General features: G+C 45.3%; 1 long non-coding RNA gene across 1 annotated transcript; it reads right to left on the bottom strand.

Moving 5' to 3' along the window:
- Positions 1–6,261: 6,261 nt before the first annotated feature.
- LOC118979206 (uncharacterized) lies at positions 6,262–39,706 on the bottom strand. The gene is made up of 3 exons (XR_005064863.1): positions 39,676–39,706; positions 23,181–23,279; positions 6,262–6,733 (listed from the first exon to the last, which is right to left on the bottom strand). It is a non-coding gene; the product is annotated as an uncharacterized LOC118979206 (long non-coding RNA).
- Between the last annotated feature and the right edge of the window lie 32,383 nt (positions 39,707–72,089).

Genomic DNA, 72,089 nt, shown 5'->3' on the forward strand with positions numbered 1-72,089 from the left:
TTACCAAGAGTCTTCTCCATCTGCAAGACAGAGCGAGGAAGGGTACAGTGGGTGACTGACAGATGTGGGGGTCCTGCAGGTTTCCGGGGACTGCCCTCCCCCCGGCTGCAGGCTCAGCAGCCTTTCCTTTTCAATCTTAAAAAAAATTCTACCAGCCTAGTGGCAAACACAGAAAAAGAGATCAGCCAGAACAGAAAATCAAAAGTCAGAGGTGGCCTGCGAATGGCTCGCCAACGCTGAGGGTCCCTGGGCCATGGCGAGCACCCGGTTTCCCCACTGTTCCCAAACTCCAGGGTCCCAGCACCACATCACACTTTCCGCAACATCTGCATACCATTTGTACCTCGTTTCCTTACTATTTTTCTTTAGCTCAGTCCATTTCTTAACTTAGCCCTGTCCCGAACAACAATAAACGTGAAATTATTGACTGATGTGCAGATTCGATCTCCCCGGGGCACATCTGCGTAACCATTACCCAGATCGTAACACACTGGTACGTAACCATGACACCGAACAAATGCACCATCTGGAGTCACCTCGACTCCTGCCAGACTGCCCTTTGGGAAAGACTCGCGAAGCTCATGTCCACTGAGTTTACCGACAAAGCCTGAAGGAAAGCCATCTTGTCTTCATGGCGTGAAGGGAACAGACCCAGGCAGTCGGACACACTGGGGACATCCCCCCCCAGCAGTGCCCCCAGTTTGGTTTAATGCTCTACTATAACCTTGATAACTTTCAATAATTGTCGGACAGAGGTCCCATGCTTTCATTTTGCACCAGGTGCTGCGAGTTATACGTCCTGAAGGGGAAAGGAGCATGATAGGGTTGGCGTCTAGACAGGGCGGCGTTGTCACCCTGAAGTTTGTTTTTCATTAACCACTTTTCGAAGTGAGTTGTTAAGCAGTTATTATTAGCAAAGCCACCACCCTAGGCCTATGTAAGACATTCATGGAAGAGAAAAACGTGTTAGACGTTTATCTTTCGTTGGAGCTGGTAGCCAGGTTGGAGAGTTAAGGTGATGTCCGTTCCTTTCGGTGTTCCATCATTAAGAGCGACCCCGTACAGCGTGGGTAATAACTGTAACAGCAGTTTAGAGAAGAATGGCATCTGAGGTAGCAACTGCAGAGAACGTGAAGGGGAAAGATTTGAGCCATGTAATGTCTTGTTTTAGAAACGTTTATGTTAAGTCTCCCCTGTAAAGCCCCTTACACGCTAGTCCTGACACCTCTCCCCAGCTTCCTCATTAATGGGTCTCCCAAATACAAACCTAAAATTCAAGGTCAAGAGTATCGGTGGAGGCTCACGGACAGTGAGTGTATTTACATAGTTACAAGTTATGAAACAAGGTAACAAGGTGTCAAATAAGACATGTGGTAACAATCTTATGCTGACCATCCTATCTGTAGAATCATCTGCAAGGCTGGGTTCTAATTTCGCCTTCCTGGGCCCCTGGCAATTCCACTCTTGCTCATGGTGGACTGGGGATGGCCAGCTCCACCCCTTCCCTTTCCATACCCAGCTCCAGCCAGTGTGTGAGGGGCCTCAGACACTGAGTGGTGCACGGACTCCAGCTCACACATTCAAGCTTGTTCATCACTCTCAACTCTGCGGAGGTGAAGCTCACCTCAGTAGCATAATCTAGCTTTGGAAGATGAATTTCAGGGCAAAAACTGTATAGGTCCTCAAGCATCATTTGGGGGCTGTTTGGGGAAGGCATTCTGGATCCTAGGAAACCAGACTGTGGTCTGCAAAGGGAAGGAGCGGCCGGGGGGTGGGAGGCGAGGGGCTCCGGGTAAGCATGTCCTCCTGCTCCTCCTGCCCATGGACCTCCTGTTTCGTGGAAGGTGTGTAGTTGCAAGAGGGCTGGAGCCTGGCCCTGTAACGCCCGGGCCTTCAAGCAGATGCACCCCATGTTTACCACCTCTTCCGTCTCCCTTTCCTAGAGGGTGTTTTTAAGTCTCTGTCTCTCTGTACATCACTGCCGGACCTTCCTCCTCACCTGGAACACTCCCTGCTCCTCTGTTTAGCAACACATGACCTTGTTCAAATGTCACCCCATCTTTGAAGATCTGCAAGCTCTCTTAGGCACAACTAGCTCGTTTCTGCTTTGCATTCCTGTGGCATTTTGTTTATGCCTCTGTGACAGCCGTTACTGCCTTGTATTGGGATCACTGTCTTCCCCCTCCCTGGCCTGGGAGTGCTTTGTGCACACTTGGTCTCTTGTACCGACAGAGCGCCTGGTGACATGGGCACGCCCTCCTACAAACACGACTACTGAGGAATGAATGAAGGAGATCACTCTCACGGCCCGTGCCATACCACCTAAATGTTTATTCATCTCGGAGCACTGCCGGTCTCCAAGAGCCACGTAGACATCGACATCTGCGAGGCGCCATCCTGGTGAAAACTGGAAACAGTCAGCCAGATGTTCAGCGTCACGTGGCCGAAACCCCAGATGACTGACTGAATGTTTCAGCTTTCATTGGAATGATTGGCGTTGTGCATACACGGCCTTGTGTTATTGGCCCTTGGACCCCCACCACAGTGGGCTCGAAAGTGCTTCTTGCAGACTCAAATGCTCAGCAGAGCTGCTAATGGGACGCAGCGTCCTTCCTCATGTGCTACTCCTGGGAGAGCTGACAAGTTCGGTGCCAAAGGTGACTTCAGTGCATCAGTCTTCATTGTCATTAGCAACTAGCATTTATCAGGCACTCACATGTGCAAAGCACATTTTCAAGTGAAAGACATCATGACGAACGTTAGCGGACGAGAGTTTTCTTTTAAGCCATGGAATCAACTTGCCTGCCGCCTACGAAGCTATTTTTTTTCCATGAGAATTCTGTCTAAAGGAAGTTCAAAGCATGTACAACATTTCGATTATTAAAATCTCACTCACTTCATGGAAGTCTGTTTCCCTAATTTCCCACCCCGTTATGTCTTCGTCTTTGATCCCAAACTCTATTTATTGAATGTGCATTTGTTCGTTATTTGAGATACTGTGAGTTTTGTTTGTACCTTCCGCCTGTTAGTGTGGGACAGCTGAGGGAGAGCTGAGGGACACTGACGATCCCCCGGTTCCACCTTCTCTCTGTCACTCAGTGAACTTAGGAAAACCATGCAACCTCTCAGCAGCTCAGTTTCCTGATCTGCAATTAGCAACACCTTCCTTACACAGTTGCTGGAAGGATGCATGAGACACCCTTGGAAAACTACAGTAAGTAAAACCAGAGATTAGGGGTCATTATTGTTCGCGCTGGTGCCAGGGACCAGCTCTCTTCACAAACAAGCAGAGATGGTACCCGAGCAATCGTCCTCTGGGTGTCCAGTTGTATCAACAAAATGGTATGCCAATAAAGCTTAATAAACAGTAATGATTGTGGTGGGCAGGAAACAGGGGTCAGCTTTTGAGCCCACATGGGAAATTCAAGGCCTAAAATATTCCAGAGGTTTCCCAGGAGATGCCGGGACTTTTGATGCAAATTCGGAAACTCGGGGTGCTCCTTTTACTGCAGCCTCCCCAGGGGCTGTCCTGCTGTATGGGGTTATCAAGTGAGACCTCATTTTCCATGTGCTGTTATGGGGCCCCAACGAGGGAAGAGCTGAGAGCACCTGAAAGCAGCTCAGCCATGCGTCCACACGGTGTTACCCGGCCTGGCCACAGGGGGGCGCTATGCCATGGCCACCGGCCAGGCATTGCCATCCTGTGGGATGCTGTGATAAAAGGCCAACAAGTACAGAACTGCCCCCTTTCCTTGAAGCAGTGACATGGGCAAATGTGCCCCAGTGGCTTTGTCTAACACACACAATGGGTCGGCCACTTCCCTCAACGTTTTGGGAAATTTCAGAACCTGGAGATTTTAGAGGCCCTGCTTTGAGGGAGAAAATAGGCACCTACAGAGAACTGACAGATACTCTCAGAAAAGACACCCCTCAGACTGGAACCAGACTGGGAAGGTCAGATGGCTCAAAGAAGCAGATGTTTGGGCTGCACAACAATACCACACAGTGGCTCTGGAGAGAACTGCAGGAGCTTCTGAGTGTCCGAACCCGTTCCCTGCACCCCAGGGCAGTGCCTTGCTCCTGGCTTTGAGAGTTTCACAGAAGCGGGTGTCAGGAAAGCTGAAAATGTGCTGAATAGCAGAAATGGCTTCTTCAATATTTCAAAGAAATACGCCGCGCGATTATATTTTATGGAGCCTTCTCTGGTGGTCCTCAGGTGGGCAGCAGCTCCCCGCACCAGGTGCAGGTGGGAATTGTCCACTTGTCTTCCTCGCCTGGTGCTGGAGGGTCCGCTGCGAACAGAGCTGTGTCCTGCAGCCCTGGCTGGCGCGCTGGTGCAGTGGAGAGAGCCCCCAGGAGACACCAGCCTGCTTCAAGGTCAACTGCGTGACCTTAGGGAAATTACATGCAGTGGGCCCCATATTCATGGGGGTCCGTTCCAAGACCCCCAGTGGATGCCTGAAACCACAGACAGCACCCAAACCCTATAGATACTATATTTTTTCCTACACAGACAGACCTTTACCTTTATACATTTCGTACTGTAAAAGATCAACAAGAATAAGAAAAATTATAACAAAATACTCTAATAAAAGTTATATGACTGTAGACTCTCTCCCTCTTTTTCAAAACATCCGGTATTTTCCATTTAATGTTTCCAGACCACAGCTGACCGCGGGTAACTGAAACTTCACAGAGCAAATCCACGGATAAGGGGGACTGCTGTTCTTACAGACCCAACTTCCTAATCATAAAAGTGGGGATCAAAATAACTACTTCAAAGACTCATGGCCAGGAGGATAAGTTCGTGGGCGAACAGTGCCTAGTATATAGCAGATGCTTAATGTTTGCTGAATGTTTGCATCTGCAAACACCTGCTTGTATTTTTCATTTTGAAACCTATGATTGCAGTATTTTTTTTCACAAATTGCATTAAAAAGAAAGCATTAAAATAAAATTCTCCTTTTTATAGCCCTTTGTCCTTCTTCTTTCCTGTCCCCCCGTCAGGAAGATACCCCCTGTACTGTGTTTCCGCCACTGACCCAGCCTGTCTCTTTGACCTCTGATTTTGCCACATGTGACGATATGCTCCTAGATTTACAACTTAAAAATATTTTCTTAACCTGCACCTTCACCAAGAAGGTCCTCTGGGATCCAATCTGTACCCTCTTGCATTTCCACTTCCAAGCAGTCATGGCTGTTTTCCCCCAGCCAGAATGGAACCCCAATGCCAGAGCTATGCCAGCCACTGAGGGGTCAAGAGAAGCGGGTGCCAGGCTTGGAGGACCCACCGGCCTTTCCGCAGCTCTGATGCCAGGGGGGCGGGGCAGTGCTGGAGTCTGGGAAGTGAGTGCACATTCTGGGCGTGGTCAGAGCTGAGGGATAAACACACAAAGTGTGTACATAATTCATATACACATGCAGGTGAGTGCCTACTGGCTGGATCAGGAGGTGGGTCAGAGCCCGTGGGAATGGTTTGAAATTTAAGCAAGAAAGCAGTTTTTAGTTACTCCAGAGAGGAGAGTTATATAGTAACAATACCTTATGTATGTACTTATATAATACACTGCTATATTAATAATAGCATGCTAATTAAAACAGACACCTGGAGGAGCAGGGTTTGACACCTTTTAAACTCAGTTTTTGTTACCATCTGAGTTTAAAAATCTGTTAAAAACAATTTATTATTCTGAGCAGTCATGTCCCTCACTCTTGACTTACAGCAAATTACTCAGGCTCTGGCTATGTCTTCTTGCAGTGGCCAGTTTTATTTTAAAGAGTGTTGGCTCTACTTTCTACACAAAGGCAGGAAAGAAAGGGCGCTGGGTGAAAATGGGATGCCCAGCAACCCCCCGGACTGTGCCAGGTTAGAACTACTTTTGAGCTCTGTGATTTTCATCTAGCTCTGGGTGATTTCATTTAGCTCTGTGCCTCTGTCTGTGGGTTCTCCTGTCTGTAGGGCTATTCTTCACATCTCTATCAGAACGTTTGACTCCATATGCCACTTACTCAATAGAGCCTTTTTCGAAGTTCACCCTTCTTTTGGTGATGTTTGTACTGTGTCTTTATCATTAACTACTTGATCGTATAATTCTTAGTAATGAAACCATTATTAATGGCTTATTATCGGTCCCACTGGACTATAAACTCCTTTAGGGCACAGATCACGTCTTAGGTATCTTCCCAGAAGTGAACGATGCATTCCATCCTTGTAAGCACCTGTTATGGTTTTTTTTTAATTTTTAAAAATTGATTCCAGAGAGAGGGAAGGAAAAGAGAAAGACAAGGAGAGAAACACTGACACGAGAGAGAAACACTGACCAGTTGCCTTCTGCATGCGCTCCAACTGGAGACCCAACCCACAACCTGTTATGTTTTTTAACGCTCAATAAATATTTGCTGACTAAAAACATACACACAAGAATGGCTGAAGGCTCTCTATGAGCAAGGCACCATAATGAATGCTGTGTGAATAATAAAAAAGAAGTATATGCTCGATAAAACTGGATTTGTTCACGTGTTCTTACTTCAAAGTGTTTCCCTGCCTCACTGGAAATTGCTGGCAGAGTCAAAGCAAATGGAGCTTGACATCTCAGCTAAGTACCTGGAGCAGCTGCGGGGTGATGGACCGAGAACTCAACGGGGATCAGAGGCTCTGATTTCCAGGACGGCTCCGACGCTGGCTTTATGACTTCGGCCACCTTGAAACTTCTCCGACCATCAGCATCCTTGTCTGTAAAAGGAGGCATTTAGATTATGTGGTCTTTCGGGTCCCCTCCAATGTTAACACTTCCTGATTCCAAAACGCTCTGATATCATCAGAGTTGCCAACAGACTCCCAGCTGAGGGGCGCCGAGGAGAGCCGCGTGTGAGTTTCTGGATGGCTAGAACCCTTAACTGGACAATATAATGGTTCACAAGCGAGACTGACAAATTACGATCCTTTTTTTCCGTTGTCTAAGGCCAGATGATTGGTTCTGCAAATTATGCACTGTTCTCAGCTCAAAGTCCCAACAAGTTTTATGCCCAGCTGTGGTTCTGAGGGCAGCAATAAACACATATTTTCTTCACTTTAAATGGAAACTATGTGCCCGGCGCTGGTGTAGAGGGCATGAGGAAACACACTTCTTCTTCAATCTAGATGAAAACTATGACACACTTCAGCTTAAGCTTCTACCAACGTGCGGGGGATCACTTCTGGAACCATGAGAAACAGCAGAAAGAAAATAATAACTCTGCACAACTTCAAGAAAATTGGAATTGATATTTGTTGCAGAGCCTGGAGACTTGCCTCTTGGCAGAAGTTGATTTTTTCCCAGTTGGTCTCAAAAGCCTAATGATATAATACAACAGCTGGCCTTATAATTCCTAATAGTCCGCATTTGCCCCTGGTGTTTGAGTGACCATGACAGGATCAGCCACACCCCAGAGGACAGCCTTGTTCTTTTTTAAAAGTCACGCGTTGTCTTGTGCATACATGCCCATGACTAAGAAGCTGGGATCAACAGGCATGACACATAGAGCAAATAAAAAAAGGCAGGCTTTATTCGCTCAGAGCAAAAACTGTGTTTCAGAATCCAACTCCTTCATCCACGACTGAGTGTGCCTTTTTTTCCACTGCCACAAGAGGAGGAGTTGGTGTGGTGGAAAAACTGTGGTCTTTGAAGGCAGGTGGCTCTAGGCTTCACCTAGCTTCTCAAATTCACTAGCCAAGCGACCGTATAGAATTTACTTCATCTGTTTGTTCGTCTGTAAGATGGGAATATATTCCCATCACGTGATGTTGTGACATGGGTGTTTTGGTAGGTAGGGCACGTAGGTGGCACATATGTTCCCAGGGTGATTGTCCAAGTTCCGTGCTGTGTACCAGCAGTGAGGGTTGCTGTCTCCAGCGACTCAAAGGCGTCGTGTTAGAGTGGAGGGTAGAATGTCAGTCGTTGGTACAGGAAAGCTAAGCAGCACTGCTAAGAAACTGTCACCTGTAGGCAGAGGGTCGTGGTCCAGGGCACCTTGGGAGGGAGACTCGCAGGGCTGGCTTCGTGGGTGTGCTTCCTGTGCAGGTGCGGAGGGCCCCATGCTTGGTTTAATGCTTGCTGTCGGCACCCTGAAAGTCTTAATCATGTTTTTAACGAGGGGCCCTGCCTTTTCATTTTGCACTGGTGCCTGCAAATTATGTAGTCAGTGCTGGGCTTAGGGAGGAAACCCGGTGCTGTATGCGTGCTTACTCAGATCTACAGAAAAGCATGTGGAGGTAAGATGCCACCTTCCAGAAAGTATTAGCATTTGTGCTTTTGGTTTCAAAGGACACAGATAATTCTGAGTGGTTTTATAGACACTAAATGGCATAGGTTCCACATTTACATATGTAAACATACCAAAGATCAAAAGATAAATCAAAGAATGGCAAGAGCATTCACACAATAAATTTAGTGAAAAATGAAATAAAAGCTCTCCCCCTGGCTGGTGTAGCTCAGTGGATTGAGCACGGGCCTGCGAACCAGAGGATCGCAGTTCGATTCCCAGTCAGGGCACATGCCTGGGTTGCAGGCTGGTTCCCTGCAGGCCAACTCCCAGCAGGGGACACACGAAAGGCAACCATACATTGATGTTTCCCTCTCTCCTTCCCCTCTAAAGATAAATAAGTAAATAAAATCTTTAAAAAAAAAAGAAATAAAAGCTGTCAAACCAAAAGCATTTCTCACCTAGGCTGCCTGGGTTTGAATCCTAGCTCCACTCACTAACTGTGAGCTTTGGGGAAGCTGCTAAATGTGTCCGTGCCTCAGACTATCACTTACCAAATGGTATGGCAGCACTCTCGTGGGGCTGTCATGAGGACCCAGGAACTTATTACATGTCAGGTGCTGAGAGTACTGATCGAAACAGTGTTCACAAATCATTACCTACCATTATCATCCAAAAAGAAGAACTTAGCGAAGCGCCACTTTCACTTCAAAGTAACATCTACCTGCAACTTCACAGGGTTTGAAAAACTTTCAGTCCAAATAATAAAGATAGTTTTTAAGTTTTTGACACTTTGAGTTTTTAATAGATGAAGGGAAGTACCAATAGACAGCGAAAGAACTAGGAGTAAACTTTGAAGGATCAGTTATTCAACCGTACATGTATGCATGCATTCATTTATTCATTTAACAGTCACTCATTCACTGAGTACTTGTCACATGTCAAGTTCTGTGCTACAGGCGCTAAGAAATCGGTGAAGCTGTCACGTTCCTCCAATAACTAATCATGTAACAGCGTATGAATAAAACCTATGAGGGGATAAATACCAGGTACAGTGGAATCAAGATGAAAAGCTCCTAAGTCATTTTTGATACACAGGGAATCAGAAAGGGCTTTAATGACAAGGGAAGACCTAAGACGAGATCTAAAAGGCCCTGAGGAGTGAACCATGTGAAAAAGGAAGGACAACATGAACAACGTCATGGAACTGTTCATAACAACTGCACAAGGTTCACTAAGGCTGGAACAGAGAGTGTGCAGCAGGAGAGTAGTAAATCAGAGAGGGGCTGAACTGTCGACTTTGCAAGTCCCATGCAGGAGGTCGGACCTTATCCTGAAGGCATGTTGAGTCATTAAAAGTGTTAGCAGTTAAGGGACCTGAGTCAGCCCTGGTTTAGAAAATCTGCTCTGACTACAGTACAAGTGCCTGGAAGAGGGAAGCTGTTGTAGGCAGGAAGATAAAAGGCTGTATCACAATCCAGGTGAGTAATTTTAATGCGTGGACCATGTCAACAGACACCAAAGAGGAAGAATCCTAAGGGCGTTGAGGAAGGGAGGGGCAGAAGAGATGGGAATGACTGCTCACCGGCTTTGGGCTTTGATAGTGGTATGGTTGCTGATAAATCATGGAGAGCAGTGCTTAAGAGGACGAGTCGGGCTGGGAAGGGTGAAGGCTTAGAGTGATGAATTTAGATGGGACTTGATGAGTTTCAGGGGTCTTTGAAACATAAAATGGACATGTTCAATAGGCAGGTAGGTAAATGACTGGAGATTTGGGTAAGAGATCTTGGTTTGGGAAACTTTTTGAGAATCATTAGCACAGACACGAAAAGTGAAGCTATAAAAGAAAGGGGACATGTTCAGAGTGATAGATTACAAGACCCAGAAGGAAAAACATAGGAAGTAACCTCCTTAACATGCGTCTTGACAATGACTTTTTGCATTTGACAACAAAAGCAAAGGCAACGAAAGCAAAACAAACAAGCGGGACTACGTCAAACTCAAACAATTCTGCACAGCAAAAGAAACCATCAACAATACGAAAAAGCAGCCTATGGAAGAACATACGGGCAAATCACATATTTGATAAGGGGTTAATATCCAAAATATATGTGGAACTCATACAACTCAATAGCAAAAACCCAAATACCCCAATTTAAACATGGGCAAAGTACCTGAATAGGTATTTTTCTAAAGAAGACATCCAAATGGCCAACAAGTCCCTGACAGTGTGCTTCACATCACTAATTACCAGGGAGATGCAAATCCAAACCACAACAAGATGTCACTGTACATGTGTTAAGAAGACTATTATCTAAAGACAGAAGATGACGAGCGCTGCAGAGAACACGGAGAAAGGAGCCCCGGTGCACTGCTGGTGGGAATAAAAATGGGTGCAGCTACTGCGGAAAACAGTACGGAGGTACCTCAAGAAACTAAAACTAGAACTGCCCTATGACCCAGCCATCCAGTTCAGGGTGTAACTCCAAAGGAAACACAACCACCACCTGGGAGGGAGCTGTAGTCCCATTTTGTTGCAGTATTACTTGTAATAGCCAAGGCATAAAAGCAACATAAATGTCCAACAACAGATGAAAGAATTAAAAAATGTGGTATATAGGTATACAATGGAATATTATTCGGTCTTAAAAAAGAAAAAACCTTGTCACGATGAATCTGGAGGGTATTATGCTAAGTAAAATAAGCTAGAGAAAAACAAATACTGCATGGCACCACTTTTGTGGAATCCAAAAATAAAAAAAGTCCAGTAGAAACAGAGTGGAATGGTTATTGCTAGGGGCTTGGTGGTGGGAAAATAGGCTCTGGTAAGAAGGTAAAAACATTCAGGTATAAAATGAATAAGGAGTGAAAATTTAATATATGGCATTGTGACTGTAGATGATGCTGTGTTGTGTAATGAAAATTGGCTAAGAGAGGAGAACTGGTGTGTTCACCAAAAACACATCGGTAGACAAGGCGATGGACATGCGAAGGGTTTGATCATGGGAACCTCTCATAATGCATTCGTACGTGAAATCATCAAGCTGTACACTTTACATAGCTTACAATTTTGTCGGTCAATTATACAGTAGTGAAGCTAAGAGAGAAAAGCAATTTCCACACAGAGCCAAATGATCTCCCATATTTAACTTCCTATTTGTAATAATAAAAAAACAACTTCATGATGGAAAGTGCTGATTTTTACCATCTCAACCAAGGGCTCAGATTCAGCATCACCAATAGGGAGACACCTGGATTTCATGTGCCGCCTCGTGTAATGTGATGTTTTGGGCGCAATATTCCCTACAGAATTTTCTTACTGAACATGTTCAACCTGAAGCGAATTATTTCTTTGAACCCAACTTCCAGTTTATAGGAATACAAGAAATAAAAGCAGCAAGACGATTGTCATCCACATGGAAGGGCACAGTCAGGCAAATTCAGATTGTAGTTTTACAAGACAATTAGCCCGATCTCTTTGAAATTCGGTATTATTTCACAGAAAGCGGGTATGGGGATTGTTCTCAATTAATGGAGACTAAAAAAAGACGCAAGACCAGTTGGAGTTTTGTTCTTTACAAAAAACAGCAGATGAAGGTATTTGACAATGTGAGAATATTTAAATAGGGACTGGCATGAAGTTATATCAAAATGTATGGTTAATTGGTCTAGGGCGATAACGGCATCATGGCTACAAAGGAAAATGGCCTTCTTTTTAAGAGATGCAGGGATGTCTTCATTTTCAGGAATGTCCCAACGTCTGCTTCTTCCTTTCAAATGGCCAAATGTCAGCAGTTGTCCCAGCAAGATGTTGCGTTCACGAAATGTATTATATTATTCTTTCAACCTATTTGGCACATTTAAAAATTTTCATAACCCACTATTTGGTATAGGAGGTAACATATCCTACTTAACAGTTTATTGTCTAGAAAGTTGTCCTAAGAAATGAGTGATAAATAGTAACAAAAACTTCATCAAAATGTTCCTGGTGAAACAACATCAGTGTACAACAATTATAAATACAGATAAATAATCTCCGTATCCTCAGATGTAAAAAAAATAATTTTAACAGGTTATTTTGGCAGGTTGATTCATTCATTTACATAAAACAACAAATGGCAAAGAATAGCTAGTTTGGGTTTTAAAAAGGAAGAAAATACTTGAGGCTCTAAATATGAGATCAGAAAGTTCTTCTGAAGCTAAAAAGGTATGGTGTATGGATGGACTTACTGAAAGAACAAATCAGGCAGCTCACAAAATGGCATGTACAGAAGTAATTTGGGTACTTGATAACATGGGGAAGGAGAAACTGTCATCATACATGGAACTTGGACAGCTATAATTCATACAAGAGAAAAAATAAAATTACAGTGGAACCTCGGTCCTCAAACTGAATTCATTCCAGACGGCATCCAAGAAGCGATTTGTTTGAAAACTGAATCACACTCATGACTCAGTATTCTCTCCTTTGTTGGGCACCTGAGAGACTCAGGACTGTCATACAGGTATCGGCACGAAAGGGTTGTCGGGGTGACAGCTGAAGTTTTGTTCAACAGCTGAGATACTTTTTCCATGAACAACTTGGTCAGGAACTGAACTGCTAGAGGTAGAGATGCGTGACCTGAGATTTGACGGAATAGCCCTCACCATACACAAGGTCAAATGATGACCTTTCCACAAGGAAAGCAGAGGACAAAGGTTAAGGAGAACAGATACAGAGTAGGAGCTGAGAAGCATATTTATTTAATGGAGAGAGGATGACGAATAGCACTTTCCTATTTTTTAAAACTACTTCACAGTAATGTAACACTTTGTACCTTACAGGGGCTTAAATGACCATTTTTCAACCAGGTCTGTGCCAATAGGTAGTTGTTTGGATTATTAGAAAAGGCTTGATCGACGGAAGTTAGTAGGTCACTTAGAGATCTTATCACTCAACTATTGACTCTTGAAAATCTCTACACCTATAAAATAAAAATACTATTCAATCTGGGGAAGAATGGTGTTTTAAAAAAGGAACCATAAGAAAAAAACTTAGAAAAAATATAGGAACTCTCTGGGAACAGATAAGTCTTTTAAAGAATGAAGGCAACAGAACGTCCCTGCCGATGGGAACAGGAACGCAAGGGCACTGCCCATATTTGGGCGACTCGGAGCTAGGGATGGTGTAGCTGTTCGCGAGGTGGCAAGGCCTTCGGTGCCCAAGACAATCAATTCCCCTTTAAAATCTTATAAGAGCACATCCCCCACCCCCTCCTCCGTACACCCAGGCAAGAACAGTGCCAGACATTTCATCCTACAAAGATTTATTCCCAATTTAAATCTTGGAAACTGCACACAGGCATAATTATTTTGGTCAATCAGGAGAAAGCTTACTGTGTTTCAAAACAAGTCATGCAAGGAAAGACTTAAGGAATTCCATTTTAGCCTGGAGATGTGAAATTGAAGCTCCCACTAAAGAATGCTTGGAGGCAATGTTTAGAGAAAGTCATGGCTTTGGCTAGACTCTTTCTGAGTGACTTATTCTGATGTCAGGTATGTGGTAAGGTTTGCAAGAATCTCATGCTTGGCACAACCTGGGTTCCCATGGTCTCGAATAACCATCTAGTCAGACATGGATTTTTATTTTCCCCGCATGTTTAGATTTCCTTCCACTGTTGGCTTGGTCACCATTATTCAACTTACACATTTAAAATGAACATTTATCTGTTGGTAAGCAAAGAAGACCACAAAGAATATTTTTTCTTTGTTTTTAACTTTTTGGTCAGAATATTTAGAACTAGGTGAATTCCAAGAGAAATAAAGATCTAAGCTAATGACTGTAGTTGCTGCTACAGGATTCAAGTCCTTGAGTATCATCTTGGACTGTAATTTTGAAATTAGTGATCATGTGGTGTCAAATAGTGTGCGAGCTTCTGCCAAGCAAAGCAAAACTCAGGGATAATGTAACAGTGAGGAGTGTCGCCAATCAAATGAATGAGCTCTGAGCAGTAAGGGACGCATTTGAAGCAGGAAATGTCACAGCTGGTAAATTTTCAAGAACACTGGTGAACTGATAAACTGTCAAGTGTGTGCGCCAGTCAGCACGGCTCGGTCTTGAAGACGAAGCTCAGCGCGGCTGCAACCCCTGACACAGCCTGAGGTCAGGTTGCAGAACCAAGTCAAACGCACCTATGGCTCTGGGAGGAGTGCTGGGAATACCTCCAGGCCAGGGGCGTGCGGCCATGGGAGCCTCACAGAGTGAATGAGCAAAGCAGAGCTGAAAAAGAGCGAGGTGGCTATCGCAGAAGCTCCTTCTCTCGAGCACAATGGAAAGCAGACTTCCTTGTATCCTGCTCCCCACCAAGGAATTGGAGTTGCGGAAACCACCCAGAGAGTACATTAGGTAGAGATTTAAGTCAACACCTGATCATCAGGGTGCTGCTGAGTTTTAGGGAAGAAATGGAGGCTTTCCAAAGAGGCCGTGCATCTGAGAGGTTTAAACACTAGGGCCCTCCACACCACAGAGACGTTGGTGATTGATGCAGAAGGCACAGAAAAACAGGAATGATTTGAAGGATTGGGCGCAGGGCTGAGGAAATGATGAGAGATTCAACTCTGCCTGGTTACAGCATCATTCAGGAGGGGTGTGGGTAATGGTGCACGAATGTTTCAAAGTTCCCGATGTCTGTGAAGGAGACTGATTTTGAGCTTTGAGAGCAGTCAGTTCAAGCTAATTATTAGGATAAACTTTCTGACAGTGTTATTTGTTTTCTTTGGGAGATAAACTGCTCCTAGTCTGGAGAAATGGGAAAGGCTAAGCCAAATGCCAGCTGAGAGAAACACATTTTACAATGGGATGGGGTGTGGAGTCTAACACACCATCAACAGCAGGCGTGTGACTCCGACGCCCGTGTTTACTTTGGGGCTGGTTTTCACACGAACCCCTGGGCATGATCGGGTTTAGGAGAAAGTCGGGTAAACTGTACAATGTCCTCTCTGAGTGAGGCCACAGATGCCAAGAGGGAGGAGTAGGTTCTTCTCTGACTCATCACGGGACGCTCCCCCAGGGAGGCAAGAGCTAGGAATGAACGTGGGTGAACATGGAAGGAAGCCACTAGGCACGAATAGCTTCTTTGGAGGCCCAAGGTTTGTGGTTGCTTGTGTTTTGGGGTGACTTTTTGGTGGCCACTTCCATCTGGCACCTCGATCTCCAAATTTCACGGGAATACCACATGTTTCTTGTTAGCACCTTATTTTTAGATCTGCTTATCAGGTGGTGCTCCTAAGTAGCAACAGGCAGACTGCTGAGTATTTCTTGGATTTATTTGTCCCTAGTAGTAGTCACAGTCCAAGTCTTCAGAGTTCGTATCCACTGTGACATTTGTAGCGGCTTTGACTTTTTCCTTGATTCTGTGTGTTTAGGAATCTTGGGTTACCATTATTGCCTTACTTAGTGCGATATTTTTCTTACCTTCTTTGGGATCTTCCTTTAAGAGACAGACCTTTAATCCCTTTTCCATATTGTCCAAGCCCAACAATTCAGGGTCCCTGTAACAGTCTCATGTGTTTCCTCCTGAGGTTCCTTTTATGCACGTAAATCAGGTCAAAAGCAGCCTTGGTGCAACAGTGCCCAGAGTGCAAACTGGCCATTTAAAGAGTGACAAGTGCTTTAGGGAAGTAGGGAAACAGGAGATACGCCGTCTTCTTATACTGTGATATGGATAAAACGACACACCAGTAATACAAAACCGAGTTTCAAATAGACCGTGTCTGTTTAAGCCAACAAATACTTCTGGTTTGATTATATACGGGGTGGGGGCAAAAGGAGGTGTACAGTTGTCACTATGGAAAATAATGCAATAATAAATAAATAAATAAGTAACAAACTCTGTGTTTTGCATACTCACAACTGCAAACCTACTTTTGCCCCACCCTGTATGCAAGGCCCTGGATAAGAAAATTCAGAACATGTAAAGAGGGATGAAATATAAATCTGGGCATTAAAGAATTTCACATTTCACCGAGGGGGACTGGACATACAACATCTTCGATGTAAACTGGGGAGTGATGTGATCCTCTTGTGTCTTAGACTCAGGTAAAGGAATGACAAGGGAACAAATAACAGGTCACCCTTTCAAGGTCACCTTGGAGTCCCCGGCTTAGACGGGGGCAGCCCTCACCCACCAGAGCATGAATTCTGTAGCTTTCAGTGAAATAGAATCTTCTTCGTGGTCTCTTAATATTTTTCCATTCTTTTGATTTTACTCTCACGTTAATGAGAATGCTTTAGAAACAACCACTTCCATTTTCTTTTTCTTCGTCTTTGTTAGTTTCAGTCTGACGTTAACCACGGACCCCTGGAAATAGGCATCCTATCACCACTTCCATCTTAGTATATCCCAAACAAGATGTACCTTCTCCCCTGACGGCACCCACTCTCCTAGCCTTCACGGAACCTTCCAAATGCCTGCCGCCCAGGCTTCACACCTGTCATTATCTCTGAGTTTGTGTCTGGCACCAATGCCTGTTCATCACTCACTTACCCGACACATCGGCAGCCCCATTCAAGGGCCACCAGCTCTCCCTCCAAACACTGCGATGACCTTCTCTTTGGCTCACCCATCACTCATGCACCACACAGCAGCCAGAGCTGTCTTTTGAAAACATTACTAACACCAGGGCATTGCCTAATGCCCAGGGCCTTATCGTATTTAGAATAATTTATTCCTTGGACTTACAAGGGCCCAGCGACATAGCCCCTGCTCCGCCTCCAACTCCGTTTTCTGTTACCCCCTGCTCTGCATACTCAGCCCGCGGTGGCTTTCTTTCTGCTCTGCCCCCACACAAACTCGGTCCCTGCCAGAGCCATTGCATGGCCGTTCACTTGACCTGGAGCACTTGTCCAGACCCTCAGTTGGCTGACGTCGTCTGCCCTTCAGGTCTCGGCAGAGACGTTGTCATCTGCTCAGAGGAGGTGCCCCGATCGTCTTCCTCCCCTCCTGTTTTTATTGTTTTTACTGACATTCCCCTTCATAGCTTCCATCACTATCTGATACATTCTTTGTTTACATAAGCTCCAGGAGAGTTGGAACTTATCTCTCGTGTTCAGCGCTGCACCCTGAGGGCCGCCTACAGTACCTGAAAGAAACATCTCCCCGGAACCAAGCCCCACACTATGCACTGGGCACACCGACACGAACATGGCAAGATGTCTTCACCAGAAACAAATACATTACCCAGGGGTGGGGCTGCCTGATCCCTGAGCCGATGAACCCACTGTGCCTTCAGGCTGCTGCCATCTGACCCACTGTCCCTTTGGACTCACACCTCCCCACTCTGGAAACACATTACACATGTGTCTCGTTAGACCTGGCCAGGGAGTGGTTCTGTCTCTTTGACTTAGGTCCATGGAGGGCTGCTGCCAACATTTTGTGTTACTTCTATGTTTCGCCTTTTGTGCTTAATTACAAACCTTCTTATTATTGCTCTGTGTGTTTCCGTCTTGTCCTAACTAGACAAGCAGCGCTCTGCATTCTATTTATCTCACCTCGCCATGTTGCTCAATGTAGAATAAGTGTACCCGATACACTCTTTTTGGGTTGATTTTCAACATTATCTTTCTATAATGATTATGGCCACTAAAGACAACCATTGGGAAAAGGGGGAATTTTGTTTCTTAATCTGTTGCTTTCTTCCAGAAAATAAACAACAAAAACACTGTGGCTTGAGGGAAGCCGCCACTCACAACACAGCATTTACAAAGAGAGCCATGGCTGATTCTGGAGGACAGGGCCGAGGGCCTTTCTTCACTTCCCAGCAGCAAATAGGGTGAGAAGGCTAATAATGAAATTTTTTAAATAATCCCTTGAAATGAAAATACATCTCAAATTAACCTGTGCTTCATATATTTCTTTAGAGTAAGAATGGCTGAAATTTAATCCTCTATCATTTCCAATACACCCTGAGTGGCATAAATCCTAACCAGATATTAATTCATTTCTTTGAGGAAACTTTCTTCTTTATGTCTCATTTCCTGAACCCTACCCTGTAGTCCAGTTTGGAGCTATCCTGAGCACCGTTTTCAAAATTGATTTAATTGCAAATGTTGAAGACCACGTAAACTACAGAAACTTGTTACCCAAAACAATGTGTTCTTGCTCATAAAAGAGAAGATATATTGAATACAATTCACCTGATATGCTCAAATATATACTCAATGTATTACCTAACATGTTCAAAATATAATAATTAATAAATCAAGAGCAATGGCCACTTATTGAGGAAGCAATGCATTTTAGGGGCAGGATTAAAAGCTTTGCATGGTGACTCCTTTTCTACTGTTAACGACTCTACGGGGTAGTTCCTATCCCTATTTTATACATTAAAGAAGTGAGTCTTGGAGAGTTTAAGAAACCCGTCAAAGTACGTGAAAGAGGTAGGACCACACAGGGTTCTTTGTGCCTCCAATGTCTCCGCCTTCATGTCTTTGCTGTTTGAAAACGCACTGAGACTGATGGGAAGTACCCGAAAGCTCCTTGCATGGGCACTTTGGAATCCTCTGGCTGGGGAAATGGGTGGGGTGATCTCAATATGTTCTTTGCAGGGAAGTGAGGAGACTTTAGGGGGGAAAAATGCATCCTCGGGGAAGAAGGACCCAGGTATAATAAATTGGATCAAATGATAAAAACTTATTTTTTTAAAGGAGGAAAAATTCTAAACAGAGAGTGGTGTCCATCAGTAGAAAGTATCTGCCAAACGAATCTCCACTGAACTTTAGACCAGAAACTAAGCACAGCATAAAAACTGAAAGAGCTATTTACTGAAATTTTTACAGAGCTTTGCTGCACAAGAAAAAGCAGCTTTGGATCAAACACAGGAAAACACAAGAAAAGCAACCCCTCACTTTGCCACAGAGCTTCGGAGAACTTTGAAAACTGTGAGAACTTGGGCTTTTAAAAAAAAACGTATCAAAGGCCACAGGAGCACTTGGTGGCACCTGCAGGAGCTGTGGTGTGATGGCCAGTTGTGGTGACGCCAGTGCGGTGGGCACGCTCCTGGCTACGTGGGTGGCCGTGTTTCAGAAGAGAAGGGCAGGCAGTCCTCCCCAGCAGTGGACACTCTCCAAGCCACTGAGGGCCCACATAAAACAAAAAGGAGGCAGGCAGGTGACTGCTTTCTCTGCTTGGGCTGAGACCTCCCCTTCCTGCCCTCACAGCTTGGCACTCCTGGTTCTTGGACTGCTGGACTCGAGTGCCACGAAAATCCAATGGAGGAAGGGATAGTCTTTTCAATAACTGGACATCCACATGTGGAAAATAATGAACTTCAACTTGAGCCCCTCACCTTTCACAGAAATGACCTCAAATTGCTTCATAGATCTAAATGGAAAAAGTAAAACTTTCAGAAGAAAACATCTGTGCCCTGGGATTAGGGAAAAAATTATTTGACCTTACACTAAATGCATGATCCATTAAAACAAATTGATGATGAACTGGACTCTTCATCATGAAAAATACTTGCAGAAGACATGTAAAAAGGGTGATAACACAAACTATGGACTGTAAGGAAACATTTGCAAATCACATATTTAACAACGAAAATTGTATCTGAAATATATAAAGAACACTCAAAATTCAAGAGTCAAAACACAAACAACCCAGTTAAAAACGGATACATGGTTTGAACAATCACTTCATTAAAGAGGATACACTGATGTCAAAGAGGCACCGGAGAAAAGCTTTCACATCCTCAACCACCGGGTCAATGCAAATTAAAACGACGGCGAGCCAACACTAACTACACAGGTGGCAAGGGTGCAGAACAAATGAAGTTCATTGCTGCTGGGAATGCACATGGGGACAGCCCCTCGAACTGCTACTAATAGTCCAGCAATTAGTACAAAGTTGAACGAGCACCTCACATGGGACCTGACAATTTCACTCCTAGGTTTTTACTTTAGAGAAATGAAAACATGTTCACACAAAATAATGCTACACATGAAGGTCTGTAGCAGCTCTATTCATAATCACCCCCAAACGGGAAACAGTTCAACTGTTTTTTAACAGCTGAATGGATGGACAAACAGAGGCACACCCTGACGGGGGAACACTACTCAGCAATGAAAAGGAATAAACGAGTTGGATGAATCTCAAAGTCATGACGCTGATGCAAAGAAGCCGGTCTTGAAAGGCCCACAGTGTGTGATCCTACTGCTATGATGTTCTCGGAAAGGCAAGGGCACAGTGAGGGACAGATCAAGGGTTGCCTGGGAGAGGGAGTGGGTGCAGAGAGGTGTCCCACACAGAGTTATTCAGGAGGATGACACAGTTCTGTGTCCTGACTGCGGTGGGGGTCACGTGAACCCATGCACGTGTGAACACTGGTAGAAATGTTCATGGAAAAAGTCAGTTTTACCACATGCCAATAATTTAAAAACCGTGAGGGCTAGCACTGTCCCAGGCACACTGTATCACCCAATACTACCCTGTTTTTACTTTCTATTGCTACATCACCATCCTTCCCAAAAGCGATCCATGCCCACTTCTCCGACCTACTCCCTGAGAGTTGGCGTGCTGCTCCGTCTCACCGAACCGCTACCCAAAGGCACTCAGGCCCCCGAGTCTCCTGCACTGGAGGACTTCCCTGGTAGTTCCGGCCACTGCCCTGCCAGGTCTGGGCCCTCACAGCTCTTCCTGTTCCCTTCTTCTTGGCACTTCGTCTAACACTTCGATTGCACAAAAACTGTTTCAGGTGCGTGTATGGGTCTGTCATGGCCAGAAAGTTTTGTCCTCGAAAAGCATGCAGATAGAGGACAAACCCCAGACTTGCTGGAGCCAGAGTAATCAAAACGTTATGTTGAAAAAAAGAGCCAAAATTATTTCTATGAGTGTGAGACTTTCGGGAGAATAGCTTAGGACAAAAATACCAGTGTGCATGAAATTCCAGTTGTCTACAGAATGATTAATCACAAAATTTCATAGACGATATACAAACACATAGCCTCGTGTACACGTGTGCACACGCTCACACACGTGTGCACACGCTCACACACGTGTGTGTGTGTGTGTGTGTGTGTGCACAGGGACACACGTCTGCACCAAGCTTGTAATTCCCACTATCTGTTCAAAATGACTGGCTGCGATCACGGTGATGTGAGGCGGTAGTTTTCTTTTTTTTTTTAATTAAACATGCTCGTAAGCCTTCATTTTCCTCTCTCTCTTACACGCCCCTGGAGTTTGCTTTGGCCTGTCTTCCAATTTAATTATCTTGGTCGTCTGTATTTTTGCAATCAGGTTCTGGATGGGGCCAAGATATTTTGACACTGGTGAAGCTGCAAAATATTTTTACTCCGAACAGTCTATCTTTGGCCAGATTTGTCTGTGTGGTTTTCTCTGCCGGGGACTTCATTCCACACTCAGCCCATAAACGGTGATTGACAACCCACCACGTGCCAGGTACTGTGCTAGGTGTTGTGAGTAGAGAGATGAATCAGACGCATGTAGTCCCTGCCTTCGAGGGGCCCACGCGCTAGTGATTGTGAGCAGAAGAATGAGCCTATGCGTACAGGACGTGTGCACAGGGCTCTGCGAGTTATGGGCAATCCTAGGAGAGGTGTCTGACCCAGTCAGTGCAAGTCAGAGCCTTTCCTGAAGGGGGTGCTGCTGCACTGGGTTTTCAGAATAAGGAAGTCTGATACACCGAGGAAGGTGGGCAGGAAGTGAAAGAAGCAACAACGCGTGACAATGTGATGTCCACGAGCCTGGGATTCCGGTATCATCGTGACCTGATGTCTTAAGAGACACGGTTTCTCTCTGTGGACCCAGCAGAATGTGTCACCTGCATCTGTGGTTTGGCCTTTCCATACAATCCTCAGGAAGCAAAGTAACTGTTCTCCGGGGAGCCAGTTAGAGGCACAGGTCCTGGGGCCCGAGTCCCTGCGTTTGCTCTGGGTTTGAATTCCCCATGTGCGATGCCTCGCTTCTGCTCATCCTCTCTAGAAGCTTCGGTTTCTTCAGCTATAAGGTATGAGTACTACTCTCTACTTTACAAGGTCAGTGCCAGAGCGAAGAGAACCCATAGAGGCAAGAGCATGAAATGTTGTTAGACATCAATATAAATGCTGCCATATTATTAATATGTATGCCTGCCCGACTAAATTGTAAGTTCCTGAAAGTCAAAGCCAAGTTTAATGAAAAAAGGCCAAGAGTCTTTCACATAACATTTCATTTAATTCCTTCAGTAATTCTGTGACCTTGATGTTGATTTGCCCTTGTTTCAGATGGGAAGGCTGGGGCTCAGGGAGGCACCTGAAGGGTCTGAGGTTGCCGCCGAGTAAGTGGGAGAACCTGATCCCATGTCTCTGTCACCGTAATGACCCTGCCATTTCCATGACATAACGAAATAAGTAAAATATGCCACTCTGGGTCCTTGGGGGGGGGGGTTGTTTTTGTTCTGTTTCTTTGTTTCTTTCTTTGTTTGTTTAGTTACAAGCCAAAGAAACTGAGATTAGCTAACTTACACCAAAAGAAAATCACTGGAAGATCCCTGGTAGTCCTCGGATTAATGGAACGACCAGGGTGCAAGGTCTGGGAAGGGAAGCTGGGCAGGCGGATGATGCTGCCATGACCCCCAGCCTGGGACACTGGATTCTGCCTCTACTGCCCCCAAAGCAGATTCTGAACAGTCCCTGAGTCTTCCTGACAAAGCTATAGTTTTATGCCGTAAACATGGCTTACTCCCCCGTAAGTAGGGACCAGGGGAAATAGGTATCTGGCCTTGAGGAGCCAAACCTACATCATGCCAACTTCCCCAATTCAGGGACACCCAAAATCAACCCCTAACTAACAAACGTCCACTCCTTACCCAAGAGGGTTCCTTTTGGGAACCATGCTGATGTCCCCTGAGATCCAAAGCACTAAACAGACTTTCAGTCCAGGGGATGGTGAGCCCACCTTTACCTGTTCTGCCTGGATTCTGGGCCACGCTGCCAGCAGAAGGGCCAACAGGAAGGATTCAGGGGTCAAGTTCTGGGTATTTCTGTATGGACTTCTGGGGAACTGCGATGACAGAGCGAAAGCACAGGAGGAGTGAGGCTGGGCTTCCAGGTACAGAACAGATGGAAGGAAGAGCTCAGTGCAAGGCAAAGTGAGAAAGAAAAGGAAACTCAAATGTTAAACGTCCAGAGAAGGATCCCAATGAGGGTTAAGAAAACAAGGCTAGTTTTAGATAATGTTTGGAAATGAGAAAAACACAGTTAATGCCTGATAGTGTGGGAGACCCTGCTCTAGAGATCCTGGAAGGAACAACAGGGCTAGTTACAGGGAGAGCTCTGCGGGGGCACTGGAAAAGGCTTTGGGGTGCAGTGTCAGAAGGAGTTATTCTAAAAGGAAATTAAGAGTTCCCGTTTCCCTACCCTTGCCCCTGAAATTAAAAAGTTGTTTGGGACTCATGTTTTGCAGCAAGACTACGAATGTCTAAGTGGGTCACGTGAACACTAAGCCCATTCATTTTCCTCTGATGTGTGTGTAACGGGGTGTCCAGCCTCCCTCTGGACCCACAGCTCCATGGACAGACACACAGACTGGGAAGGGGAGAGAACAGGCATCCAGCTAGGCCTGGGGGTGCAGGATTTAATACAGGGTAGGCAAAAGTAGGTTTACAGTTGTGAGTACACAAAACAGAGTTTCTGTCTGTACTATTATTTATGAGTTATTGCACTCTTTTCCATGCGAACAACCACACACACACTTTTGGCCACCCCTGTATTAGTGGTTGGTGACGTTTTTATCCATTTCCTCCCTGGTGGGGCTGCAGTGGGATCAGAAGGTATAATCAGGGTTTTCCGTGTGTGAATTGGGAGAACTGCGAAAATCATTCGAACTGTATTTACTGGGGTTTCACATCATCAAGCCTTATTCTACATGCATTTATTGAGTCCTCGTATCAGTTTGTGGGGTGGGTGAATTACTGTCTCCATGACACAGAACAGGAACCTGAGGTGTGCAGGTTTGGGTAACTCGCCTGAGCTCACGCACAGAAAGCTAGAACTGTAGCTTGGCTTTGGCAGAACACTTCGGCAGTCAGCTGACGTCTGCTGCGAACACCAGAATACAGGCCCAAGTCCCTGGATCCTGGGGCCTGTGTTGTTTAACGGAGCAAGGCACCGGGAAGGGGTGCTCCGCAGCCCAACGAGGTCATTGAGGTCGGAGAGTCTGTCCTTCTGCTCCACCGTGTGTGTGGATGATACCTCATGTTCAAGAGCATAGCTGTAGCTCTTTCAGATACTCCATGGAGAAATTACCACGTTTGTTTAAAGAGGAGGATGATGTTCTCCATAAATATCCTTTTCGTTAGTGGGCAGTTCCCTCCCTCTAATGCCCCCATACTTTTCTCTGCACAGATTGTTGACTGGTGGTAAGCCACACATCTACGCCGAAGCCGAATCGCCTCCCGAGATTATGGAACTGCTGTGACTGGCTCACAGCAGCCATGGGTCGCTGCCTAGGGCTGCTGTAGGGCCCACATCCCTTAGTGAGAGAAAGAAGAGGGTTTGGGGGAGGGGGCGGTGCTGGCAGCAGGGAAGGCAAGCAAATCTGTCTACCACAGCAGACACGCTGTTCTAGAAACTAATTTAGTTCTAACACAACTGATAGAAATAGAGAATAGAGGAGGGAAGAGAAAAGATAAGCAAAAGTGAGGAGGGGTGGGGGAGGGAGGAAGGTAACATCAAGCAGTTACTATGTAAATCCTGTTAGCTACATTAACATACTTTACCATATATTCTTCATATGGTACTTACTGATATTATACCTATCTTCTGGAAGCTCTGTGAGGGCCTTCAAATCACATGGCCCCAAAGTGGTGAAGATTTGAATCCAAACTGATTGATCAGAAGTAGAGTCTTTTGTTCTTAAGGAAGGATGATGGGCAGTTAGACATTTTCAACGTAAGTATAAAGGAGGCTGATATCAAAGGAAGCTGCTACCTTCTGGAAAACTAGTCCAACGCCTCTTCACACGTCCAACCCTCTCAAAACCTCGGACCAAGCTCAGGCATTAATTCACAAACTCACTCACTGAACGCACAGCCTGCCCTCTGCGATCTCAGTTGATTCCCTGGTGTTAAAGTCAGAGGAAACGTCCCTGACCCTGTGCTGAATCCTCACCTCCATATCTCAGAGGCGCTGGTGATCGCAGACAGACCTGGTGGGAAAACAGGACTGGGAGCGGGGGGCACGGGGAGTGGGCGGAAGAAACACGGGCAGGAACGGAACAAGGAACTCCAAGAGGGGCTTCTAATATTTCATTGTTATTGAAAATTGCACTTCATAAAAAGTCTTGTTCGTTTAAAGCTCAAAGAGTGACAGAAAAATGGCTTTCAGACTTAGCTCTGCTGAGTGTATGACAAATCAAAAAAGATGGGACAAGGAGAAACTCCCAGCAAAACAAAACAGAAAATCCGTGTGTAGTATAAATAACACTTCATTAGCGCCGTAGGGCCTTACAGAACAGCCTCGGAAATTCCACAGAGTAATCGCCGACGCGGCGCAGCGGAGAATAATTTACTATCATTAGGGGTTTGTAATCCCTGCGATGGAAAGGGGAATGCGTGCACATAACTCTTTAACGACAGTAGACTCGTNGAGGCTGATATCAAAGGAAAGCTGCTACCTTCTGGAAAACTAGTCCAACGCCTCTTCACACGTCCAACCCTCTCAAAACCTCGGACCAAGCTCAGGCATTAATTCACAAACTCACTCACTAAACGCACAGCCTGCCCTCTGCGATCTCAGTTGATTCCCTGGTGTTAAAGTCAGAGGAAACATCCCTGACCCTGTGCTGAATCCTCACCTCCATATCTCAGAGGCGCTGGTGATTGCAGACAGACCTGGTGGGAAAACAGGACTGGGGGCGGGGGGCACGGGGAGCGGGCGGAAGAAACACGGGCAGGAACGGAACAAGGAACTCCAAGAGGGGCTTCTAATATTTCATTGTTATTGAAAATTGCACTTCATAAAAAGTCTTGTTCGTTTAAAGCTCAAAGAGTGACAGAAAAATGGCTTTCAGACTTAGCTCTGCTGAGTGTATGACAAATCAAAAAAGATGGGACAAGGAGAAACTCCCAGCAAAACAAAACAGAAAATCCGTGTGTAGTATAAATAACACTTCATTAGCGCCGTAGGGCCTTACAGAACAGCCTCGGAAATTCCACAGAGTAATCGCCGACGCGGCGCAGCGGAGAATAATTTACTATCATTAGGGGTTTGTAATCCCTGCGATGGAAAGGGGAATGCGTGCACATAACTCTTTAACGACAGTAGACTCGTAGGCATAAATCCCTAAACGATGAGATGTGAATGCATTTCAGAAATTGGAGTTTCTGCTGGGTCAAAAAACGGCGGGCCGTCTGGTTCGCGGCTGGCTGGCCTCACCCTCTGACCCCGCCGGCTGTGCACCGCGGCCCCGGGCGCTGCAGTGGGCACCCTGTCTTTGAGGGGCCTGCTTGGGGTGCAGTGCAGCGGTCTGCTCTGTCACTGCTCCGGCTCACAAAAGCACCGAGGACACGCAGTGTGTGTCGGGGGCTGGGGGTCACCCACCCCACCCGCTTGCAGCAAGAGCCCAAGTGCTTCCTGTCAAGAACCCCTTTCTGTACTAAACGTGAGACGTTCGGCACAGGGCTGGTCCAAAGCAAGAATGAGAAACAGAAAAAATGAGTAATTTTGCACTGCACCCCATGCCCTGAACCCCCTTTTTCTCTCCTAACAGAGTTTCTTCCACCAATACTATTTAATTCTCAAACGCACTTCAATGATATCTTTTCTGAAGCAAAGACCTGAAACTTACTAACACGGAAATGAAATAAAAGATGCGCTTAGGAGCTACTTTGCCCACCAGGGATTTACTTTTTTAACATTTTATTTTATTTATTTTTTTTAGATTTTATTTATTTATCCTTAGAAAGGAAAGGAAGGAGAAAAACATCAATGTATGGTTGTCTCTTGTGCACCCCCCACCAGGAACTGGCCTGCAACCCAGGCATGTGCCCTGACTGGGAATCGAACCGCGATCATGTGGTTCGCAGGCCCACACTCAATCCACTGAGCCATACCAGCCAAGGCTATTTTTATTAATTTTAGACAGAGGAAAAGGGAGGAAAAATGAGAGGGAGAGAAACATTGGTTTCCTCTCTCACGCCCCCCACCGGGGACCTGGACCAAAACCCAGGCATGTGCCCCTACTAGGAATCGAACCAGCAACCCTCTGGTTCATAGGCTGGTGCTCAATCCACTGAGCCACACCAGCCAAGGCCCTCTTTTTATTTTAACCTGGACCCAATCCTCAAGCGAAGCAAGGCTTAGAAACCTTTTCATAGGGATGCTCTCTGGACAAAGATGCCAGGACACTGCGTGGAAGCTGGGCTTCCCAGAGGTCTGGATTCGACTCTGTGAGGTGGGTTCCTCGTGTCTGACTGGGGGGAGCCGAGGAAGTGCAGTCAAGGAGGGGAAAAGCAGCAAACCAAGTCTAAGAGGGAGGCGGCATGAGTGGGCCAGAGGGAAAACTAAGGCTGAGACAGTTTCATTTTGACAACCTGTCACTGGCAGGTCTGTCAGGGGCTGGGCGGCGGCCCCATGCCCACCAGCAGTGTCCAACAGAGACAAGCAGCGGCCTGTCGGGGAACCAAGTGTCTAGAGAGGTCGGTTCTGGAGGAACCAGGGCTTCCTGCGGTTCTTTGAAAAGCAGGCAGACATTTAGTCTGCACCTGAAGAGGAGGTTCTCCCAGGCTGAGTCTTCTCTTTCGTGTTGCTCAACCAGGTGCTTCAGCGGACAGCTGCTTTCTTTGGTGGGGGCTGAGAGTGACATAGTCCTATGAGGGGGTGCCCAGGACGGAAGGAGCAGGGGAAGAATCAGACGGGGACAGCGGTAGAGGGGTTCCCAAGTACCTCCCTTTGGGAAACGTTTCTGTGCAGCTGCAGCAGCAGCAGCAGCAGCAGCAGCAGCGCCGACTGTCCCCCGGGGCGGGCCCAGGCTTCAGCAGGGAGGAGAGCAGCAGGTCCCCCACCCAGAGCGGTTTCAGCGTTCCTGTCTGCAGCAGGCGCGGGTGGGCGGGCTGGGCACTGCTGGGGAGGCCGGAGGGTTTCCTTGCAAGTCCCCACTGTGTTCATTGTAGGACAGAATCAAACAGAGAGAACTCACTTATCCAGCCTCATGCCAAACAGGCCATTCCACGGACACAAATATTTCAGATGCTATTTAGGTTTGGGCTGTGATTTAGTAAAGTGTGAAAAAGTGGTTGCTGTTGGGTTTTTTGGTCCCATTTCATTCTGGTCCTTCCAACAACCCACACCCTAGGCATGGGATGCTCCACCAGCCCCTCTTGAGGCCCACCTTGCCTCCACGACACAGCTGGCTCAACTGGCCATCGGTCACCTTGTTCCCCGCAGAGGCGCCAGGTCTTTTAACTCCAGGTATGGCTCCAAAGCCTTTTCAATATGTCCACATATAGGGTGATTCAGGAGTTTCCACTTTCACTCACCACTAGTGAAGAGCTGAATTTAATTCACTCAGCGGTTTTTAAAGCAACTTTTAAAGTGCCCAGCGCTGTTAGGTACTGTCAAGTTCATTTAGGGTTAACGGAGAACAGAGAGATATGCTGGATTTAGAACATTCTGGGATGAGGTCAGTGTGGAGGCTGGGATGCTACTCGGCTGTGGCTGGAGACAGGGAGGCAGGTCACCATGAGGAGGGCCAGGTAGGGAAGAAAAGCAGAGGCGAAGCCTGGATGGGCAGACCACAGGCCTGAGAGAGGGGGTCAGGGCAGGTGGAGATGAGCAGGCACGGTAAAGTCACATGGAACATCACCTGGTCACTAGCTAGAAGCTTCTTCATGTTTGGGATCCCCCACCCACTCTTACAAGGCCCAGCCCCAGCGTCTCTATCCAGGTACTAACAGAAGAAGAGGCATGGCCCCTGCTACCCACATTTTTACCATCCTGCCTTTACCCAGGAACTTCCTATCTCCTCACTCCATCATCAAGTTCCACCAGCCTTTGCAGAAGTGAAATATCCTACTGGAATTTTTCAGAGGTCTCCTATTTTGAAGTACTTGCAATTCCCTCCTTAGGAAATACGCAAGGTAAACCCCACTCTGTTGAACGATTACAACAGAAGCTCAGGCAGCCATTGTCCTTTTGAGAGTTGGGAAGCAGAGAGTTCTGCTAAAAGGAGAAATGGCAGTCCTGTAACAGACTCAGCACGTTCCTAAAACAAACGTCTAGTCAGAGGAGAACGAGACACATTCCTCAAACACCTAAGAAAACCCACCTTCCTCACTCTTAGTACATTTTTCCCACATTAAAGAAATCCACAGCCATCTCCTGGCTCCTCCCCCTTGCCTTGGCCTTGCCCTCTGCCCACCGCCTGGGGCAGGCTCATTTCTCCAGCTCACCTGGCTCAAACGGCTTCAAGTTTAGCCAAAGGCATTCCTACTGTCCCTCTGGAGTCCCAGCCCTTCCCTTCGGGAGCCTGAGTCCAGCTCTAGCACCTGACCCTCCCCCACCACACACACCCCTAGCCATTACACCCTCCCAGAAAGCCATCAGCATCCCTAGCTCTCACAGGAGCTTCTGCGGAGCATTTACCTGAATCTCCACTGAAGACCACGATAACGCGTTCCTCCCCTACGTTAATCATAAGAACCACCTGTCTTAGCCTGCCACTGGCTGCCATGACCTGTCCACTGTCTGCTGCGGGCCCCTCTCCTTAGGCTCCTATCTTATGTGGTTACTAGTAGATCCTGACGGGAAATTGTCTTTATGAGTTATTAAAATCCTCCCTCAAGTTTCTTCTACAAAAGCACAAAGACTCTCGGGAAGATGTAACAGTATTACTTTAGCATTAATTGATAGGTTTTTTCGGTGGAAAACGCAGGCAACATGGAGGTATGTAAGAAACTTGGGTCATTTGGGTTTGCGTTGGGGTGGAAGAAAACCTGAGAAGATAAAAAATTGCGAGCACAGAAGATGAACCTCTCGCCATTCTGCCAGCAAGGGCACCAGGCAGTTAAATCTCCGCCTAATAAATGCATGAAACCACACAAATATTGTTCCTGTCTGTTAACTTAGTTCTGTAAGCTCTAAAGGGGGACTTCCAAAGCAAGCACAATTTATCACTCCACATTCAGCCATTCTGAAATGCTGTTTTGAAAAAGGCATTTCTGGAATAATAGAATGGTCAAATGGCGCCTTTTATGCAGGCTTTTTACGTCCGCTCTGTACCCCAGTCGCAAACTGCTTTAGAAGAAAGACCGTCCCATGCAGTTCTATGTGCTGAAAACTCTGGGACTGAATAGACCAGTTTCTGCTGGAAAATGGGAGCTGTGTGGCGTGGGCTTCTATTCTAGGCTTTGTGTTTGTTTTTCATTTCTTCTCCTTCTGTCCGTTTCGGAATCCTTGCTCATTTTTTTCAATCCTTTTATGGCACCTACTTCCATGATGTGAACACGGTAGGTGCTGAATAGTGTTTGTTAAAATGAATTTGAGTCAACACGACCACATATGGGCCCATTTTACCTATAATTCCAGGGCAGATGGACTTCTTGTTTTTCTGTTGTGCGATGAAAGCCAGTTGGCAGGGAGCTCACAGCTTCCCCTTCCCTGGAATCGCTTTTATTATTTATTTACTATTTGTAGTACAAACATGTTTCCAAGAACTTGAGCCACCAGAATGTAGTTTTTTACGTAAATTTAATCCCTCTGTTGGGGAACCTTCTATCTATCAGGGAGAGTTTGGCAAAATTCAGAAATTAGTAAGAAAAAAAATGACTGCAACTATTCTTGGGATAGATGAGGAAAAAAAGAGGAGAAATATTTATTGAATCCCTTGATGCTTAACCGACCTATAAGTGTTTCCAGAACCAGTTCGAACAAATTCTGTGTCTTGTACTCTTTTATTTCAGGCGTAATGAACTTTAGGACCACAGAAGGGGGGACTGTTTTAACTAACATTTTAGACTATTCTTTTCTCTTCTCTCTGTCCCCTCTTCTTCTTAAATGGTTTGGGTCTTGGCAAAACCAGAAAGTGTTTTTCTCTAGTGCTTTTTATTTTTTTTTGTCTGTAATTTCCAACTAAATGTGCATTTCAAAGAAAATGCAACCCAGCTGTTTCTTATTCTTCTTGCACTCAACAAAACGGTACTTTGTACAAGTCATTCAATGTCCAAGAAGCCTTGAGCCTCTTACAGAAAGTAAGTCTTTCTTTTCTTTGAACCAAGAACACAAGCTTCACCAAAAGAGGAGAGTTGGAACCAAGAAAGACGGTGATTTGGTTTAATTTAACTGTAGAATTTGTAAGTGAGAGAATGCCTTGGCAGGATGTCGGTCCTTCTAGGTAACTGAAATTTAACTCTTTTATTTACAAGACCAGACCTCAGCCAATGGCGATACTATCGCCTCTGCCCTGAGGACTTCCTAGTCGGGGAAAATAGTGTCTGCGTGTGGGGGGAATAGTGGTCTCACCCAGACAATGCATTGAAAAAAGCTAGAATGGATCCTGGTTATTTGGGACTTTGGTATTTGAGAAAAATTATCCTTTCCATAGAAGTGAAGGTGAAATTTTTTATAAGTAGTTTACCAAATTAATAACATAACTCAAAAAATACAATGAGGATATGTTTGATTTAGTTATGAGAAAAGAAATTTCCCACTTTTGGAAAGATCTATTTGCAATGCTAAAGAAATTTGTATTTTCACCACAAACACGTATTCACTAAAATAGATTGCTCAAGTTTCTCCACTTGGAAACACTTTTATTGGGTCCTAATTAGAACTTATTGAATAATTGGAAGTAAAAAAAATGTACTTCTCTAAAGACAGTTTATAATTCCAACTTCCACTAGCAGAAAATTCACTTTCCCCATCTTCCTATTGCTCTGAATTCAAATTTACTGACAGTTAAAACAAGATGTATAACAAGTATATTTACAGACCTTGCTGTGAGATAATTGTTGATAAGAAAAAAATTAACTTAGTAAAAATGATGCTAACACTACAGCAAATTTTGGCAAGACCCCTAACTTCCCTGTGGCATGTTTTAGGGGCACTTAAAAACCCTGCCACTCTCTCTTACAAAAACACTTTGCATTTGGCATCGCTGAGATTCTTTTGGTGTCGTCTGATAAGAAGATGAGTACCTTACTTGCAAAACTTCTATTCTAGGTGTGGCTCGGTTTGCACACTGACAGGACGGAAAACTACCAGGGCCTCTGACTCACCGGAGCTTCGGTGGGAGGCAGAGAAAGCCTCCGCTCAGTGAGGCTCAGCAGTGAGGCTTTGCAAAAAGGATGGTGCCCACGTGCAAAGAGAAAAGGCTTTGTTCCTTGGGGTGGCTGTCCACCCAAGAGGTTGACAGGGCTGGATTTCCATGCCCCCTCCCCGCCCCCAGCACAACAGCTCGGATCTGGGACTGTCCAGGGGACGGAAAGAATCCGGAGAAAAGCCACGTCTGATGAAAAGCTTTCGAGTTTGCTATGGCCTTTCAGGTTTAGAACCCCACCTCAGTCCCTCCTGCAGAAACTTCGGGGAGCTCACTAACACTGTTGCGGCTGCGGAGTCCTTGTCCTCTGGGGACTTGTAAGTGGCCCCAAAATTGGAATCAAAATGAATGTGGAGTGTCAGGAGAGGACAGGAGACCTCCGAGTCACAAACTTAGCCCAGGTGTGGCTGCCCTAGTGCCCACTGTCTCCTGGAGAGAGGCAGACCACCCGACCAGGTCATTTGAGTGGACCTGGGAAAATTCACAGACCGCGCACCCAGGGGGTGTGCTGCGTCTCAGGGCAGAACCAGGCCGAAGCTGAGTCTTGGGTCCTGGATACCCCCCTCCCCAAGCAATGGGCCAGGAATGTGCTAAGTACATGAAGGACTGAATTGTCACTCTTTCTAGGTAATGATCCATTTTTCCTCACCTTCAAACATTTTGCTTGGAAACAATGAATCATAATTTTACTTATTTTCCCCTGGGCCCAAAGGGAATTATTTTGGGGAAAAAATTAGCAACTCTGTGGCATTTTCAAAAACCATGTGTGTTTTCACTTCCTAGTTCCTTATTGGTTAGGAAACAAATTGAATTTAAGGTCAGTATTCTCTTCATTTAGAAATAGAACATGCTATGGAAGCTTTACTTACGAGAAGTTCGGGTGAGTTGGGCATTTATTTTCACGGCAATAGGCATGTGGCAGAGGGAACTGGATTAAAGAACTGGGGTAACAGGGACTAACCTCCCCAGTGGGGGGCGATGAGCTCCCCAAACGGCCTAGTGACAAATGTAGTGCACGACAGGATCTTTTAGGATGGGGACCAGGCTGGTGGGGCCACAGCAGAGCTGGCGATGTTGGTTTTCGCTACCGTGAGCAAAAATTGGAAAACTGGGAAGTTTACGGCCCTCGGGCTATCTGCTAGATTGTATTAGGAAGAGATGGAATGGCTGGAAAGAGCTTGAGTCCGAAAGTCTTTCTAAAAACCGACATTAAGAGTACAGTGCCCATGAGTTTTCAAGGCTTTCCTTTCTCCTTGGGGCTTTGTAGTAAAATATCAGTGCCCTTGGTTTCGTAACGTTCCAGCCATTATTACAACTTGACTACGCATTGAGTTTTGCCCGCGGTGACAGTCCGACAAGCCGGCCAGGTGGGGCTGTGTGTAGGTGTGCCTGGCTGGGGAGAGGATGATGCTCGGAGGAAATGGCAGGTGTCACCAAAGCAAACCTACCCCTGCTTCAGAGGTGGCATGGGCAGCCTCGCCCTGCCAACGGACACATCCTCACAGCTTCAACACTTTGGAAACGAGAGTTGGACTCGTCTACTTCTTTCTGCTTGCTTAGGGAAAAAAAAAAGAAAATAAGAAAATGTATATGTATTTGATATCTGCCAATGTTGGTTTCTTTGTATTTTTAAAAATGTATTTATTTATGAGGGAGAGAAGGAAGGAAGGAAGGAAGGAAGGAAGGAGGGAGGGAGGGAGGGAGGGAGGGAGGGAGGGAGAGAGGGAGAGAGGGAGAGAGGGAGAGAGGGAGAGAGGGAGAGAGGGAGAGAGGGAGAGAGGGAGAGATGTGAGAGAGAACCATTGACTGGTTGTATCCTGTACACAACCCGACTAGAGATCAAACCAATAACCTAGGTATGTGCTCTGACTGGGAATCGAACCCACAACCGGTGGGGGTACAGGTTGATGCTCCAACCACTGAGCCACCCAGTCAGGGCATATTAGGTGTTTTCATAAACAATTTTGATGTAGTTCTCGCAACAGCCACATGCTGTACCCACGATCACTTCTGGACTGGCATTTAAATCTAGGACTTCTAAGCCCAATTCTCCTTTTCCTATTCCAGGGGCTTCAATGCTCACAATTAAGGGAATTCACTTCTTTCTCTACTTGGTTTTTGCTTTTGATGATTCCACTACTGACATTTTAAATAATTTTTAGAGTCAGATTTTCTTAGGACAATCTCCTGTGTGAGGCATTATTGTCCCAATTTACAGGTGAGGCCCCAGGCCCCAGGCTGTACACCTGGATCAGGGGTGGTCAGGCTGTGGTGTCAGACAGGCCCAGCTCGAAGCCACTGGGGACACCCCCTCCGCACAGGCCTCTCTAGCAGCCACCAGCATCACCGGGACCTCCTTGGCAGCCCGGGGGACCGGCTAGCTGACTTGTTGTGGGCAGCAACACAGCCTTGAGAAAAGCCAATTGTGACCTGCACCCCGAGACGACCTGCCCCTCGAGGTGCACAGCATGGCCACCAGCCAAAGCAGACTGGGACACGGGAGCGTCCCTTTCGGTGACTGCTTTCATCCTCAACTGTTGTCCGAGGCTGGTTTGGAGCTGAAGGGAACTGGAGTGACTGGAAACATTTGGCAGAGCGAAGGGAACGAGTTCAGACTCCTGATCTTTCCTCTGATGAAAAAGCCATCAAGGAAAACGCCAGGGAGCGCCCACCCCGCCCCCCATCCTCCACCCCCACAGGACACAGGGTGTCTGGGCAGACCCTGTCATGACTCTGCCCCTCGCCAGGGCGTAAATCACTCGCCAACTGCAGGGCAGGCAGAAATCGCTCTGAGCCCACAGCGCTTGGTAAATGTGGCTGTGTTATTGAGACATAAATCCCATGACAGCTCGGTGACATGTCGCGGCCATCGAGTTAAACAAGTCAAGGCAGCTACTTCACATTTTCCAAACATTCAATTATTCGAGTTCAGACAAGAGGTTTGGGAGGAAAGCTGCATTCGGATGGACCTTGACGCGCCATTTCTCACACCTGCGCAGTGAGCACGCGGCATAAAGACCCTCCCAGCTCTGCCCTCCAGCTTGGAGAAGGGCCTGGAAGGAGCCCCCATGGGAGAGGCGGCCCAGAATCCTGCGGACCTCATGGACTCTCTCTTTTACTCTCTTTCTAGGGCATCTTCTACAACGAGGAGAGTGAAAAGCACTCATTCTGTCCAACAGCCATGACCCCAGGTAGTTGACTGCCGCCCTGATTTACGCAAACAAACCAGCACCTTCTACCTGGACTGGTTGGAGAATCCAGCTCCTTATTGGTTCGGAGAACCTCCCACACCTACTCCCCCCTCTCCCCACTACTTCACAGAAACACTGGAATGACCAACCAAAGAGCTTACCTAACATCGCAGCTCCGCACTACACATTTATCTGACTCTCCTTTCCCACCCTGATCTCAGGATGCTCTTCTTTCTCCCCCAGAGCAGCCGCTTCACGTAACTGCGATCTCAGCCCTTCTCCCCTCCCCCTCCTCTGCGCTCCATTTGCAACCCCCTCTGGTTTACTGGCCCTGCCCCAACAGCATCTAAACAAGCTCAGCCCTCCACACACCTAACAAACACACTTCTGCCACCCGCCACCCCCATCTCTGGCCTTACCCGTGTCCCTTCAATGCTGAACTTTTTAAGAGTCTCGTTCACTCACAGTCTTCCACGATCCACCTCCCATTCAGTCCTTACACCCTCCCCCAGGCTGGCTTCTGCCCCTAAGTCCTCCTCTAGAAATGATCCTGCTGAAGTCGCCATGTCGGTCAGAAGTCTCTGGCAGCAAGTAACAGAATCCCACTCACAAATTATAAGGCAGGAAGACAAGGAGCAGGACAATGACCAGACATGCAGAGGCTCCAGGTGGACATGCCCACCCGAGTCAGGTGCCTGCAAAAGGGCTGCCATAGATCCAGGCTTCACATCAGCACACAGCGCTGTGCTGAAGAGGAAGAGCCATCCCAGCTTGTGGCTCTGTGTGGGGAGCATAGAAACTTTTCCTTGAAACTCTCAGAAAACTTCTCTTTGCATTTCCTTAATGCAAATGACCTGTCACATGTCCTTTCCTGAACCCAGCCTGAAAGCCAGGGGAATGCTTGCAAATGCCTTACTCACAAGCACAAAAATTTCTCCTCTATCAGTGCTTCTCAGCCAGGGGCGATTTTGCCCCCCAAGGAACCTCTGTCAGTGTCGGGAGTCAGCTTTGATTGTTGTGACTGTGACCGTGGGGGCACAGGTCAGAGGTGCTGCCAAACACCCTACACGGCCCAGCACAGCCCCCACAGCAAAGACTTATCTGGCTCCAAACGGCACAGCACCATCCTCCTTCGGTGTTATCCCCGCATTCCAGCAACCACAGCCTCTGTCGCTGCCAGCTTGCAGGTGTCTCTGGACTATGTCCCTCTCTCTGCCTTCCCAGTACCATCTCCTTGTGCAGGACCCTATCCCTTCGTGTTTTCTGCATCATTTCTCTGACTGGAACAGCCAATATATCTGCCATCCAATCAGCTAAACCCAACGCATCCAGCATCAGTTAAGGTTTAGTTACACAGGAAAGAAAAGTCAAAGCGAACAAGACAGACGTGTACTTCCCTCTCATGTCCAAGAACCTGCAGTTCAGTGGGGTTACAGCTGTTCTGGGAATGAGATTTCTCCAAGAGAGGGACTCTACGACTTCTGTGGGTACCAGCATTAAAGAGGAAGTTTCTTAAGGCCCTGAAACTCCACCCCCAGGGTCTCTCCGCCAACAGGTGAGCCCGCACCACCTGCACGGCTGACAAGCTGCATTTCTGAAGAGGGTAGAGTTCCTTGGCGGGGACCCAGACTCTCTCAACCTCGTTACTTCATTTTTTTTATCATGAGGCTTTTTCTATGTGGTTCAAACATGTGCTTGAGTTCTGGCCACTGCAGCATAACTCAACTAGCAGGATGCAGGAAAGGACAAAGGGGGGCTCCCACCTTCTCGATGTGAAACCCATCCATTCTGCTTACATCTCATTGGCCACTCTGTGGTCCGTATCTAGGGGACGGTTTAGCTGTGAGACGCTGGTCTGTGTGAACCACCAGTTTAGCTAAAAATGGAGATTTCTACTGATAAAGAATACATGGGAAATGATATTGTGGGACAACCAGTTGTCCTGGCACTGAGCCAGAGTCATCTTCCTAAAGGAGAAGAGTGGTTATCTGATTTGTTGCTTAACCCCTTGAAGGGTTGACTCCCTGTAATAGTCGGGGAAAATGTTGAGCCCTGAATAACGTGGCTGAACATGTTTATCACTGTCTGATCCATGCTAACTTCTGTGTTCTTGTTGCTAATGATTCCTCCAAATAATGGTACCTTTTCAAATGCAGTTATAATATACTTCTTGCAGGTCCCTGAATTAACAATCTCAACCAGTCTCTCCCTCTCTCTCTCATAACATACGAAGAATACGGTGGCATGGGCTAGGCTCACCCTTCACCAGCAGAGTCAGTGTGCCCTCCCATATTTTTACCCCTGCCCCAGGCAGCAGAGCGAGGAACAGCAAACAGAAACCAGGCTTTGCCCAGGCTCCACAGCATTTGACGAAGACCTGAAATGTGAATAAGCTGCCCCGATGTGGAGGAAAGGGACCCGTCTCCAAACCAGAATGCATTCCAATGAGACTACAGCCAGTTCAGGCTCCACAGCTCCCACGGCGAGCTCTCCCCAGGGGTGACATGTCACAGGAGAGGAAGCAGAAACCTTATCACTTGAGGCACTTAAATCTGAGCAAGGGAGAAAACACAAGAAGCACTTATGTTGCTGGAAGGCATGGAGTTTACACACCCAGAGGAGGACGAAGGGGTCGAGTGGCTTGTCAGGGCCAGAGCCAATCAGATGCAGAACTGGGACCCGGGCCTCTGGCCTGTAGGACCAGGACCCGTCCTTCTCCTCGAGACTTGCCTCTCAGTCCAGGGGCTCAGGGCTCCACATATAAATTGTGGGCATGAGCGTATTTTTGTATTCCTGCCTCCTCCCTCAAGTCACACTAAAAAAGACAGATAAAAAGAGAAAAATACATTTTGTTTTCTTATAACACAGAAAGAGTCACAGCCCCAAGCCCCTGTCCTAAACCCCAACCTGTGTAATTTAGAGCAAAATGAGAGAGGGTGCTAAAAACAGAGACCCATCTTCTTGGCCTTTGCTTTGGAAATGAGATTCTTCTAAAAGAGGGGTCCCCCAACTTCCGTGTGTGCCAGAATCAATGAGGACGTTTCCTTAGGCCCAGACCACCGAGTTCCACCCCAGGGTCTCTCCTTCCACAGGTGAGCCCACACCATCTGCTCCGCTGACCAGCTCACAGGCCACACCACAGTTATGGGCCAGGACCTACTAATTAGAAACCTGAAAGCCTATGTCAGGGGTGTCAAACTCATTTTTACCGGGGGCCACATCGGCTTTGCGGTTGCCTTCAGAGGGCAGAATATAATTTCAACTTCTTAACAGTTAAAGAGCAGTCCCATTTATACAGTCCTGAAATTATGTTGGCCCTTAGAAGGCAACCATGAGGCTGATGTGGCCCCTGGTAAAAATGAGTTTGACACCCCTGGCCTATGTAGTCTTTTAAGCAGAGCAAGGAACTCAAGTGATTGGTCCCGGTCCTTGGGAAATCAAAGGTTGTCTCCTTAGCTGCCTGGCTAAATACCAAAACAATACAAGGGAAGTGATTCCTCCCTACGATCTGGTCTTCTGGCTGCCAGAGGCTGCCAGAAGAAAGGGGAAAAATGGGAGACAGAAGCCACGACAGTGCAGCACAGACAATGACACAAATGCTTTGCTGTGAGCCACCCAGTCCCTCTGAACACCGAAACCGAGCTGCGATGGTCCCCAAGGAAAAAGATGTAGCGCAGACTCTAACATACAGACTGAATCCCGGGTTCGGACCTCCCTCCTCCCCACACTTCTCCAGCAGATGTTGACCTGTCAAAAAAGAAGTTTATGCAGAAAGAAACTAGCAGGGAGACTATTCAGGGATAATGCAATGACATTCTTTAGGGAACATAAGCAGAAGTGATGTGAAGTACGTACAGCATGGAATTAATTACACTTATACACACTGTGATCCCTTGAACTTGTTTTTAGAAGAAAGAAATCGGAGAAGTGAAAATTCAAAGAAGGTAACCTACCAAAAAGAGTGATGGCTGGCTCCTGGAGATCCAGAAAGAGAGAAAAGAGAAAACTGGTATTATTGCAAAAATTTAAGTCATGTTGGATGGAGAAAAATCTGCTTGAAACTGAAGGCAGGCTTGAGGAAGTCTCAATAAACAAAACGGAAAGAAGTGAAGATAAGGAAATATTTACAGAGGAACAAGAGAGAGAAAAATAAATGAATAAACAAAGAGTTGCAGCCCTAAAGGACATCTTTAAGCAATAAAATTCCCCCTGGAAAGCCGAGCCCGAGACACGGTCTTGTGTGCAGGTGGTTGCTTTGGGAAGGCATCCCTGGCAACAGAGACATGGGAAGAGTAAAGCAGGGAAGGGAGGAGGCCAGTGTGGCGGTTCCCCAGTCAGCCAACACCATGGGGCCTCTGAGCCTCTGCTCTGTCTGTACCCGCAAGGTCGGGGGGCAGCGCTCATCACCATCTCCTAGGCCACGCTGGGCAAGGGCACCTGGTGCTGTGTGAGCCCTGTGCACTTCCAGGTCTGCCCAGAACAGGTGCCTGGAGGGGCCCCACAGGGATCCCAAATCCCTGCATCTCAGAAGCCCTGGGCAGAAAGGATGGGTGTGGGCACTGTCTGATGTGAGATGCTGTCAGGCCACATCCTACCAAGTGGGTTACTACAGAAAAGACTAGAAAAGACCAGTGGTTGGGAAGGATGTAATGGGAAGAAAGACGTGTTGGACATACATGTCGAACTGTATCCTGATAAAAAGAGACATGGGCGTGAATTTGAAAAACACATTAGTAAAGTTACTAAACTTGAAGGAGGAAGAAAGAATATGAAAATGGCCAAGACATAAGCGAAGCAGACATGCAAGTCACTTACAAAGGGCAAAAAAAACGGTGGTTCCAACTGCCCATTGCAGTGGTCAACACTAGAAGACAGTGGAGAAACATCTACTGAACCCCAGGTAACAAAAGTGAGACCAGAGAATTTCACTGCTGGACAAGCATTGTCCAGATGCACATACAAGAGACACATGCTCTCAAGCTTACAGAAACTCAGAGAACACAGCTCCTGTTCGAACATCTTAAAACATACTCCTGGACAACATCGAGCCAAGCAAAACCTCAGGATTAGAGCAGCCAGGCTATAAGGACTGGCAGAAATGAGTGACTTGATTTAAATATAGAACCAGGGCAAAGACACTATGAAACTGAAGCTGAAGAATGGGATTCAAGCAGCTTGAAATTTTGGCTTTGTAAAAATAGCAATTAGCAAAACCCTTGGGTGGATTATTTTCCTCTTATCATGGCAGACAATCATTTGATACTGTCTAGCACTGAATGATGCGGTTTCCTGACATAGTATTCCAACTTTATAATGCTTCTCAGAGTCCTGTGCCTCAATATTAGGGATATGTGGAAGTATTAATAAAGATCTATGGAAAAACAATTATCTGAAGCTCATAACTCTTACTGTTTTACTTTGATTTCTTCATCTTCTAATACCATTGTCTGTGTGGTGCACGATAAAAAAGACCACTCTTGTGCATTCGTGAGACTAATGACCTGGCTGGTTCGGCAGAGTCACCCCCTCTGGGGACAGCCGGTTGTTAACCCCCACCCCCCACACAGTATCTTCTCTACTAAGGATTCTACTTCCTTCCTGACTCCATCGTCTGTGATCAAGAGGGATTTGGGGAGGATTTGCCATTCACTAAATACTTGATGATTTGCTTTGAACCACTCGTTCTGGTTATTTTTGGCAATTGTTCAGCAGTTTGCAAGGATCGGAAAGAAGGTGAATAACCATTTATAAAGCAGACAGCTCGCGTTTTGACTTCTGAGCGTATGTTTAAGTGTTTCTCAGGACTCATGGAAGCAAACGTGGCTAAGACGCTCTCCAATCGAGAACATGGGCTGAAGGCTTCGTGACAGAGGAGGAAAATGGAAAGCTGCCCAGGATACAAGTTGTCACCAAGGCCGCAAAAGGAAGAGGGTGCTCGACACCGTCAAAAGCCCCCTGGAGGACAGAAAAGCAGTGAGGGGAAAAGACCACTCAGCGGGTCATTGTCTTGCCTGTGGCCGCCTTTCCACGGACACGTCTTGTGGTGGAGGGCTTTGGGGGACACTTCTCTCAACACTTCCTAGTGGCCCCCGCTCCTCCTGGTGGCAACAGAGATGTTGAGGGACCGGGGCTCAGTCAGGGAGGCTGTGGAGGTCTCAACCCTGAGCGTGGACTGTTGAGCAAATCCACTTTGAAGCAGGAAGTGATTTCTATTCATATATAAACACGTGTGTGCATCAATCCTGGGATATAACTTGCTTTACCCGTCTATTTCTAACTTAGCCCCCATCTAGATTTCTCTCCTACAAACCACCTGAGATGATGACAGGGAAGGGAGAATATTACCCACGCATTTGGGGCTGAAACAATATCTAGAGAGAAACATACTAACTAATCGATAGGCAATAACTGTAAACCAGCAGTCAGACTTCTCTGGGCACATCTCGCTGTTTAATTCCGAGTTTTAGGACCATGGCCATGTGTCCTAGACCCTCCAAATGGATAAATAATTAAGCTGACTGGGTGTGGAGGTAAACCCAAAATGCAATACACAGAGTAACAAATGAGGTGGCTGTATGAAAAATGAAGAAAACAACTAACTGAGTAACCTCAGAAAACAGGACTTGACTAGATACTGTAACAGTTAATACAAAAAATGTAGCAGGCATGTTGCATTCTAAAAAATAAATCTGCTTTGCACAGGGTTTTGGGTTAGCGGTTCTCAGACTACTTTATGCCTATTTGAGGATTGAACAAATGGGAAAATATACTGCAGACAATGAGAGCCAGCTTTCTCCCTGTCAGAGAAAGGAGTTATAAATAAGGAAGGAGCAAGTCTAGATAAAGGACCCTGTGGTACTGGATTAGAATGGGATGTATCAGTATGAACTCCTGGCCTTTAACAGGAGTTAAAGGCAGATGATTGACAGACGATTGACAGATGACAGACAGATAGACAGAGACGGATAGAGACAAAGACGACTGCTGAGTGCTACTTCTGTGCCCTAAGCAGGTCCAACCTTCAGGCGCCCTGTAGTCGCACCTTCCTGCAAGTACCTGGGACCTGGAAGCGCCCTACAACCCTCCCGACACACCATCTGCTCATCCGTGCACGGTCACTGACTTCCAGAGACTGGGAACAAACACACACAACTTACTTTCTCCCATTACTGGGATGAGGATACAGCAAACTGCAATTATTTTTCATTTAAAATGCTATCTCATGTCCAGTGAAATACTACTCAGCAATCAAGAGGAACAAACTACTTACAACAACATGCAACATCATGGATGAATCCCTACAACATGTGGTGCGGAGAAGTACACACCGTATGGGCCCACGTATGGGAGATTCTAGAGAAGGCAGGTCTCATCTTTGCGGAAGAAAGCTGGCACAGTGGTTGCTGGCGCAGTGAGGGACTTGAGGGAATTCTCTGGGGTGCCACACGTGTCCTGTAAGTTCTTGGGGGTGTTGACCCCACTGCTGTGTACATCTGTACACACTCACTGAGCTGTACGCTCAAGGTCGGGGACTGTCACTGGACGGAAATTAGAAATCATTCAAGTTTCTCATCACATTAAAAACACTATCTTAACAGTCTCAGGCATTCCACTGGTGGGAGTACAGCTTGGAACAACTGTGTGGAGGATTTTCATGTTAAGTATTAAAAACCTTGAAATACTCATCCTTTTGACTAATCCAAATTTTAGAAATGTATGCTAAAACCAGGGTTTGGGGACAACTCTTTTGTATATGGTTATAATAATAATATGTTGTGTTATAAAATTGTTAAGCATAGGGAAAAGTTGAAGGAATTTTACAGTAAATACATCCATACCCATCACCTCGACTCTACCACTAATATTTCACTTTTTTGCTTGATCGTTGCCAACTGATCATTCTTGGAGTCTTTGGGGGGCGCTGAAGGAGGCAACTTAGTGCGAACAGCTCACTGGTAGGTAACACAGGTGCCTGTGAAGGCCGCACGGCTGTGGAACAGCCCCGCAGGGCTACCGCGTTGCTGCCCAAAACCAGCAGGGCGGGCCCCTCTTCACTGGGCAGCTCTGTTCTTCCTAGGTCTGCCCCACAAGGGTCTGCTCCTGTCTGTGCCACTCCTGTCTGTCCCACTCTGCTCCAGGGAGACGTCTTTGGTGTTCCAGCTCCAGCCAGGGGATCCCCCTTCCCAGTCACCAGTGGGAAGCGTGCTCCCCCAACCGCAGGGAAGCTGGCCTATATAAGCAGAAGTCCTCACCCCCAGCCCCTGACTGGTCGGAATAGAGCCGCTCTGATTGGTCAGGGCTGCACAGCTCCGAGGGGATGGGGGAAGCCTCAGTCCTGCTGGTTGAAATAGAGCCCCAGGACTCTGTTCATAGAGCTGGGCCAGAAGGCAGAAAAGCAGAGTGCAAACGGGTGGATCAGCGCATTGTGCGCAAGGTGCAACCGCATGAGAGGCCCCGGTGCAGAACAGCTGCTGTGCTCCCCCCCTCCCTCCCTCCCCTTCCTCCCTCCCTCCCTCCCTCCCCTTCCTCCCTCCCTTCCACTTGAGTCCAGTTAGCCCCCAAGAGCTCTTCTTAGTAGGTATCTTTTTCCCCTTGGGATTCACATCATGTATCTGTCTATCCCTCTATTTTTTGAAGTTACAAATCAATGTGTGGAAATTTGATATTTTTTTTTAGAATATTGAGGGCAACCAGCCAGAACTGGGGTGGTGGTGGGGGGACCACCTTTAAAACACTAACAGATTAGTTTTTTTTCCTGTGCAATGATATTCCACAAGCTTATAAATCCTATCACGGGCAACCAAAATATGTTAAGTGTGATCTTGGAATTCACCCAGGAACCAGATCAAGTGACTGTCCCTGCGTTCTAAGGGACGAGGAAATCACCTGCTGCTTTTGGACACCCTTTCCAACCTGCCTGCTTCCACCAAACTCCACCAGCAGGTAGTCATTCTTTCAAGTTCATGCATTGATTCTGAGGTTAAAACCGTGGCTGAGTGAGTACAAGGCATGGGAGCAAACCTGGCATTTGGGGTGAAGGAGACAGGACATCAAAGTGCATACACTTGTCAAGGACATTGTAGTATGGAGCTGGCCCTGTATTCTGGAAGGGCCGTCTCCAGGGATGAGAGCGAGACATCTGAACTTGTACCAAGGGCTTTGAGGTAGAAGCAAAGATTTATTTCCTTGGTAATTATTAAAAATTCTGGGCTCCCCACAAATGCTAACTTACGGTGGTTCATGTTGGACATTTGTGGGGCCCCTGAGGTGGCAGCAGTTCATCTGGCCGAGCACTTCCTGGGCTGCGTGTCATGTCATTTTGATTTTCTGGTGCAGGGCTGTGGGGACCTGGAATGGGCAGCCTCAGGGGGTTGGGAGGGACTTTCTGCCAATCCAATCAATGACAGCTCTGGCTTAGCTAGCTTGTTTTCAAAATCATAGGCCTAGTTGTTCCAACATTAATATTTTTGAATATTTAACACACCCCTGAGGGAGAGCCAAAGGCCTCCCCACCTTTGTTTCCTCTGCAAAACAAGTCAAGATGAAGCCTTCGCTGATGAAACTCCTGGCACCCTCTGGTTCAGCTGGGTCGTGTCCCTGTAGCGTTCCCTCTCGAAAACCCCAAAACAGTCACAGAGCGGGCCTCCAAGGCGAGAGCTGACCTGGCCTGCCTGGCTGCCTTCCAAAAGGCATTCTTCTGAAAACATTACTTTGCTTTTTTTTCTCCCCAGAGACTTTGTTTTTAGTGTTAGACCCCGTGCAACGTGGTATCCTCCCCTGCTTGGGATAGAGGAAGTTTATCTCACTGGCTCGTCTCCCGCGGCCAGCGAGTGGAAAGGGAAGACTCGAGTGAATGCTCAATAAACCAAATACCAGGTTCTGCGCCACAAGGAAACCCACCCAACGTCAGGCAGCTGTTGGTGATGGATTTGCAGGGGAGGCACCAGAGCAACGGCATTTTGTTAAAAAAGGGAAAATGCACACATTGTTCTTATGCGATCACCATAGCTAGTGAAAGTACGTGCACATCGGGGGAACGGCCAGAAGAAAAATACAAAAACAAGGGGACTTCCGGGGTTAGGAATTCACCAATGGTTTTGCCCCATGAATTTTTGGTAAGAGGTAGAGGGAGGATCCAGGTTGGAGAAGGGTTGGGGGGCATGGGCTTGGGGAGCTCCAGGGCAGGGGGAATGGGAATGGGGCAGCTGAGAGCGTGGCCGGGTGCAGGAGGGGTGTGCTTGTGTGCTCACTGGAAGAGAGGCGCAGGCAGGCTTGGGATCCGAAATGAGCCAAGGGGAAGAAACAGGAGAGGGAAGGAAAGGCGGTATGGAAAGGGGGTGGGAGGACAGGGACGGAGAGGAGGGAGGGGGAGACGGCAGGCAGGACGTTGCAGAGATGAAGGAATGGAGACTAGGTGGTGCCTTGTACGCAACAGTTACTCAAAATGGGTATGAATAAAGTAGGAGTTAATGCTATTGGCTGGACAGTGCAGTGACCAGGACATGGCTATTATCTTTAGGAGCTCATTTTGTTTTGTTTGCTCCGTGTGTGTGTGTGTGTAAAAATGAAAATAGCTTTATTTTATTTTTCTGAGTATATATTACACATATAAACATATGCATATATGTAAACATACTTATGTATATTCCAAAAGCACAATAAAAATTAAGAAGAAAATAATCTATAATCCTGTCTACACAAAACTGTACTTGATATTTTAGTATGTAGCCTTCTTGATAATTCCTGCTTATTATGTCCACACGCATAAATTCCTATCGCTTTCTAACAAAGGCAGCAACATTTGTAATCCTTTTGCCACTTAACAGTTGCCATAAACATTCTCCATGTAATAAATACCTTTCTCTAACTGTATTCTGTTGTGTGGGTAATCGTAACACACGTAGTCAATGCCCTCTGGATGAACACCGGGTTATTTTGAACTTTTAGTTACTATAAACAGCACTGTGTTGAACAGCCTGGTACACACATCCCTGTACAAAAGCCCATAACAACGTGAGAGTTTCTGCACCCCTCACCGCCTGCCACCTTGGGGTACCAGCCTTCTCTCTACTTTCTCAAAAGGCCATTGTTGAAATGCTCACCCGAAATCTCCGCTTTCTCATTAGGTCTTGCCTCATGAATACATAATTTGTCTTAGGAAACATCTAGAAACTTCTGGAGGATATTCCTAGTGGAAGGGGAAAAACCTGATTTGGTTTTAGGGTGTCTTTTTTCCAGACAACAGAGAAAGCCGAGCCCCATGGAGGCTGAGCGTTGTGTCTTGTACCTGGTAAGGAGTTCCCTCTGATTGGAAAGAGGAGTCATTAAGCCGATGGAGATGCTTCACAAATATGCAAAAGTAGATCTGAAGCAACCCAGGGAGCCACGGATGTTTCCCCATGGGAGTCCGAAATCATAGCAAAGGCTTTTTTCCTTTACTTAAAAAAAATGATCCTAAAAGCATTGTCGTCACTCAGCCCTTTGCGAACAAGCGTGGAAGTCACTCTGAGCTCTAATTGGAGGTTTGGGCAAACATTTAGGTGTTCATTTAATTTCAGACAAATAAACTACAGGATTCTAGCAATTTATTATAGATCTAATTTGCAATAAGGGATGCCAGTGATATTTCTACCAGCATTTTAGTATAAATTTAACATGTATATTTATAACACTTAGTCACTTCCCTTTAAAAGTAATATCTTTTCAGCCTGCAAGGGAAGTGGCCAGATGGCTAATTAGGGTACTGAAAGTCAGCCGCACTGTTAATAAGGTCCATGCGAGTATTAAGCAGAACATTAGCTTAACTAGAATATCCCATTCCCTAGCAATGAGAAAAAAAAAAACACTTGTAAGTTCAGAAAACGAGGTAAGTGGTTTGATAAATTTCTAAATAAGACTATTATAGTCACACGTTCTTGCTAACCTACACTGTGGTGAGAAATCAAACCATGCCCAAGTTTATCTCCTTTATTTTGTTGCTATTTCCCCTCAACCCTACTCCCTGGTTCCCTGGCAATGTATGTATTTTTTGAACTGAAAGGTTAGTGATTCTCAAAGTTTATGTGGGGTTCTTTTTTGTTGTTTCTTGAAGGATACAAAAAGTACCTATTTTTAAGATTCCTATGTACCTTCATATACATATATATAAAGGCTTTGTAGTATATTAGTGAATCAAAATAGATATAATTCCAGTAATTCTAACCAGTTATTTTACCACTCTTCCCACAGCTAAAAATAGTGTTTATTATTTGTTTTTTGTTTGCTTTGGATTTTTTTTGAAGAGGAAGCAATGAAGAGTTAACAACATATTTTTAATCTCCACTAAAATGCTGAATTGCATACTTTCTGGGAGAAGACACACTCTCTCGTGGCATTCAGTAAATTACTAGCATCTGGAGCTCAGTCATGTTCGAAGTTAAATTAATAAAACCAGGTTTGCAAAAATCTCTATGCTTATTTTCAAGGAGTCAAGAGGTGAATGCATTATATTTTGTTAAGAAAGGCAATTTAAACTCCTACAGGAAAGAAAAGTACCAGAAACATGATGGTTGACGCTGAATCCTAATTGTGAGCCTGGAAATTAACTAAGAGAATGCACACGAAGGGTGTGCACCCGCACTTGGCACAGGGATCGGCTGTTGTCTATGTGCCGCCAGTTGCTGGCCGTGACCCAGCACTAACTAGGTCCTCCCAGCGAAGTAAGGACAACAACAGCACCTACTCTGTGGGGTGGCTGGGAGAACCCAAGAAACACTTAGAGCAGAGCCTGGTAGGCCAGAAGTTCTAGCCAAAGATTAGTTTTTATTCTTAACTGTTCATACCCAACATAAATCATTTTGCTTGGGTTATTACTAGTAGGATTTATATATATTTTATTCTGCTAATTGGATTGCCAAAATTTTGGCCGGTAAAGATAGAGTCTCTCTCTCTCTTTTTTTTTGTAGTTACCCACCCTGTCTAGCTTTGCACAGTAAGCATGTGACTCACACTCTGTTAGTGCCACTGATTCTGTTTGTGTATTAGTGAATTAATGTGTGAATCTGAGAACAGTGAGTTATGGTTAAACCGAACACTAAGAGAAATAAAGAGCTAAAACAAAGACTCCCTACTCAGTTCACCCAGAGACAAATAAAAGGACAATGTTGGACATTAGTTATCTTTTACTAACTTCTGTAACGGAAATGACTCATCAGCCATAGATGTGTTCTCAAGCACAGAGTGCTTCAGAGAAGAGTTATTGGTGCTCCTAGGCTGCCCATTGCAGGAACAATAGGTGGGATTAAAACAGAAACAAAATTTAGCACTAGGGTTCTGAAGCCATTTGTAGGACAACGGCGCCACCTGTTGGATGGAAGAAGCAAGTCTGATAGGGTTTTGCCCACTGGACAGTGTTCATCCCTGCCTCCTCCCCGCAGAACCAACTGCAGGGCTGCAGGTGCGAATGGAAGGCACCCGAAAAACAGGGAAAGGCTGTCTCCACTCACAGCTCTCAGACGAGTCCCTATTTTAAAACCTGACCCCCTGTCCTTCCAAATCCTCCCAAGGACTGCATCCTCTGTCTTGCCATTGGTGCTACTGTTCCGTCACACTTTGCGTGTTCATGTGCCCTCTATGGGACAGCTGAACTCTGATACCCGTCGTTTAACTAAGAGGAGACATTACTTTCAATAACTCAGATCACTGTTTAACCAGGCAACGAATACGGTTCTGTCTGTGGGGCTTTAGTCACAAATCTCTGGGAAGTCAAGAAAGAAAAATCCAAGTTTGATACTCAGATAATGAGATGACATATGGATCGTAGTCCCTCCCCTGGAAACTCAAAACAGTGTCTTTGTTTGGGACAGTTCCAGCATCTTCAGATTTGGAACTCTGCCACTGCCCTGCAAGACGGCCCCTTGCCGCTCAGCAGTGCACCAGCCTCACGTGAAACTCCGGATGCTGCTGGGTCTCCATCGCTGGCGAGCACGCAGTGGAGTGAACCGCACTGTGGCTGGATGCCGGCGGCAGAGGATACCTAGAATTACTTGCTGTCATTGCCGCATTTTTCTTAGAAGCCCTGAGTGGGCGTGGCAGGTGGGAAATAGCAGTCATGTCACCAAAGAACAGAAGGAGTCTAAAAAGAACAGGCACTCATTTTTTATTTCCGGGTGAGATTTTGTGCCTGGCTCTCTTTGAAGCCACTTACTGGCCATAGCGACCAGCCATGGAAGGAGAGGGCGAAGAGATGTGTGTTTAGAACAGCAGATACCAGGGGTTCGAAGGTACAAGAGTCACTATAATATAGGGCAACATACACTGTCGCCTGAGTGCCATCAGTGATCGGGGAGTTCAAAGGCCATGAATACTCCAACTAAGACAAGCAGGGAAGACCTACACGAGGAAGCTCAGGTGGGAAAGGTGAAAGAAGGCGGGAAAAGTCTGGGGTCCAATCAGAAGGACAGAGCCAGGTTGTGGGCACCATTAACACTGTTCATTTTTTCCGCTTCTTATTCTTCCAGGCGCGAGGCACAGTTGCATCGTCCTGCCTCATGGAAGCCAGGTGTGGCTGAGGAGCACACATGGAGAAGTGAGGGGAACGCTGGGCTACTCCTGGGCTTTAAAAGCCAGGACGGAATCTTCCTGCACGCTTTTCCTCCCTCTGCAGTTGTGAGTCCGAAGGTCAAGGTGCAGGCTCTCTCAGTCTGCTCTCTGGGTAGGCCTGCTTGTTGCCATTGGATATATACTTTTATGGCAGTAAATCATCAAGATTTTGAGGTGGGGTTGTCACTGCAAAATAACCCAGTCCCTTCTGATGGATGCACAGGGTTGCCATGGAATTCATAAATTAGCCAAGAAAAGTAAAAATAAGAAGTCAAGTCTCAGGGAACCTCAAATTAGAAAGCATTGATTTTGTGGGAACTAGAGGACAAGAACTTGTTTTAGTTACTGAGAAATGTTTCATGTGTAATACACAAAGAAAATATAAGTGATATGTTATATAATCTACAATATACACAATCTCCTGTGTGTGTATGAGTAGATCTACATAAATGAATAGGTCATTTGTAGACACACATCTACACCACAGACACTGGTTTAGATACGTGTTTCCAAATCGGAGTCACCCTCCCACTAAATGACATGTTGCCTCTCTGTTTCCCCAGCTCCAAAACACCGGCCACAACCACCACCCAGGGGTACTTTCTCTATTAGGTACCTCCTTTCTTGGTTGTAAACATTCTTTCTCATTGCCCACCCTGGAAATCATAGCATCAAGTAACGTTCCACCTCCACCTTCGTTGAAAGAGTCTCTTTCTACCACCTGCACAGCAATGTTTAAGCATTCCGGGAGTAGCCTTTTCTCATGAGGTGGGAGTTGGAGCCCAGAGGGAGGCCGTGGCTGCTGCAGGTGCGCACACCTGGGTTTGGGCAGAGCTGGGACTCAGGCCCCGCCTCCCTGAGTCCGGCAGTTTGGCTTCCTCTGCGCGCAGCTCCTTCCTCTGAGAAGCCCAAGTCTCCCTGACATGGCCTGTCTGTGGAGTGCTCCCTGGACTATAAGCACTCCAGGCTTTAGTAGAAAATCTAGGCCCCTCTTTCTCATTTTTCCTTCCTCATTCCCCCCTGGGTGGGGGGCAGAAAGGTTAGGATCAAGATGGAATATGTGCATGTCCTGCCGTGCCTCCGGCCACTGGGAGAGAAGAGGCTTTTGTTGGCGACTGCACCCCAATTGGAGATTTCATTTTCTCCTTTCAGCGGTTTTACTAATTTACTAAAATACTTCTTTGTTGTTCAAAACAGTCACAACACTTCCTTCTCTGGAGGAAAACTACATTCAGTCTTACTTCCACTCTTCCAGATTTTTTTACGCATGTACATAATAAGTCATTTCCTAGAACAGCAGGTGGAAACCCTGTAAATTTGTGAAAGAATACACATAGAAAAAATAAAGGAAGATATACCACTATGCGAACAGCGTTTCTGAGTGGGAGGACTGAGAGTGATACACAGCATTTGTACCGATAAAAAGGTGTTAAAAATAAGACTTCGACAGGCAGCAAGCTAAGTTCCCATGGAACATTTAGGAGAGTAGAAGAGTTTAAGAAGTCATTTCTGGTCGGGCAGAGAGAGCGCTGGGACAGAAAGCAAACCGAGCGGTTAGAGCAGGCAAGGCAGCTGAGTGGAAGGTCATGCTATGGTCAGTACACCCCTGGATGCCCACGGCCTGGTCCCCTCCTTCACTGTCTCAGACGTGGTTTCGGACATTTCTCAAGTTGTGTGTGTGTATGCACATGCGCACACGTCTGTGTTTTGCAAACATCCAACTAAACTCCGAGCTTTACCAGAGACCAGAGCCTTGTCTCCAGGTGCACATCCTCCCCGAACCGGAGGACCTGCTCAGCACCCAACTCTAGGTAAACACTGCGTGCCTGCCATGTTGACTTCCGCTTTTGCTTATTATTCTCTTCCTCAAAAACCGTCAGAGCTGAAGACTGCTCAAGCTGTGGAGAAATCCCTTCCCATCCCCGGCACCGCACGGCCTCATGAGCTCCCTGCAGCTGTGCTTCCTGTTGACTCAGCACCTGGCCATAAGCAGACAGAAGATGCCAAGTCCCACCAGACCACAACCACCGAGCACCAAGGATGGGCTTCCCGGCTGGCACCAAGGCAGAATGCGCTCCCTTTGTAGGAATCATGGCCCTGGAAAGAAGGTTCCAATTTTCACAAGCCAAACAGCTGACTCTAGCACCTTCCCACCATTCAGAATGTCCTGATTTCTATATTCAAGCCATCTGGGCCACCACCGTGGAGCGTACATTGTGAACGCCAGGAGTAGCCTCAGAAATCAGTGAATTCCAGGACCAAAGGGCCTTAAACACACCTTAATCCAGCACCCATCTTCTTTCTATTTAGTTATTGATGCCTGTTAGTCATTTATGCAGTGTGTGTGTTGTTAGGGAGTTTTCTTTTCAGGCATACGAGGAACCCAAACCTCCTTCCTGAAACATCCATCCATTGCTCGCCCACTCACTAGGATCTGAGAATGGGCCCCCTTCCCCTTTTCACATGTCTGGTTCTGTGCCGCTGTGCTGAGGCTGGGAAGATGGGTGAGACAGCACCTGCCATCAGCAGCCTCTGGCTGGGTTGGAAGGTAGCTACATAAACAGGTAATTAATTAACGGCGTGTGTGTGAAATGACACATACTTATATAAAAGCAGGATGGAGGAGCACACCCCCCTCAACCTGGGCTGGCTGGGCAAAGGAAGGGAAGATTCCTGGACTATGTGACAAGTCACCCCTCTCTCTGGTTCGTTAACCAGGTAACTCTTTCCTCAGCCACTAATCGGCCCAACTGTATTACCAAGACCGAACTTCTACAGCTTTCCCATGGGGACATGGTAACTGAATCCAATGATTCCCTGCCCTCCCCTCTACCCCCGTGGAAGCAGTGATGTCTGAAGACCCTGACTGCAGCCATACAACATTTCCTTTGCCAGAATCCCTAACCTAAGGCCATCAGTGCTTAGCATTCCATCAGTGATGATTACTATTTAAGGAGTGGAAACATTATGAAGAGAAAAATTACGTTCAAGTGCTTGGGAACGGCATGCTGTCTTTTATTTTCTTTCTCTCCAGAAGTGAATGAGAAAACATGTCCCGTATTTTCTACTAGTGGACAACGTACATCCATGATGAAGCCACAAATGTCATCAGAACAGAGAGACAGAAAGAATCTGGACCCTTGATCGCTTTACTGAACTGCTGGGTCAACTAATCCTGACACACCTCCAAGTGTGTAAGCCAATGCACTCAATGTACTTACTCTTGAAGTCAGTTTGATTTGGGCTTTCTGTTACTTGCATCTAAAAGCATCGTAAGCATTTAACTTGCCTCAAGTTTTAGTAAAATGAAGACATCGGATGTCTGTGGTTTCTTTTCTGAACAACTAGACTAAGAGTATTAAGAAGGGAGAGACCGTTTCTGTGGTGCTCCTTGTTTGAGGAAATTAATTATAGTTCCTCATGTCCAAAGTCACATTTTCCTGGAGAAATGTTCTTGACTCCCTTAGAGTATGGCTAACAGTGGGAAGCCATCAGATCCCTGCGTACCGATTACATACTATTCTTTGCCCTGCCTGTGCTAGGGAGCCAAGGTATGAGCAAACTAGTTCTCAATAAGATGCAGCTCTTTTCTTCAAGGAGCCTAAAGCCCTTTGGAAATTACACGTAATGTAAGGGGCCTGAGCGTCGGTGTCATACACTCAGTTTCGAAACTTGCCCCGCCCATCAGACGTCTGGCATGGTACATATGCTGTCTTGTTCCATCTTCCCGTCAACTGCTGAGGCCGTTACTTATGAATGAGGAAATCAAGTTCAAAGAGGTAACCAACTTCCCTAAAGGGACTTGTCAGACACCATGGCGCTTGGAAATGGCTATAGGACTGAGTCCAAAACCAGAGGTACAACCACTGTCTAGGTTATGGAAATCTGAACATAGCGTTCATCGGCAAACACCCGGACAGCTGATTTGTGTCCATTGTAGTTCTGTCTGAGGTTAATGGTGGTGCTCAGCTGGTTTTTGATTGTTTGTTTGTTTGTTTGTTTGGGAGGAAAAGAAAGCCCTCTTACATCAGGCAAAAGCTTCATCTGATGGCAATTAGTGCAGAAGGCAAGAGCACTGAACGAGCTTTGCCAACCATTTGATGAAGATTTATTATAGCTGATATATGACAGGCACCGGGCTGAACACAGTGACGAGCACAAAGATTTACGAGGTTCGGTGTGTGCTCTGAAGAAGCTGTGGCCTTTAAATGACAATAGTTGCTGTGTATCATACGTCTAGGGACTACAAGGCACTTTTTCAGAAATCACCAGCAATCCTTAAGAGGCACTGAATGTAAATAATTTTGTTCCCATTCTATGAACTGGGAATCAGAGGCTTGGAAAGGCTACACCCACATCATCCGAACAAAACCAAGGTTGGAAAGTCTGAGCCCAAAGCTCGTGCTCTGTTCGTGGCACCACTCAGCCATCCGAAACCTAAACTTGACCGAGAGAAGCGGTGTCAGCAGATGTTCCTGTGTTCTCTGCCCGGCCATGGAACTGCCATTCACCTGGGCACCAAACACCTGCTGTGGTGCTGTGCTCCTTAGGCACTCGGTGAGTCTGCATAATGCATGTTCATAATGTATGTTCAGCTCTGTGACAGAGTGGTAAGCATGTTTACCAAGTGACTGTTCTTGAGAAATCTGAAGTCTGAACATTATGCGTCACGTTCTGTTAGTCATAATAGGCAGTCACTTTTGCCTCTGGTGAAGAACTGGTTGTATGTGATGTACATTCAATGCACACATCTTCAACACTTTCTATATAAGCTAGGTACTTCCACATATATTATTTGATGACTTTCATTTTGCAAATAATGAATTTGAAGCTGTAGTCGATTGCCCAGGGTCACAGACATAAGAAGTGTACGTTCCAGATTCAAATTCCAGTTCTCTCTGCCCAGCAGAGTTTTAAGTGTGGGCCCAACTGTTCACTGTATTTTCAAGGGTATGTCCAAGGCAATTTCTGCTACACCAGATGTGAAACTGCTGGGGTTTGTACGGTGAGAACTACTTTTATTTAAAGCATTTGCCCTCTTTCTTCCTCTCATTCCACTCCTCTGATGGCTTTTGGAATATTTGACGTCTACGCAACCTCTGCTTTTTTCCTCGGCATCTCATAATTATTGGTGCTGGCTCCGAGCTCTCTCCCAGACTGTCCCCAGGGACCATCCCTCACCAAGCTACAGCCTGTCTCTCAGTTCAGTTTTCATGAGAAACGTCTCCTTTGTGGCATTTACCGAAAGGAAAAAACTCCCAAGTTTCTCTAAATAGCATAAAGTAATGCTTTTCTCATAGCCTTAAAATGGTTTTTTTTTTCTTTTCCTTTCCTTTTCTTTTTTTTTAAACTTGTATGACTGGCCTCATTAGTAGGATCTAGACAGTTTGCCACATGAAAACTATTCAAGAAGACTTTCTTCGAGCCTTTGGCATGACTAAGACTGATTTACTCCCCTTAGCCCTGGGTGATCTCTTGGGAGTATGTTATATTTTCAGAACAAAGGAAATATCAAGCTAAACATGCAAGATTTATTTTCTAAATCAACGTTTCTGATAAAACTCAGTCGAGGTAAGGACCTCATCTGGGCAAGGCTATGGTGGTTATGGCTGTCACCTTACACAGAGCCCAGCAACAAACTAGACTTTTCTGTGTCTCTGGCATAAACCCGACCTGCTTGCAGGCTTCAGCGAGGTGAGCCTTGCACTGGAAAGAGACAGAGTGTCAATGGGGAAGGAGCGTAGGGCGGGGTGGGGGGAGGGTCCCCTCGCTGCCTCATTCAGACGCTCTGCCGTGGTTCTGAAGTTCTGTCCAGGGAAAGTTAGAAGGAAGGGAGGCTAAGACTGTCTTCCACGATGGGGAAGGCAAATGGAAAGGACACCCTAGTCTTTTGAGAGAACATTCTAAATCAGTGCTTTCAGCTAACACCTCTATGCAAAGTAGCAAAAAGCAATGGGTGAGGTGTCTGTAGCCAGAGTTCAAATCCCACATCAGCTACTTAACTGCAAGAGGCTTCATATCTCTGGAGTTAGTAACTGTCACTACCTCACCAATCATGGGGCCTAAAGGAGACAACGCAATGTAAAGTGCTCAGCACGGTGCCTGTTGATCTAAAGTTCGGGAAATATTCTGGCTGCTATTATTATTATTGTTGTTGTTATTATTAATGATTTTCTAGATGTAAACATTCAGTGAGGTCCAAGTGTTTCGACAGGACATTCCCACTTGGGTGTCTAGTTGCCACCTCCAGTCTATAATCCCATAAAACAGAAGTGTGTTTCTCTGAGACTGAGATGAGAGGACTAGAGGGGCAAATAACATTGACCTAGAAATTTAAATTGTTCACCAACACCAATCAATTATGCATTTTCAACGCATGCGTGTTGAGATGATTGGTCTTCAGTCTCTACAGGTACAGGAGCCTAGATTGCCAAAATGCAGAGAAGTTACATCAAAGTCCAGCATCCACAACTTCAGTATCTATCTTTAGAAAGCACATCATTTAAGTCCAGTATTTTGAGAAGAGAGTTCGGCACAATGGAATTTGGGAGCTCTTGGGTGATCCTGGGAGTGATTTGAAGAAGAGAATTGTAAACTGAACATTTGACTCATTACCCAGATTCTGAAGCACAGGCCTTGCACCCAGGAGCAGAAGTTTAGTCTTTGAGTAGAATTTATTCGTCTTGTATTTATCTAGCACTGAACTAGGCCAAAGGACGATTAGAACTGCTCTTCACAATCCAGGAGCTTATGTGACATTTTTAGAATATGAAAAGCACCACCGATCCTAAATTAACCCACAATTCCAGACCATTTTTAGCTGAGTTATCAGGTTTTGAAGATTTCTGCACCAGAATTAATAGCCCTCCAACCCCTCACACTGTGTGAACTTCGCTCTTAATTTCGAAAAGCAGTTTCTGATCAAGCAAGTAGGAAATGAATTTCACCGAGTCAAAGAAGTCAGCTCACCACTGGCCAGGCCAGCCTGCGAGCTGTCTCCGTAGAGGTTTTGGGAGCCAGAGAAAGTCAGCTGAGGGGCCGGGGGCATCTCCAGCTCCATCCTCTTCCTCCCTCCAGACACCATCATCTCTTTCACAAATGTACTAATTAGCTTTGACACAATATTTCTAAAGAACAAATGACTCCCAAACATAGAGGCACAATCACTGATGTTCAGGCACCTGTGGGTCGGCCAAGCTGGGACTGAGGCTGGGCTCAGCTGGACAGGTCAGCTTCAGGATGGTGGGCTTTGCGCGGCAGATCTGGGGGCCCGCGGGGTGGCTCTGCCCCCCATCCCCCCTCTCTATCACGCAGTGATGGACAGCTACAGGAGACACACTCCCGTCGTGGAGGAAGCAGAGGCAAAGGGAGAAAGAGGAAGCATGGGAGCCCTCTTAAAGCCCGAGGATGGAGCTGGCTCCCGTCCCTCCCACCCACATGGCCAAAGTGAGTCGGCCACACAGCAGAGCCCAAAGCCTCAGACACAGGGAAAGATGCGTACACCCCGCCCACAATGGGGCTGGTCCAGGGCATGGATGGAGGGAAGGCGATGGGTGTGGGGTCAATCTACCAACCTGAATCATGCCCAGTGCTTAAAAAAAGTCTTTCCCCTGAAGAATTTAAAGTTTCTCTATTAAAAGGATTTTTCTCCCTTCATTTCTTATATCATCATTCAAGGTTCTAAACACCTATAATTCTCCATTAGCCAGAGTCCAGAATTCCTTATTCTCTCCATTTCCTGCCTCAGACTGGGAACTTCCTCCCTTCCCTTTTGCCTCTGCTCCTGCCATTGATCTCTTTTTGGACTAAATTTTTTAAACTTTCTTGGAAAACAATCTATATGGTGTTTTCTTAAACAAATGGCATTAACATTTGTGGCATTATTTAAGTTCACGTCCCACAAGTAATAAAGGATACACCTACAACACACACACAAGTCTGAACATCTACATGGAGAATGTGAATACTGAGTATAACCTTAAAGGAAATTATTAAGCTTTTTAAGTGCTTAATTACTCCAAAAAATTTTAAAAGAGTTCAAAAGATCAATTACAGTATTCCACTCACTACCCATACGATGAAGAAATAGATGTGTGTGGGCGGTTAGCATTTTGCTTTTTAGTGGTACCAGACCCTCTGCCCAGCCTTCAAGAACGCAGACCATTAGTGTTAAGGTAGGTGCATGAGTGTGAGCATAGCTCACACCTAACACATCACCCCTGGGCAGAGCTCAAAGCCCATGGGACTTGGGTGAGTCAGAAGTAACTAGTATGTCTCAGGCGTGTTCTCAGAGTCTCTCTCCTTCTGTGTGCACACATACATGTGTACTTATAACCAAAGTAAAAATATGCTATACTTAATCATCATTAAGGCCCATGAATTATCAGTAAATTGTACTATATCAGCCTGATGCCTCTTATCATCATTAGGAATCAATAGCCCATCAAGAAATTATATTTGTTTGAGTTGCTAAGGTGATATATTATGCAGTTGCTTTACTCTTCTGTTTCTGTTGTTTAAAGATTTCATTTCTTTATTTTTAGAAAGAGGGGAATGGAAGGAGAGAGATACATCCATTGCTTGCCTCTCACACACCTCCTCTACTGGGGTCCTGGCCTGCAACCCAGGCCTGTGACCTGGCTGGGAACTGAACCTGTGACCCCTTGGTTCACAGACCAGCACTCAGTCCACTGAGCCACCCCAGCCAAGGCAACTCTTCTGTTTCTAAAACCAAGTTTAAGATGAGGTAGTAAGGGATGAGCCACTTCTTGGGTCAAGTGCCCCCACTCGGTGTCTCTGTGCCACCATAGCTTTTACCATCCTCTATTGTACTGCTTACTTGTCTCTCCTGACCATGGGGTTATAAACTCCAGGGAAAAGCAGGCAGTTGTCTTTGTTCACCATTTTATCTCATGGTACAGTGTCAGCCATGTGTTAGCTGCTCAATAAATAAGTACGTATTGAGAGAAACAAACATCATTCCCATATGTCACGTAAGACAACACAAGCGAAGCATTCTGTAACTTGTCAATGTTATACAACTCTCTTTAATTATGATGATCTCCACTAAAATGATCTACAGAGAAAAAGTACAATAAGCCGACCACCAGTTACAAATATGCCAGGCCAGGCAATCTGACAACTTTGCGGGGGGAGGAGGGTTACGTTTAGATCTCCGCCTGAACGTGCGCATGTGGGCTACAGGGCACATAAGCACACTCCGTGGTGGGGGTGGGCCTGTCCTCACGGCCTACGTGCGCACACATGCAACCACAGTAATGACAGACAACCTTGGACTTCACACTGAAATGGTTTCACTGTGAACGCCCCTCAAAGCTGTGAAATCTAACCAAAATTCAAGTACAAAATAAAAATTACCAGAGGAAAACTACATTTTTTTCTCTGCATTAAAAAAAAGAGAGAGAGACAATCCCCCGCCCCCAGCGATATAGGGCCATAATGAGTCCATTTCTCTTGCACCAATCAGCGTCGGCCTGCGAGATCCAGACCTGGCACACGGAAATTTCAGCCTTAAGTCAAATATTATTTCAAAGTTAATGACAAAATCTATTTTTGCAGTGGTCTTGTTTAAAATATTTCCCCTTAATACTCTTGAAATGCTGTAATTGAAAGCAGTTATTTGAGATGCCAGTGCATACTTCTTTAATTATGTCCTGGCCCATCTGTTTCCAATGAAGGGGCAGTATCTGTTTGCAGTTACCAATCTTATGAAAAACAGGCTTGTCCCGAAATAGATTGGAACTAAAACCAGAAAGCATTTCTTTCAGAGGCATCCTTTCAAGCCAATTAACTTTAATCATTATAGAAATGTTTATTTCCCATCTTAGTCTCTCTTCACATGTAAATTCCTTCAGGGGAAAAGATCTCTTTTTGTGACTGTTTGAATAGTTCCAATTTGGACTAATCAGAACCTGCTGGCCTGTTTATGTTCCAATTGTGAATGCTGGCAGCTTCCTTGATGCGGGAGGCGCCCAGCCCTGAAGAGAGCAGACCTAGAGAGGGGGGCGCGCACGCACCTCCCAGCCACAGCGCATTGGCTTAACCTCCTGCGCCCATGCTTTCTCCTGTGCCGTCTTCCAGGGTGGGAGCTGATGAAGCCATCCGATGGGTGGGGGCCAGGAATCCCACCCGCGTCACTATGAAAACTGTCTCCTCTAAGGAGCCAGACACTATCCTGGACCACAGGCGCCCATGTCACTCTCATCAAAGCTGTGAAAAGGCCTGGTGACACTGCAAAAGCCAGTGTCTGGGGGGCGGGGGTAGCTCACAGGGACACCACACTACTGGAGGAAGAGCTATTTCCAAATTCCCTCTGTTCTTCAGGCAAAAAAAATGGTTTATGGCAAATTTGTAGCTATTGTTATTAAGAAAAAGTTGCTCAAGGACAGAGACTTTTGGCTGATTTGCCCACTGATACACACCCCAGAGACTTAGAATAGTACCTAGTACTGTTCCAGTAGATCCGCACTAGACATTAGCTGAATTTATTCATTCTTCTAGGCCATGGGGATACGTTAACATAAGACAAAGTCTCTGCTCTTATGGTATCTTAGAGATGAAAACAAAACGGTCAAAAAACAAGACAGATCGACCATAAGCATCATGAGGCTAGAACAAGTTTATCTCTGTGCCTAGACAGGGCCTGATGCAAAGCGTCAGGGTCAGGGTTGGTGATGAACGAACGCATGATGAATTCAGCACAGCAGGCACGCGCATCTTGGCCACCACCTGAGCACACTGCCACTGCCTGAGCCTTTAATAAGTTCCATTTGCTGTGATGAAAGTTTCGCACACATGAGCGCCTCTGATTCTCCAAACAAACAAACAAAGCCCCTGTAAAGTCGATTTTAAACCTCTCCGGTGTTTAGATATAGAGCTGGAGCTGATGTACAGAAAGAACTCGCTGGGGATAACCAGCTAGCAAACACCAATATGGGATGAGGAATTCAGGTCTGTCTTCCATGAAAGTCGGGGTTCACTCACACACGCCCTGCACTGTCTCTTCTGCAGAGAGCTTGCCTCTAACACACTGCAGCCCAGGGATTCACAGTCATGTACGTAAAAATCTGAAACCACATTATCATCATCTGGGAAACAACAGTTCCGTCCCCATTTCGCCCTTGACCTTGTTGGGTGTGACCCTGACAGGGCCCCCTATGACCAACGCCATCCTTCAACCCTGGCTTCCTGAAGCTCACTCGTCTGCAGCTTTTGGATCGCGTGGGTTCCATCCAAGCAGCAGACAATCTCCTGTTTCCCAACAATCATGAGGGTGAGTGATATATTTTTTCCCTTTGTAGTTGAAATGTTATCCTGTCTGGTTGGATGGACTTGGCAGGCTTGAATTAAAGAAAACCACCCATCTGTCCCATGTTCTCTTCCTCTGATGATTTAAACAGAAGTGTAACAAAATCCCTTGCTTAAACCTTTGTAGTTGAGTCCCAGCCCCAACTTTCCAGAAATCAGCCGGGAATTCCCATGGGAATGTCGACTGAGAGGCAGTACGGGGTGACACAACGATGAGAAACACGGAAGGAAGGGATGGGAAGTTGGGAAAGAGGACAGAGACACACTGATGATGCAGTGGCCGAGCATCTTAACACACTCACACTGATGAGCAGCTTCTGAACTTATGTGGTCGAGGAGGAAGCCGGTCTCCATGTAGTTGAGCCTGGCATTGAGGGGCTATGACTCACACGCTGGGTCTGGAGCAGACGGATGAGTTCTGAACAAACTACAGGCACTAATTCTGCACTGGAGTGTCTATGATCTACTTGTCAACTGTTCATTTATCACTTCATAACATCATTCGCTACTCCTTAGCCTTCAGGCACAGCATACTGAGTGCTACCCTAACACCAAGAGGGATGGATCTCTACCCAGAGAACATGCCATTTAAATTCGTTACACACACACATGCGCGCGCAAATATGAGATAAAGGTAATAACCCCCTAAAAAAATGGGAATGGCAGTGTGGTGGAAAGTGTATTAAAGTGAAAGATGTGTAATAACAACCAAAATTGCAATACTGTTTATTTAGTTTCTATAATGTGCCAGGCACAGCGCTAGGAGCTCCACAGCAACTTTATAAGGGCCCTTTGCAGTTAGGGTTCTCATCCCTGTTTTATGAATGAGAAAATTGAAGCTCAGAGAGATGAACAGTTTTAGGTGTCAGAGGTAGTCAATGAAACAAGACAATTTAGACCCAGCCCTTTCTGATGCCAAAACCTCTGCTCTGTTCCATTCCCTGTGATGAAAGTTTTGCACACATGAGCACAATACATCAATACAGTGTATCCTAAGAATATTAGTAGAAAATGGGGCGCAGAGAACTCTGTTGTCTGAGGAAGCATTAAGAAAAAAAAAGATGCTAGAAACACCATATAGGATCCTGGGAACACCCCAGAGCTAGAAATTAGATTTAAATCCTGTTTTCTGCCCTTTCACTAGTGACTTGAGACCTTGGGTAAGTCACCATACCTCTCTGGGTTTAAGTTGTACCATCTCTTCTATTCAATTAAGGAGATAAATTTAATGCTGTTACAGATTTCAGTGGGACACTTTGGTGTCCAAATCCCTTCCCCTTTCCCAATCCTACCCCTACCGCAGGGTTCTCTGTTGAAGGAGAGACTGGAGCAAGGCTAAACAGCCAAATTCAAAACCATATGCTAGCCTTTCGGGTCTTAGGCTCCTAGACTAAGTCAAGCAGAGCACTGTAGGCTCTGAGCCAGACAGGGCCTCCCTTCCCCTGCTCCCATCCAGCCTGAAGGGGTCTGCATAGCAGTTTCCACATTCACGTACAGAACTAGCCTCATGGATAAGAACAGTCAACCTGCCTCAGCCACCCAAGTGCAAAGAAACACAGGGTCAAAAATGGGGGTAAACCTTCCCTTCCCAATGCACCAAGGCATATGCAGGAGTGGAGCAGCAGCAGAAGAAAAGAGTAACTTGTCCCCTCTGCAAGTGACTTCTAAGGTCATCCCTGGTGTTAAGAGTCCATGACTGATGAAGCCACTGCCCCTAAGCAACCAGGGTTAAGATTTAATGACTGCCATTCAAACTCAGATGTGTAGTGAAATTGTGGGGTACCTATAAGGACAGGCCTGAGATTAAAAGCAGACTTAAGAACAATAGATAGCAAAAGACATGGCATAATATACTCAAAGTGCTAAGGGAAAACCATTGTCAACCTAGAATTTTTTACCTGGCTAAACTACTCTTTAAGAAGCGGGGAAGAAACACAGTTTACAATGCACAGTTTCTCCTGAGTCATCAGACGATGATGTGCTCCCTGACCTTCTCACTTTGAGAACCAGGAATGCTCCTGAGCTCCCACAGTGGCTCTCCTCTCTGCCCCTGTTTTTGCTCTGCCCCTACCCTCAAGGCAGCATCTACAGGGCTAATCTACAGGTAAATCCCAGGACTGTACCCACTTGGGATCTACCTCTCCTTCTAAACCCCAACTCTGATGCCCAGGACCCCCAGAATTCCCTGTCAAATACCCCAGAGTCTGCTTACAGATCCCATATTGGCCTCTTTCTCCAATCAGTTGTCCCAAGAGTGGGAGCTGCTACCAGTGGTCATACCCCTAGACCCAAGAGGTGGCCAGGAGGTAGCTGTCTGCAAGGACTGTGAGTGGAGCATGGACATATGGGTGAGGAGAACTACAAGCATGTCTCTAAGGCCTTCAAAGGTGTGGGATGAAGCCACAGTGAAACAGGATGGTGCAGGCTGAAGAGCAAAGACCAGGGACCCACTTTTCTCAGCCAAGAGTTTCTGGCCTGGAAGTCCAAGAAGTCCATGATATCTAAATTTGAACCTGGCCCTCTAGCTTGTTAGGAAGACATAATTATCAATAAAAAGGACAGAACATTATTTATATAATGTGTATGCTTTACTTATAACTGTTAAACATTTAGGCATAGGTATGTAGGACTCCTTTATTTGTTCTTGCTCTAAGCCCTGCAAATATTAGGGGAAGCCGAGGAGAAAAGGGAGCCTGTGGGAAAGGTAACAGAATATAAGAAACAACACAGGTATGGAAATTAATAAACCATGACAATAAATAAATAAATCAGTGACCATCAGAAAATTAATTAAAACCACAATGAAATATCATCTCGCACCTGTCAGAATGGCTGTCATCAATAAATCAACAAACGAGTCCTGGTGAGGATGTGGCGAAAGGGGAGCCCTTGTGCACTGTTGGTGGGAATGCAGATTGGAGCAGCCACTGTGGAAAGCAGTGTGGAGAGATCTCAAAAAAATTAAAAATGAATCTGCCTTTTGAACCAGCGATCCCACTTCTAGGAGTAAATCCAAAGGAACCCAAAACACTAATTCAAAAGAACATAAGCCCCCTATGTTCACTGCAGCATTATCTACAATCACCAAGATACGGAAGCAGCCCAAGTGCCCATCAGTAAATGAGTGGATAAAACAACTATGGGACATTTACACAATAGAATACTACTCAGCCATAAAAAGAAGAAAATTTTTTATCCTTTGCAATGGCATGGATGGATCTGGAGAATATTATGCTAAGTGAAATAAGCCAGTCAGAGAAAGACAAATACCATATGATTTCATTCATATGTGGAATATAATGAACAAAGTGAGCTAATAAGGAAAATGGGGAAAGACTCACAAAATGAAGAGCAGGATAATACCCAGCAACAGGGGAGTAGGGGTAAAGGGGTCGAGCAAAAAGGAAAAAGGACTCAGGGACACGGACGAGAGTGTGGTGACTGTTGGGGGCAGCAGGGTAAAAAAGGGGACAAAATGGTAATGGAAAAAAATACAATAAAGAGTAAATTTTTTAAAGAGTAATACAGGAGGAATAAATCCATGTTTAATCCATATTTTAATAATTAAAATAAATGTGAATGCAATGAAAGCACCTAGTAAGAAACAAAAACTAGCAGTTTAGATAACATAAAGAATAAAATCCAGCTATATGCTACTTACAAGGTACCCAACTGAAATAAAATCACACAGGCTGAAAATGAAGTTGTGAAAAAAAGACATGGCATGTAAACTCTAACTAAAAGGAAGCTTATTTTATGTTAGTGCCTGATAACAGATTTTAGAGCAAGAGAATTAATGCAAATACAATGTGATACAACAAAACCATATACGGAGAAATGAATCAGGATGAAATGATAATCACAAATGTATATGTACCTTAAAAGTATAATTTTAGCCCTGGCTGGTATAGCTCAGTGGATTGAGCATGGGCCTGAGAACCAAAGTGTCACTGGTTCAATTTCCAGTCAAGGCACGTGCCTGAGTTGTGGGCCAGGTCCCTAGTAGGGGGGGGCACAAGAGGCAACCACACGTTGATGTTTCATTTCTTCTCTTTCTTTTTTCCTTCCCCTCCCTCTAAATATAAATAAATAAAATCCTTTAAATTTTTTTAAAAGTATAATTTTAATATAGAAAGAAGAATCCTAATAGAAATCTCCCTCATCAAAGCAGAGCAAAAAGAAGCAAGGATATATGAGATTTAAACCAAAGAGTACCAAGTTGATGTAACAACCATACTTCTATCCTTATATCTATAGAGATGATTCTCTTCCCTCTAATTAGAAAATGAACATTGTTCTCAAGAACATAAAATGTATCCAGTCACATGTAGCACAAAATTAAATGAAAGTCAATAGCATGAAGATATGCCCTCCGTATGAAATTTTTTAAAAGTTTGGAAAAACTCGTGGCTTATAGAAGAAATCAAAAAGAAAACAGAAATATAGTTACAACTAAGTAGTGATGAAAATACTAAATTTTGTGATTTGTTGGGATTTAGCTAATGAGATATTTATGTGGAAGGAAGTATAAGAAAAATGAACCCTAAAATACAGCAGAAATTAACAGAACTTGAAAACAAGACAATAGAAAGTATCAGATGGGGGAGAGATAGATGAAATTAATTTTTAAAGAATGAGATGATACTCTTTATATTCTTTAAATAACACACCCAACATTTAATTTTACTTTAAGGAGAAAAATTAACAAATAAATGGCTGATAATGTGAGATAATTTTTAAGTATCAGAGTTATCACTTTTTAAAAAATCCCCCTAACTTTAAAAAAATACGAAGAAAATTATTGGTTCATTGTCATAAAAAAACCCACACTTCCAAGTTTAGTGTTTTTTCTCTCTGCGAACATTGAAGCCATTGCTACACATCCTTAGTCTTCCCACCTTCCTATTATTGTTGCTTATAATATTATTTTTGCTTGTCTTACTTAGTTATGATATTTATATTGTGTTTTACAACCACAATTCCTATAATCATTAAATTTCATTGTATTGATTAAATGGATTCAATACCCACCAGTGTTTGTTTTTGGTTAATTTTACCACAATGTTTCAATGTGGTGGTTCTTAATTTTTTTTTAAATCATTTAGTTGACTGGTTTTCATTATTGAATGTTTTAGCTGAGAAATCTTCATTGATTTACTTTTCCCCCCACATATGAGGCATCTGGCTTTTGTCCTATTTCTCTGAATGGTAATTTGCTGGGTTAAATATTCCAGGGTTGACATTTATTTCTATAAAATGTCAGAGACATTGCTTCATTATCTTCTGGAATTTTGTTCCCTCCTTTGGTGACTCACTTTTTCTGCCTAAATATCTAAAGCAATTCCTTAAAAATAATTTGTTTAAAGCAACAAACAACAAGTGTTGGAGAGGTTTTGGGGAAAAGGGGACCCTAGTTCACTGTTGGTGGGATTGCTGACTGGTACAACCACTATGGAAAACAATATGGAATTTCCTCAGAAAACTCAAAATAGACCTGCCTTTTGACTCAGCAATTCCACTGCTAGGATTATATCCTAAGAACCCCGAAACACCAATCCAAAAGAACCTATGCACCCCAATGTTCATAGCTGCACAATTTACAATAGCCAAGTGCTGGAAGCAACCTAGGTGCCCATCAGTAAATGAATGGATCCAAAAACTATGGTACACTTACACAATGGAATTCTATGCAGCAGAAAAAAAAAAGAAGGAGCTCCCACTCTTTGCAACAGCATGGATGGAACTGGAAAGCATTATGCTGAGTGAAATAAGCCAGGTGTTGAAAGATAAGTACCATATGATCTCACCTTTAACAGGAAGCTAAACAACAAAACAAACAAGCAAGCAAAATATAACCAAAGACACTGAAATAGAGAACAGGCGGACAGTGACCAGAGGGGAGAAGGGAGGGAATTTCAGGGGAAAAGGGGAAGGATTTACAGGAACTAGTATAAAGGACACATGGACAACAACTAAGGGGGGTGAATGGGAGGGAGGGAAGGAGCACTGTGGGGGTGGGCTGGGATGGGAGTAAAAGACAGAAAACTATACTCAAACAACAATTAAATTTTTTAAAAAATTAAATAATAATTTGTTTAGTTCAGGAATTTAAGCAGGATTCCAGACAGCATTAATTTTGCAGTATTAATTCTCATGCATGCAAAGTGCCGTCTCAAGCTGTGAATCCAATTCCTTCATTTCAGAAAATTTTTTGTTCCTCTAGTGGACCTTTAGTGGGGGTCTTTATTTCAGGGATACTGGCTGCCTTCAATGTGAGATTATATTTACCTTTCACAACTGTCGGCTTCACTCTAATTGCTCAACTCTCTTGTCGGTAATTATTTCAATGTCTGCCCCATGCCATGAATCCACTTTTCAGGCAGGCCTATCCCTTTCCTTGCCCTTCCTAATGTATTTATGAATTCTGCCATGTTGTTATTTTAGTTCACAATCTGTTTCATTGTTTCTACAACTTCCCTTTCCATCTCCTTTTGCCTCATCCCATCTGCAGGCTCATATTTTTTAGAGTTGTTTTCTAATGTTTTAATTGATTGATTTGAGTTTAAGGCAGGGGGTGGGGAGGACAGAGACAGAGAGACAGAAACACCGATGTATTGTCCCACTTATCGATGCGTTCACTGTTTGCTTCTCGTATGTGCATTGACCGGAGATCGAACCTGCAACCTTGGTGTATTGGGACAATGCTGAAACCAACTGAGCTACCCAGCCAGGGCTGAAAAAGTTGTTTTCTCTAACGAAGCATTGTACAGCTTTATAGCAGGTTAAAATGTAGAGAGAGGCAGGAATGCAGGCTTTCCTTCCCATGACACCTAAAATCGAACAAAACTTATTTTTAAAAAGCAAAAACTCTACATAAAACATGCTGTGCATGTGTGTGATGAAGATTGACTGTCACATCACTGAGATGGTTTACCTATAGTTCTAGAGCTGAAGAGGAAAGACTTAAAAGAAATTTAGACAAAGCCTGTATTATCTGAATTTTATAGTTGCACTGTATATCTATACGTCAAATTGTCTGTTTCCAAAGTGGGATTGAACAATCCAGAAGAATTTCTTTTAATCCAGTTCCTACTGATTTAGTTCAGGTCAGATCAGCCCAGCTCAATTAAACGGAATGCTACCACTTGCTCTGATCTCAGTTCACTTCCTATTAGTATGAGAAACTAAAACTCCAGCCCAGATAATAGCTCCGTTGCCACTGTTGACCCCAGGCACACCCCCAACCCACCTGACACACAGGTCCCCACTTACTCAAGTGATGAGCTTTGTCCAGCCCTCCTCTCCTGAACCTCCCTGATCTTAGGTTTGTGTACTAGCTCCTGTCACCTGCTTTAAATCCCTTTTGGTTTGATGACTTATTTGTCCCAGTTTCTGTGTCTGACCAATTTCAATCTATTTCTCTAATCTGTTGATTTCTTATAATCCGTTCGATTTTGATGACTGCAACTTAAAGTAAAACTCTTTGGCTAAAGACTAAGTCCTAAAGGAATTCACTAAGACTGGCCCTGGCTGGTGTGGTTCAGTGGATTGCATGCTGGCCTGGAAACCAAAAGGTTGTTGGTTCGATTCCCAGTCAAGGCACATGCCTGTGTTGCAGGCCAGGTCCCCAGTAGGGTGCATGCAAGAGACAACCACACATTGATGTTTCTCTCCCTTTCTTCCTCCCTCCCTCCACCTCTCTCTAAAAATAAATAAATCTTTTTTTTTAATTCACCAACTCTGGAAGACTAGACCTTGACCTCCCTACCAGTGTGTAAAACGCACTATGTTGCAGTGAGACAGAACATGGCAGAGAAAGACCATGTATTCTATGGACTAAAAATGCAGCGAGACCTCAACTTGTTCACCACCGCACCTGTCCTTGACTGTTTACACCCAGAGCTTCCCCAGAACTCCTTTTAGGTGTGCTAATGCAACTCCTACAGAACACATCCAGAGAGGCAAGCACATAACCGAGCACCAGCATCAGTCCAAAGTTCTCAGAATGAATTACTTTCCAAATAGTTCAAAGAGATTTTTTTCAAAAGGCAAGCAGACGCTGTATGGCTGGTAGAAAGCTGGCACCAAAGGCAGATGACGGATGTGAATGGCAGTTTGCTGTATTTCTATGCTTTGAGTGATGGCACATCTTCCTATTATGCTTGGCAAGGTAAAAAACTCAAATTTTGCCTTTGGGTTTTTTCTTCGTTTCCTATTTTTTTAAACTGTTGCAGAGTCTTCCAAAACTGAGAAAAAACATTAAGTCACCTTCTCTATTGCTCTGGCCAAATAAGTATTCCCTATTACCTGTATTCTAGGGTGTCTATGAATAAACCCTATGATGTGTACTCTAAGACTTCTATGAACAAACCCTATGATGTATATTCTAGAACATCTATGANTTTGAGTGATGGCGCGTCTTCCTATTATTCTTGGCAAGGTAAAAAACTCAAATTTTGCCTTTGGGTTTTTTCTTCTTTTCCTATTTTTTTAAACTGTTGCAGAGTCTTCCAAAACTGAGAAAAAACATTAGGTCACCTTCTCTATTGCTCTGGCCAAATAAGTATTCCCTATTACCTGTATTCTAGGGTGTCTATGAATAAACCCTATGATGTGTACTCTAAGACTTCTATGAACAAACCCTATGATGTATATTCTAGAACATCTATGAACAAACCCTATGATGTAAATTCTAAAACATCTATGAATAAGTTAACCTTAAATTACAGTAATGCTCCCACTACTCTCTCTGGGACATGTTTTCCAAACCAGGTGATTCTTATCATTCGATATTTCTTTCTGATTCAGATTTTCCTGTAGAGGATTTTAATTTCCAAAATTTCTGCCCACATTTCTCTGAATTACATCTGTCTGTATCATGCTACAACCCTGATATGGGGTTATGACCTCCACATTAAGAAAGGCATTTAAGCCTTTCCCTCAGTTAAAGTGCTGAAGTGGAGATAAGTATGGATAAGGGTGTGGAATGTTACCAAGTCTGAATGGGAACTCTCCCACCCCCAAGATGTGGCATGTGTTTAAAGTAACATCAGATGGCACCTTGGAAGGAAAAGAAAACATCCAAAGGCAGCACAGTGGACGCATGCATGAGGACAGTTTCGATTCTTCATTGTGGTGGGGAGAGCAAGTCATCACCCAATTAGCTCAGCATTGATCGGGTCTTAACTGGATTCTCAGCCTGTTCTAGAAGATCTTCCCATGCTTTCTGCCCCTGTGTGAGCCCTGGGAGTTGTTTAGCTCACAGCTTCTTGGTGGCTGCTCTTCCCCCATAGTTGCCCTTCGCCCAACCTTGTAGAATCTTGCCCTGAGCATGCACAGCTTACTATCTGGCCACTATTTCAATACAGATCTCTGGAGTTGACAGAGAAAAATATCCACCTTACCACTGCTATTCAACATTTTACTGGAGATCCCAGCCAACTGAATAAGGCAAGAAAGATAAATAAAACATACATATTCAACAGGAAGCTATGAAACAGTCTCTTTTTTCACAGGTGACATAATCATGTGCATAGAAAATCCTGAGAAATTGTCAAATAACCTACCATAACTAATATGTAAACTTAGCAAGGTCATAGGATATAAGGCTAATTAAAATTTAATTTTAATTCTAAATACTAACAATAAAATCTGGAAAGTAAAATTAAGAAAACAATAACATTTACAACAGCTTTCCAAGCATATATTTTGAGGCAAATATATATGATCTATACATGCAAAACTATAAACCTTGATAAAACTAAAGAGCTAAATAAATGGGGAGATACGTCATATTCACAGATTTAAAATTCAATATTGTTATGCTGTCAATCCTCTTGAAATTAATATGTGAATTCAAAGCGATATCAATAAAAATCACCAAGCTTTTTAAGTAAAATTGGCAGGCTGTTTGTAAAACCATTTCAGAACCTCAAGTTGGCAGCTTGAACTTGCCAACAAGTGAACTCACATGGTTCAGTGTGCAAGACCAGAGTTGTGTGCTTTCCTCTCAGTTCCTTGCACAGAATGCTAAAGAGACATCAGTCTCTGTGATTCAATCACATCTGCACTTTTCACTGTTTCTATGATCCTTCAATCAAGACCAAGTGGCATTTCAGCAAGGGAAGCCATCAGCAGGACAAAAGACAACACACTGAGTGGGAGAAGAGAGCCACCAGTGACACATCCAATAAGGGGTTAATATCCAAAATATAAAAGAAACTCATACAACTTAGCACCTAAATCAAAAAACAAGCAATCCAAATAACAAATGAGCAGAGGACCTAAATGGGCATTTCTCCAAAGAGGACATACCAGTGGCCAAGAGACATGTGAAAAGATGTTCAACCTCACTAATCACGAGGAAAAGGCAAACTAAATGCACAACGAGAACTTGAAACTGAACCCTGTGCACTGTTGGTAGGATTGAAAACTGGTACAGTCACTGCAGAAACCAGTA

Source organism: Sturnira hondurensis, unplaced genomic scaffold (genome assembly GCF_014824575.4).
Source record: "Sturnira hondurensis isolate 20B ecotype Veracruz unplaced genomic scaffold, ASM1482457v3 Scaffold0022215, whole genome shotgun sequence".
In the NCBI taxonomy this organism is placed as follows: Eukaryota; Metazoa; Chordata; class Mammalia; order Chiroptera; family Phyllostomidae; genus Sturnira; species Sturnira hondurensis.